This window comes from Medicago sativa, chromosome 6 (assembly GCF_051527215.1).
Source record: "Medicago sativa cultivar Bolivia chromosome 6, Bolivia_mono, whole genome shotgun sequence".
NCBI classification, from domain to species: domain Eukaryota; kingdom Viridiplantae; phylum Streptophyta; class Magnoliopsida; order Fabales; family Fabaceae; genus Medicago; species Medicago sativa.
The window spans coordinates 15,276,980-15,349,068 of record NC_140754.1 but is presented as its reverse complement, the minus strand read 5'-3'; the positions used below and the strand labels follow the sequence as shown (position 1 = coordinate 15,349,068).

The 72,089-nt window shown below is 34.2% G+C and overlaps 4 protein-coding genes and 3 pseudogenes across 4 annotated transcripts; 5 read left to right on the top strand and 2 right to left on the bottom strand.

The window, feature by feature from the left end:
* Window positions 1-12,319: 12,319 nt before the first annotated feature.
* Window positions 12,320-19,852, top strand: LOC146913162 (zinc transporter). Its single transcript, XM_085716395.1, has 11 exons — window positions 12,320-12,888; window positions 14,767-14,959; window positions 15,073-15,158; window positions 15,641-15,725; window positions 16,529-16,607; window positions 16,953-17,083; window positions 17,183-17,269; window positions 17,417-17,529; window positions 18,089-18,219; window positions 18,349-18,462; window positions 19,406-19,852. Exons 1-10 carry the CDS (start codon window positions 12,833-12,835, stop codon window positions 18,459-18,461), a joined length of 1,074 nt encoding a protein of 357 aa, XP_085572521.1. The 5' UTR covers window positions 12,320-12,832; the 3' UTR covers window position 18,462; window positions 19,406-19,852.
* Window positions 19,520-23,742, top strand: LOC146913161 (putative F-box/FBD/LRR-repeat protein At5g25850; annotated as a pseudogene).
* Window positions 23,743-24,979: 1,237 nt separating this feature from the next.
* Window positions 24,980-30,417, bottom strand: LOC146913160 (uncharacterized; annotated as a pseudogene).
* A 171-nt stretch (window positions 30,418-30,588) lies between these two features.
* On the bottom strand, window positions 30,589-31,458 carry LOC146913159 (uncharacterized). Its single transcript, XM_085720879.1, has one exon. The coding sequence runs from the start codon at window positions 31,456-31,458 to the stop codon at window positions 30,589-30,591; it is 870 nt and encodes a 289-aa protein (XP_085577005.1).
* Window positions 31,459-36,595: 5,137 nt separating this feature from the next.
* Window positions 36,596-39,558, top strand: LOC146913158 (F-box protein At4g22280-like). Its single transcript, XM_085720878.1, has 5 exons — window positions 36,596-36,605; window positions 37,005-38,050; window positions 38,196-38,336; window positions 38,481-38,568; window positions 39,446-39,558. The coding sequence occupies exons 1-5, from the start codon at window positions 36,596-36,598 to the stop codon at window positions 39,556-39,558; spliced, it is 1,398 nt and encodes a 465-aa protein (XP_085577004.1).
* Window positions 39,559-41,590: 2,032 nt separating this feature from the next.
* On the top strand, window positions 41,591-44,757 carry LOC146913157 (uncharacterized; annotated as a pseudogene).
* A 9,310-nt stretch (window positions 44,758-54,067) lies between these two features.
* LOC146913156 (uncharacterized) lies at window positions 54,068-63,397 on the top strand. Its single transcript, XM_085720877.1, has 3 exons — window positions 54,068-54,636; window positions 58,676-59,690; window positions 63,296-63,397. The coding sequence occupies exons 1-3, from the start codon at window positions 54,068-54,070 to the stop codon at window positions 63,395-63,397; spliced, it is 1,686 nt and encodes a 561-aa protein (XP_085577003.1).
* Window positions 63,398-72,089: the final 8,692 nt, after the last annotated feature.

The window sequence follows — 72,089 nt, the reverse complement described above, 5'->3', positions numbered from 1 at the left end:
TTGTTTTTCTCTATCATACTAACCATGTGAAGACAATAATAATAGTACAAAAAATTAATAATTTTTTTTTTTTGCAATTCGACAACATATTTATAACCTTGAACGCATAGTGGTTTATTTTTTGCAATTCTTGTACTAAATTATTATAAAATTGAATTATACAACATATTTAAATTGTATTTTCTTAATACTCATAGTTTTCACACACACCTTCATTTTAGCTATATTTTTTTCCCATAATACTCATAGTTGACTAACGTTATAAATTTTTTTTTAAAAAAATATAATGGTTAATATATATGATACAGAAAAAAAAATACTAGTTTTTTAAGAAAATGTTAATTTCTCCTAAAAAAGTTAATTGATAGCATAATTTATGTTCACACTTCACAAGATCCAATGTTGCATATCTAATGTTGCATATTCCTTCAAAAAAAAATATCTAATGTTGTATAGGTTAGAAAAACCCTTTATAAAATCATAGTCACAAACTTTCTAGTTAGTGTGATGACACTTTTTAGTATGAATTATAATCTTTATCACTAATGAATTGGCTCACTGCCTTTTACCAAGAGAACAGTCAAGATACAGTTACTAACCATTGAAGCACTAGTTACTAATATCCTTTTACGTGCAATATAAATTAAACTCGCTTGTTTTATCGTATAACAATTGTGATTTGTATTATTGTACAGGAGAATGTACGTTTGGACCATTCATGTGAACAGTGGCCAACATTTTCGATATGTTCGTAACAATATTGCAAACTGATTTTAATATGAGAATACAAGAGTTGTGGTGGTACCACAAATGTCAAGCACGGTATACCGACATCTGATACACAAAATGATAGCATACATAAAAGGTTTGGTCAAAATGAGGTAGTTAGACCATCTCCAATGGGAGGGTCTTAACCATTTAAGACCCGGTACCTATTAGGTACCCCCATTGGGGAGAATCTTTTCCAGGGTCTTATAAGACCCGGGGCCTTACTTAAGACCCCCACTTTTAAGCGGGTCCCTCACTCTTTTAATATTAAAAAATTGAAATGTAATGATATAAAGTTATTGATAGTTGATTAGTGGGTCCCATTTAAGAAATTTTTGTGAGATGCTGGGTTGGAGAGATTGAGTTCTTATTAGGTACTACTATTAAAAAATTATAAATAAGTGATGTGTACACGTGGGACCCATTTAAGAACCCAAAAATGGATGTCTCCATTGTGGATGCTCTTAGGAGAATGACATGTGTGCCTTGCCTTTCTGGAATCTTCCATATATGTTTGGTAAAACATTGCTACAATTAGGTCTTCAAATTTTAAATGTGTAAAACTAGTTTTTGTTTATATGGCAATGCACAAAGGGTTTGTACATGTCTATATAGTGTAAATTAAATTTGTCAGCAATAAAGTTATGTTTTGATTATATTTATTTTTCTCTTTTATATTTTATTCCATTTACTATGTGATTTCTGATACGGTGGAGGAGTTGTAGTTTCATGGTGGGAGTAATTCTCCGATGAGGGGAAAGTAACTTGCAAATCAAGATAGCGAGCGAGATAAATTGGAAAGCAATGTGTGCAAAAAGGGGTGAAAATATGATTGTATCTTAGGTATGGTGTAGAGCCACATTTATATAGTGAGGCATAGCCGTAACTGACTATGTTCAACCCATCACACTAAGCGAGAAGTCGTTAGAGATCGTGCGGATGATCCAAATTGATCTAGGCGTGCTCATGCACAAAAGATCCCTTGTCCTACTTTAACCAGCGAGATTGTAGATTATAAGGCCACCATGAGTTGGACCGGCGACGTGGGCAGAGGTCCGGTCCAAAAAAATAATATAGTACAAATATACCATATTTAGTAAGAGTCTTGATAGTCACCGTGAATCATTTCATTTTTAGTGTTTCACTTTCTTTATTTCTATGGCTTTCCTTTTTTTGGTTTTTCCCGTTCTCTCATGTGAAAAAAATATTGAAACTGGTTTTCTCATGTAAAAAAAAAATTTGAAACTGGTTTTTTATACGCATGTATAGAATAAATTCACAAGTTTGAAGAACCGTTTTGACTATTCAAAATTGAAAAGCTGTTCGATTCAGATTTAGTTTCAGTTTTGCACAAAAAATTTGGCCATGCCTACTTCCGTGTTCATGTGGTACTTTGAGATTGATCTTTCTTTAACATTCTCTTTCTTGATCTGATGTACTCCCTTTATCTCATTATAAGTGTTTCATTTGCTTTGTGCAAAGTTGTTAATTAAATAATTAGTTGTGTTGATTTCAATAATAAATTAGATTTATTTTATTAAAACATTATTATTAATTTAATTCTAGTTAAGTGGATTGTGATGCAATAAATAAAAGAATATTGTGTTAGGCAACTATAGAGACTAATGTTCGATTTGCATCACAACAAAATGATTAAGTGAAACACAACATATACCATTTTTTTGTACTCACTGCCAGAACATAGGACATGATGTCTCCGCTTGTCGATGGTTATATCCCCGTAAGGAAAGTAATGCAAAAAAGGAGACTATTTCACAGGGCAAGAAACCGGTTCCTACTAACAAACAAACTTGGATCCCTACCAAAGAAAATCCAGCAGGTATTGGCTCCTCTCTGGCCTTTGCTCAACCGCACCAAGAGTCAGCCCCGGCACCTTCTACAGGGCAGCAACAACAGACATCACAACAGGAACCTACTGCAGCACCCACTCCGCCGGAAACTCATCCGTTGGTTGTGACAGATGAACACAGCGCCCTTGACAATACTACCATTCCGGTTGTTGATAATACAATTGAGCACCATGACATTGATGATACAATCTCCTTGGAAGCAGACAAGAAGCAGCAAGATGAAGAAGCACGCAAATCACCTTCACCGGATGTTACGATTTATCACTCGGATGATGCCTCTCCTCAAGATGTTACCAAGGACCATCATGATATCGAGTTCATACCAGAGGTAAGTGATGATATAAGGAAGGATACGCTTCACAGCACATCGATACATGTCTTGGAAAAAATTTCTGACGCACCAGAGGCTAAAGAAGGGGACACTACTGCAGCATCTCGGCCGATTTTTACGGATGTCACGGAATTCGAAGCACAAACACAAACACACAGTGCAGATGTTGAAATCATTGCAGAGGATGCTAATAATGTTCCTGCACGTGTAGCACCTATTCAGCATCATGAAATTCCGATTTCAAAGAATGTTCAGCATGACTTGGACCTTTGGGCACGTATTCGTGAATATGACAAACGGATGGCGGAGGAAGGATTCACGCAAGTATTATCTAAAAAATCTAAAATTGCTTTACATAATTTGTTTCTGTCTCATAAACCTGTTATTATTTTCATTGCGGAGCCGAAGATACCATTTGAACATGTTCCTTCGTGGTATTGGCATAATATTGGAGTTACTAAATATAGTTTGAATGTTAGAGATAATTTACAGCCAAATTTATGGGCACTTTGGGGCAAAGATGTTTAGATTCATTGCCTACGGAGATGCAGGTAGCAGATTTCATCCGGGATAGAGTTGGTTTGCCTAATTACAGGTTTCCTTAGGTTCTTGTAATTTGCTGTTTTTTTTTTTCTTTGTTTTGTTTTTGATTCAGAGGGTATTGGCCTAGTCCCCCCTCTTCTTGTACAGTTTTTCCCCCTTTTTTAATAAATTTTTAGAGATTGGCAGCATAGGATGGAGGGTTCCCGGGGTGCCAACCTAGTTGGGATGTCGGTGTTCCCTCTTGAAGCTTGTCCTCTCTCCCTGCTTAGCAAAAAAAAAAAAAAAGATATTTATTTATTAATAGAAAAGACTAACGATTGTTTTAAAGACACTTGATAATAAGTATAACGACAAAATTTTATCTCAAAAATTATATGTTCATTACATTGAAACTTTAAAAAATAACTTTTCATTCATTAAACTCATCAAGTATTTTTTTTCCTCCTTAAAAAAAAGTATTTTTATTTTTATCTTTTTAACTATGTCTTAAGAACATTTGTTAGCCTAACTCTTAGTTTATTTATTTATTTATTGAACCTTAACCAAATGATTAAGAAACACAAACATTTACCACTTCTGTTGTAACACATTGATTAAAAAAAAAAACTAGATATTTATTATTTATTTATAATAACTAAGTCTTTATTTACTTTTCCCCTGAAAAAAAAGTCGTTATTTACTTTTGGCATCATTCTAATTTCAAACACTACCCTACCTTTCCGCTTGTGTAGAAATGAGTTTGTTGAGAACATATCTATTTCATGCATATACATATTCACGATCATTTTCAAAAGCTTACATGACTTGGCATAACAAACTTATATTTGTATATGAGAAAACAAATCATTCATGGACTAAACATTTCCATCAATACCATAAAACTAAATCATTTTGTTGCTTATGGTTCTGGCCCTCTCCAGGTCGTTTAATTGAATTTATTTGCTTGATCAAAAATAAATATTCTTTTTGGTTTAGTATCTCTAAGACAGTGTTTTTAAGTTGCAACTATAGAGAATATAGTAGTCTAGTGGTTTTGATTCAACTGCGATTAGGTAGATTGAAAAAGTTTTAGATTGTTTTTCATCATTTGAGGTAAAAGTTGTTAAAGATTGAGGAGATTTAGTTTCGGTTTTGATTTACATGACATCAGCTACGAGACAGACTCGGAGGTGAAGATATCTTTTTATCACTTTCAAATTTCAAAGCAATGTTTTGTGTGGAAAGTTTTAGTTTTGAAGATCACAAACAAGTGGCCCGTCGGTTAAATAGAAGAGGAATGAAACCCTAACCTTAATTTTAGGTTAATTATAAGACTACTAACAATAAATATAACTTAAACTTTCAATTTGTAACTAATTTATTTTGAGTGAGATTTATGTTGTCCTTTGAAGAATTGTGAGAAATTTATCCACTACCAATAAAAATTATTGCGTTGGATGATCATGTAGCCGATCTCACTTAATATTATAAGATAAGATTGTTGTCATTGTACGAATAAAAGTTATCCACATGTAGTTCATAAACATTTAAGGTGATTTTTACCTACAATATAATTTTTACTTTAGTTATAATTTTACTCATGTGATTAATTTTTAATTACTCAAATTTTTTCAAAGGGATACCTAGAGAAAACCTTAATTATGTGCTTCGAAATTTTGATACCTTCGTTCATGTGTCAACTATTTTTTTTGAAGAGGTTACGAAAAAACATATACTAAAAAAACCAACAGAAAGCCCCTCTAGCACAAGATGTGACAGAGGAAACTAAATATCGAAAGTTATACAACAACAGTCCAAGCTACATCAAGTAGCCGAGAGGATTGTGTGGTATGACACTGATATTTTAATTTGTGAGTTTCCTTGATATAATTTGCCAATCACTTTCTTGATCTTATGTACTCTGTCTCCGTCTCATCATTTGCAATTTGTATGATTTTTAAGGAAAAAGAAACTAGTTCTGTTGACTTTAATAATAAATTGAGCTTTATTTACTAAAACCACCTTGTTAACTTTTTGTTTACAAAAAAAATCCTTAGTAATTATGGTTAGGTGAATTGATATACAAGAAATAAGAGTTATTGTCTTAAGCGAATGTAGATATTAATAATTGGATATAAATGTCATTAGGTAGATATTTAATCCAAACTGATTAAGAAACATAAACATTTACCACTTCATTCTAACACACTGGCAAAAAAAAAAAAAATAGATATTATTATTTATTTATGATAACTAAAGTCTTTATTTCCTTTTGGCATCATTCTAAAGACCTTACCTTTCTGCTTGTGTGATCAACCAACTAGAAAACATATAATGGTCTGAATTGAGTTTAGTTGGGATAGTTACATTCCATTTGAGAACATATTTATTTCATGCATGTAGATATAATATTCAATTCACAATCTTTTTTAAAAAAAAAAATGTCTATTCACAATGTTGAGGGGAGTAGGCACAACAAACTTAGTTTTGTATATGAAAAAACAAATCTCTCATGAACTAAACGTTTCCATGAAATGAACGTGAGATGTAAATGCTATCTAATATTTTTTTTCTTCAACCTTAGATGTTAATCCTAACTATAACGAGTCTTCGTAATTTAATTCATCTAAACCTTATCTTATCAAAATGGTAAGAGTAAATCATATAGTGTTCTGGTACCCCAACATTATCCGATAATTCAAAAAAATTGAAATAATAAGTCTTCACAAATTTATTATCTCACGCTTAGTGTTTTTATTATAAAAAAAAAAAGAAATTTTAAAAATATATAGTTGATCTTCACCTAGTTTGTTCTTTTTTGTCATTGGTTTATCTTTAACTACAACCAAATTAAAAAATAATACATTCAAATAATTAAAATCCAACAAATATAAAAGTGCAAAATAGTAAGACAAAATAACAATATCTTTACTTTTTCATTGGTCCCAGTCAAGGTCACGTTGTTTTCACGAAATATATAGTTCAATCATGCATATTCTTTGCAATTCGTTTTTAGTTTTACATGATCGATCACTTCAAACAATATGTATGTATCCCATGCATATAGCAATAAATATAGGAGGGCTTCAAGACTTTCAACAATCATCCTCTTATACACCCCAAAAAAAAAAAAATACCATCCTTTTATTATCACTTATCTCATAAAAAAATAACTTTCGCCATTAACCACACCATTCCCTTTAAATACACCCACAAACTCACCCACTTTACCAAAGAAGAAAACAAAGTTTTATTTAGTTTTAAAAAGTTCATCTTTACTTAGAGCAGTTAAAAAGCATTTTAATCTTAACAAGCTCACATATTTGTAAAATTGATTAGTATGTTGGACTAATCATATGTTTGTTAGCCTGTCCTTTTCTCTCTCTTGTCTATTTGAGGTAGATAATACTTCGTTTACTCTCTTATTATTTGTTTTCAGACTGAAAATTATATCTTGTACCCATGCATATTAGTTTTTCATCTCTTGTGTCATTTGACTTCAATCCCACAAAATATTTTTAGTAGGTAAAAGTTTTTCAAACTGAGGTGCTTTTAGCGATAGCAAAATTTGTAATCTAGAATACTTAAGGAATGACTCATCGAATTTTAGCCATGATTGTTTTCTTACGATTCAAAGTTCAATCATACATTTACACATTTTATGGTTGGATAATGTAACCTATATTCATTTTTTAATTACTTTTTAAATATTTTAAGGTTTTCTTAATTTTCAAAAGTCAAATGGAGCAAATTAGTTCCTTCAAATAAAAAAAAGAGAAAATTAGTTTGTATGGATATTCATTTTATTCCTACAAATTTTGATTTTTTTTTTCCTCCTAAAGACTGTACGTATTAGTACTTCAAAAAATAATATCACAAATACGGACCAGCAGTTTAAAAACTAAAATATTATTCAACCCATTATAATATTTACCACATGGAATTTTAAAGTATCATCAATAAGATAAATAATGATCATAGTCACAATCTCTAAAAAGAGAGAAAAATAAGATTTTTTTGAATAAGATGTTAAAGAAAAAAGGAATTTTGAATAAGATGTTAGAGAAAAAAGGAAAAAAGAAGTATGAAGTAATATATTTTACATTTGCATTTTGTTAACAATACAATTAATATGGCTTAGTGGTGGAAATACTAAAGTAGAAAGTGCAAGTCTTTTGAACCACCCGGTTCCATTTTTGAAATTTTACATATTAATAAATAAATCGAAATTACATATGATCGGCCCGTCAACTGTCCGTCTTGGTCAGATAATTCAAACAATTGCACAAATAATAAGTGAAAGCAATTTGGTGCAAATTGAAAAATTCAGATGGTCAAAAAGCAAAAAATAGAATTATTGATATAAATTTTCAAAGTTCAGATGTGCATCTGCACACCCTTACCGCACACTAGACCTGCCTGTGGATTCCAATATTTCAGCTTTTTCACTATGTCTAGCATTGGAAGAAGTGGACACGACGTTTTCCAGTGGTGTGACACGATAGGAAGAAGTGATCAGGAGTGAGCGATGACCACCAAGAAATTGAAGAGTGTGACTACTCGCCAGTTAAAATAGCAGTGATGTTTTCGGGGAGTGATGATTCACCGGTTAATTACATCAACACGCAAGGGATTTATGTGCATGAGACAACAACATAAAAAAATGTTTGTTTTATTTTGTTTAAAAAATAAAATAAAATTTATCCTTTGTTTAAAACATATTTTAAGTAGATATAATTGTTTTTTTTTTTGTCAAAAGCAAGCAAATGGGTGTAAATTGCTAACTTATTTTTTAAATATTTTTAAATGAGTTTAAATTATCAGGTGTGTATACACACACACACACATAAAATAGTCAGGATCCGTTGACATTAGATGTAAGTCCAAATACTTACACCAAATCTCACAAACAAGCACCAAGACAAGAAAATGAATAGAAGGAAAATACTAAATTTTAGAAGGCTTAATTACTGATGTGGTCCCTTAAGTTATTTGTTGGTTACATTTTAGTCCCATAAGTTATTAACGTTACAATTTGGTCCCTTTAAGTCATCTACCGTCAACCAAATAAATCCCCACCGTCAAAACCGTTAACCCAATGTCTAAAGTGGATACAAATTGCAAGTTGTCACGTCCCCGTTCACATGTGCCTATTTAACGTTTTGACAAAAGACTGACGGTGAGGATTTATTTGGCTAACAGATACTAACTTAAGGGACCAAATTGTAACGTTAATAACTTATGAGACCAAAATGTAACCAACAAATAACTTAAGGGACAAAATCATTAATTAAGCCATTTTAGAACTTCAAAACATAGGTGAACAATTTTTAATTTTTTTTTTTAAATCCAATAACAGATTATAAGATAAACCATATTATTTTTAGTCAAGTCTTAACTAATCAATCATCAAGTCTAATTTGAAGTCCAGGATTACAGTCTTAACCCCCTCCTTGTTTCTCAAGAGTGGCCACCTTATCATTCAATCGAGTTAATGAGGTCACGGGTATTGGTAAATTCGTTCGGAAATAAAATGGGTTAAAATGGAAATTTGGGCTCATCTTTGGCATTGTGAAAAAATTAGGGTTCACAAAGTTCGAAAGGGAAGTCTGAAGTTCAATCTATAGAAAAAGGTTTGGTAAAAGTTACAATAGACCAATTTTTTTTGTCCATACGAAAGAGACACAAGAATAAAGAAAACAAGCTACGAAAATAGAACTTATGAAAGAAAGAAATCAAAGTTCAAAAAGGAAATTTGATCCTGCGTTTAAGGCTAAATAATAAATATACAGGGAAGTGAGACTTAAAAATCCATTATTAAAATCCAACGGCTTAATGGTCTATCATCGCATTAGACGACCTAAAATTTCCACCAAAAAAAGTTGTCACATTCACAAAGTAACGCGATAAAAGCACAAAGCGACAATGAAATGTGTCAAATAACGCGACACAAATACACGCTAATTAACGGTTCATTATCTTGGTGAAACTCTTAAGCTTCCATCTCATCTCTGAGATGTAAATCTAGGGGGCTTGAGCACACCTCGGTCACCTTGATATTCCTAAACTCGGGTCAAGATAAAATAGCTAAGGGTCTACGAGGCTTGCCTAATGATGTTAATTTCAGTAGGACACTCTCCTCTAAGCCTCTAAGTATAACATAGACTCAAAATCTCACTTAAGTATGATTTTTCAGTATTACATTAACATTGAACTGTCTTTGCAGACACACTCCCACCTCCCATTTTCGAGAAGGAGCATACAAGAAGAGGCGTGTAGATCACATCACAAGCTTGTGCGTTCATACATGACCAAGTGTCCTATCAATTTTCAATTTTTTTTCCAATTATATTTTCTAATTACCACTAAGTGCATAACAACCAAGTTATTTTTTCACTTTGTATTTATGACAATGAAAATACATCGATAGTTAATTAAGATAATTTAGTAAATTATCATTCTCTTTCTTTCATTTATCATTTTTTTTTAATTTGTGTAAATAATCTAATGGGATAATTTTTATGAAACAAAGTAAATAATAATAATAATAATAATAATAATAATAATAATAATAATAATAATAATAATAATAATAATAATAATAATAACAATAATAATAATAATAATAATAATAATAATAATAATAATAATAATAATAATAATAATAATAATAATAATAATAATATGCATGCCAAAGAAAACCAAGAAGGGATCAAACTTGGAGTTGTGTCTTTTCCTAATTACCCTTATGTGGTGTAAGAACCAAATCAATGATCCGACGAACCCAAAGATTCAGTCCAAATCAGTTAAATTGATTGGGTTTCTTTTCCATGTTCGGGTCCAAACCAACCATGATGTCTAGGTGTGGGTTTCGCTCGTTATAGGACTTGACCAAACATCTCACGACACGAGCTGACGACAACCATGCAACACCTGTATGAAAGTCAGTACCATCCCGTTAAGGACAGGTCTAGGTGTGTGAGAGAAAAACCAATAATGCGCCAAACATCTATTCCAAACCAATTAAATTGTTTCAAATTTTTTCTAGATTCGGATATAACTGAACCAAACCAATCAAACTCGACATCTATTGGTTTGATTATCAGTTTCACGATATCCAAAATCGATCACAAGCGACATCAAGGAAGTCATTATATATATATTTTTTTTATTATTATTATTAATTATTATTAATATTATTATTATTATTATTAATTATTTTATTTTACGATACATTAATAGTTTTATCTTAAAAAATATTTTGTATTTTATTAAGCATTTAATTAGAAATTCTCGTTTTATGTACCAAAAAAAAAAAAAAAAAAAAAGAAATTCTCGTTTTAAAATCTCTCATATGTACATAGAAGGGAATGCTTTTATTATGACCTTGCTAATGCTGCTTTTGGTTTGATAGCCTTATTTGGTGGGATAGTTTACCAAATTATATTGGGGATGATCTCTTTAGGAACAGGTGTGGATTTCCTTCTATTAAACCATTTTAAGATTTTTTACTTCGTATGCATTGCACTCTTTTTTTCTTCATGGTTTTACCCCACTAAATTTTTCTGATAAATATTTTAACGAGACAATTGTTTGTATTAGTTCCTTCCTTTGCGTTTTGGTCTAGTCCTCCATAAATGTTTATTTTCCATTGTTTTTTACTAATATTTTACTTTAGGGGAGTTGTTAAAGGACCTATTTTGGAAGCGTTATCTCCATCTTTTGCATTTAATTGATTTATATAAAAAATTATTATGTATTAGTTTTTTTTTGAAGTAGTCTAGTGGCTAGAATTCACCTTTTTTAAGGTGAATAAGTAGGGTGTCCGGGGTTCAAACCCCGGCCACTGCATGTCCCTGCCAACTGAGCTATGCTCATGGGAACTTCTTTAAATAATATAAATAATCTATAATCTTTGAAAAAAAATATTTAGTCATATATCAATTTCACATAATTCAAAAGAGTAATGATATTTTGACATCCATTTGATGACAACTTTGTTCACAACCTTGTTTTTCTCATTTCTTGTTGGTCAAAAACAATGGAGAGAGAAAAAGGAAGAGAGAGGATAACAACATCATGTGAGTATGAGAGAGAAAGTTGTTCAAAAGTTGTCAAAAAGTGGTTGTCAAAATATCATTTCTCTATTCGAGAAATGATATTTTGACAACCACTTTTTGACAACTTTTGAACAACTTTCTCTCTCATACTCACATGATGTTGTTATCCTCTCTCTTCCTTTTTCTCTCTCCATTGTTTTTGACCAACAAGAAGTGAGAAAAACAAGGTTGTCAACAAAGTTGTCATCAAATGGATGTCAAAATATCATTACTCCTTTAAATAATATAAATAATCTATAATCTTTGAAAAAAAAATATTTAGTCATATATCAATTTCACATAATTCAAAATGATCACCGAAACCCAAACCACCATATTTTATTATCATTTCTTTATTTCACAGGTGTCCTTTTAAAATAATTTAAAGTAGTCATATATTTTTAAATGGTTTTATTTAAGTAGTTAAATTAACCCAACAAAATACAAATTGGTATTGGAGATAATCAAACCTGAGAATTTTTTTCAGGGTTTTTTTTTTTTTTTAAACCTGAGAACATTGAAATGAACATTTTCTAATCATTGTATATTTCTTTTCACATTTTAGCTGATGCATTGCTTTTGATAACATTAAAAATTAGGTTTTTCAAAATAAGTTTTTTTAGATTTTTAAATTGATTTGAACTAAACCAACCCATTTTTCATCCGTTTGCTTGCAATTTCATGACAAATTTTTTATAAATACCGAATCAAATCAACTATTTTTTCTCGATTTAGTTTTTCACTTATCAAAATAGAACCAAACCTGCCCAATTGCACATTTAAGTAAGAGTGATTGAACCACCGTATGTGTAGTTTGTGCAATTCAAAACTCCCTTTTAGCCGAATTGTTGAGGAGTATTTGAGTTTGGTTTCAGATGAAATAATTTTTTATTAGATTTTACTTACCTTTCAATCAAACCCCGAATCATCGGAGTCCTCTCTCCCAAAGAACTCGAATTTTAACACCCAATTATGGGGGTGTGGTTAACAAATAAGAGAGCTATGTATTGAGATCCAATTTTTGTTTTAAATTGGTGGGGCCCACTAACAAATAACCCAAAAACAAATTCAACTGAAAAAAGAAAGAAAAAAAAAAAAAAGACTTCTTGTGTAAATTGTGAGAAACATGAAGAAATCGACAACAGATTTTTTTGATTTGAACAACAATTACTTGTTCTGATTTGAAAAATCACAATACTCTGCACTCTCTTTGTCTCACTTTGGTTCTTTTCATTCCAACAATGATGTCCCCTAATCACTTGTCGGATGATCGAGGTTCTCCTCCTCATCATTTCAGGTAAGCAAAAAAATTCTATTTTTTCACCTTTTTTGATGAATTTAGCTATTATAAATTCTGGGTATGGTTCATTTTTGGGTATTGGTTCAAATTGAAGGAAAAAAAAATGATTTTTTTTTGTTGAAGTTTTGATTTTGAAAGATCTATGAGTGGATTTGGTTGTGATATTCTGAAGGTGTATCTTTGTTTGTTTCAATATTGAGTATGGTAAGGTGCATTGAAATGTGACCATTGCTTTAAGCTGAAATCATTATGGTTTAGTTGATGCTACTGTTTCATTTTTTGAAATAATAATTTCAAGCAATGTTTATGCTTATTGTGACAATAAAGCACGGACACTCCTCACATTAGGCGTGTTCTAGTGTCGGACAGGTGTTGACACCGACACATATAATTACACTGAATTATGTGATTTTTTTCAAATTATTAGAGGTGTCGGCTTGTTCATGTCTGGTGTCCGTGTCTGTGCTTCATGTCTGGTATCTATTTGTTTAGTAGGGAAAGTTGATGGTAATATAATAGTAGTAGACTTCTGACCAACACATGGTTGGTCCGAGTGGATTGTGTGCCCAACAGGGAGAAAACCCTGTTGGGAAGGGAGAACTCATCTTGTGTGCTCAACAGGGCTCACGTCGAAGATTAGTCACTGCTTAATGGCGTTGGATACTTATTATCTATAATGTGGTTGTCTAAAAAAAGTATTCTTAAGTATTGAAATTCGATCTATCATTTGAAATGTGTCAATGCTTTAAGCTGAAATTGATATTATTCAGTTGTTTAAGAACTGGGTTGCTGCTACTGTTTCATTTTTTTAATAGTAAATTAGTAATTTCAAGCAATATTTACTCGTGGTGTCTATTATCCTATGTATCACCGACACTTTGGATTGAATTCTAGTTGTGTTGGACACCGGTCCGACACTGCCACATTTAAATTCAAATATTCTATCACTTCCACTTTCTTAAATTGTTGCCACTTTCTATGTGTTAGTGTTGTGTTCAGTGCATGTGTTAGTGTCGTGTTCAGTGCATGTGTTTGTGTCAGTTTTCATAGCTATTATCGATTTGTTCAGTAGGGCAATTTGAAGGTATTATAAGAGTATTAGTTTTCTTAACTATTGAAATTCAATCTATCATTTGCTAATGACATTAAAGAACATTCATTTCACTGTATTAAATGCTTTCAACTAATTTAGTTATTCTTTAAATTAATTGTAGCAGAGATGCTGATGTTGCTTTGGATATGTGGTAAGACTAGACGAGATAGGATTAGGAACGAAAGCATTAGAGAGCTGGGGTAACACCTACCATAAAAAATATGGTGGAAACTCGGGTTAGGTGGTTTGGGTATGGGGAGAGAAGACTTGTAGATTCTATAGTAAGGAGGGTACAACAGATAGATGATAGTCAAACCGCTAGAGGCAGAGGAAGATCTAGAAAACTATTAAGAAAGACCTTGAAGAATTATTAAGAAAGACCTATAGATGAATGAGTTAAATATAGATATTATATATGACATAACATTATGGTGTTGGTTGATCCTTGTAGCCGACCCTACGTAGTGGGATAAGGCTTGGTTGTTGTAAATGCTTTCAACTTTAAATTTTTTTTTTTAATGATTTTTGTGTTTTCTTTGTACTTTGTGTTTGCTATGCTTTTAGTGATTATACAACAACAACCAAGCCTTATCCCACTAAGTGGGGTCGGCTACATGGATCAAATTACGCTACAGTGATTATGTATAAGAATATTTCAGTTTCTTGAAATTCTACTACATTATGATACATTTGTAGATGAGGGATTCTGGGATTGTGTATTTGAAGTTATGACTTGGTTTGTTCTTGTTGTTCTGATTATATTTTTTCCCTTCTCTTTATAGACATACACCGTTGCAGATAATTCATGTTGCTGCAAATTTCTTGAGGATATGGTCAGTATACTCCATGTTCCGCTACTTATCACAGACCGGAGCTTCGGTTGTTCTTTTTCTTTTTGCCTGTCTGGCTCCTGCGGCTATCCTATTTTTGATTTTGCAAAAGCCTTGGAAGGGAAGGCCACTTTCCAACACACAGGTAAGCTTAATTTCTACTTCAGCAGAGAATACTAAGGAATAAGTGTTAGATTCGACGTGAATTTTAACATGATACGCATATTCCTCAACTAATACCAATTTTGTTTTCTTCAGGTCGTGCCTTCTATAATAAACGGTTTTATAACAGCACTGTATCTTGTCTTGTGGGGAAAGGGACTGAAATCATGTGGACCAGTTAGGTTGGTTTTGTTTCCTCAAAGAAAATTTCAGTTGCCAACTTAAGTGTGTCAAGTTCTGAAAGTCTGTTTGGATTAACAACTTAATTCAGTGCTATTGCATAAGTGCTTAGTACATAAGCTATAAACTGTTTTCATAAACTATTCTGGAGAGCTCATAGACATGTCACAAGCTGTTTCCATAAGCTCTCCCAAATAGTCTCACAAGTGCTTATGCTAATAGATAAACTCGCTAATCCAGACAAACTGTAGTCTAACTATGTAATTGATTTTGAGTGATACGACATTGTGGCTGATGTTCAGTCATGTAGAACACGAATTTCCAGTTTTTCATACTCCAATTGAATCATTGATGTCATCCACCACATTATTATATAGCTATTTCTTGATCATGTTATATTTATTGACTGATTCTTGATTTGATGAGTAATTATTTTTTAATTTGTATATAAACTCATTGCAGTTTGTTTTTATCATTAATTCAGAGCGATATTGGGTGAGTATTCTGGCGCTGTCCTTGGAGTACTGTCTGGAGTGTTGTATGGGAGGCGAAGTAATCTGTGGAAAAAGGTAATACTTTTATATACTCCCTTTGTACTATATAAATGATACCATGAAACTGTATACTCCAATTGAATTAACTACCGATCCTCCAAAAATTAGGATTTTCTACAACTGTTTCTCTTTTCTTCTTGATTTGTATTGATAAATATTTTTAGAAGTTGTAACTCTTTCCTGAATTGTTTTACCATGTCTTATGAAGATTTTGTTTTTCTTTATCCTCTCTTTAGGGTAATCCAATTATATTGTTTCTTTAGTTTATTCATGTTTCTTGTTATATTTGTTTGGTTTGACATATTTGAGATTTTTTACTCACGTAAGCACTTTTGAGATTGTTTAGGAGAGCTTACGGAAACAACTTCAGACTTGTCAATAAGCTATTTTCAACTTATTTTCATAAGCTCTCCAGGATAGCTTATTAAAATACCTTATACCTTATATGTAAAGAGTTGGAATTTTTTTTATCTTTAGTTATAGAAATAGCTTATACATAAGCACTTATATGATAATCCCTTATGCTATAAGGGCTTATATAAGTTGTTTATTCAAATATGACCTTAGTCTTTGCTGTTTTTGAGGATCTTCACCGTCCCCTAGTTTTCTCTCTAATAGAAAATATTATGGTTGTTTAAAAAATTATGCATAAAATTATTAACCTCCTTTGATGAAAAAAGGAACAGATAAAGTTCATATCCAGATTGTGTACTACGATATGTCGATGATGTTTTGTTCCCTCTTGTTGTGATTGATATGTTTCATTGAAGTTTAGGATCTTTCCTAATCTGGTGTGTACTTTCTTATTTTTGAACCAGATAGGTGGCCTAATTGCCATGTGTGCATCATTTTACCTGCTATCGGAAGGATGGGCCACAGCAACATATTTTCCGTTCTATATCCTTATTCACAGTGTTATTTTCTTTCTTAAATTCAATGTTTTAAAAATCGAACAAGACATCAATCCGGCAAGACCTCTGCTTCATGGTTCAACCACCTTAAACCACTCCAAATTAGACGAAACTTCGGATGGAACGCCAAAATAACCAGACTATACAAGTCTGTTTCAAGGTTCAATTGGTTGACTTGCCCTGTTCGGTTGTTAAAACTTTGCTTAAATTGACTAATTTTACTGCTAAAGTATCTTTTGATTGTTTTCTCTTCGTATGCCTTTTGTTAATTGTGTAGTCTTTCATCTTTTTTATCATTTCCAAAAGTGTTGTAAACTTAACTAGAATATACCACGGGAAGATAGAGATGAAACTGAGGCTCAGACAGAACATGTTTTGGGCTTGAAGCAAATGTTAATTCCTATTATTGCTGGTATCCTATCAGCACTGAGGAGAGTGATTGCGAGGCGCGTTTCAATCAAGGTAGTAACTTTCATGTAATTTGTAATTATTATTTTCTCTTTGGTCTCATGTACTTTATGTCTGCCCTTATATCTAAACCGGAACACCTTTTGTTTTCAGAATCAACTTAAAAGGCGACTCCATGCTTTAACTATTGCTTCTGCGACGTGCTTTATGTTTCCCATTGCCATGTGGGATGTGATCATAGTAAGTTCCATGACCGTGTTTTCCATTTTAGGTCTAACTTTAGACAAGGTTATCTCATTATGGAATATTTAATTATTGTGGTTTTGGCTTGATTGATGTATGGCAATTTATGTAATCCTCTTTGTCTCCGACGTTTGACTCCTTCAGGGATCACCTTCTGAAAGCAATGGGAAATTGCCATTTTCGGCTTGGGCTTTCTTGAGCACTATCCTATTTGGAAATATTTTGATATTCTATGCTGATAGTATTGCAGAGGAGAGGTATGTCATGATAGTATTATTGCCATGCCCATATGTAATTGTTACGTGAGTAAAAGAAAGTTGTTTTTACATTTTGGCTATCAGGCTTCATAATTGTTAAATAGCGGTTTTAGCACTCTAGTGCAGCAAAATTTGGACAAACCTCTATCGTTCCGCGGTACGATATTTCGTACAAAATTTGTCAAATTGTGGCTGTAGTGGTATACCAATGTTGCATAGCAGAATTTGAACAAACCGATTTTTTCTGCAATCCACAGTTCCATATCATATTTACTACTAGTTGCATTCTAGCAGCAACATTCTCTTCATTCTTATTGGAAAATTGGCTTCAATTTTTTTGTTTTGGTGAAATTATTCCTTGTCAACTATTTGTATGACTTTATGCATTGTATGAAAGATGTTTGGTTATAATAAGGTCAAATTTAAATTCAGATTTGTTATGGAAAATTTAATTGTATTTGAAACTTCTGAATTGTGTAAGATAAGATAATGCATGAGAGTGGTGATTCAAAACACATTTTGGTTCTGAAGATACTGAACCTTGTACTTTTCGTTGTAGATTGCACATGGTTTTCTCCTCACCAAGGCATTTGATGGCTGCTAGTGCATGCATCATCGTCATGGAGATCGTGTACAAGATGGATTTTTCTCTTGCAGGCTTCGTCATTTGCAGCTTAATATTAGGTTTAGGTATGTTCTGAATATTAGATATTCAAATTTATATTTCAATATGCATTTTATTCAGCTTTCTCTTTTTTTGTTTTTTTTTCTTTTAATAATTAATTAATAATAAATGTTCTTTGCAATGGAATTATGTAGGGATATATCAAGCAACTGCATTAGAGCGAAATAGAAAAGATTCTATTCGAAATTCAGATTTATCGAATGGAGAATTCGATAATCAAATCCAAATGTCATCATTACCTACTTGAAGTACGTATACTCTCAACTTCTCATTGTGAAATGACTTTACATGCCAATTGTTTACTTTGTTTTTATGTGTATCAATAGGATAGGGAAATTTTGTTCAGTTGATTGCTTCCTTTTTGTTTGTTTCATTTATTCCTATTTTATTTTAAATGATAGAGTCCACTAGTCACCAAATTTCCTTTAAGTAATTTTTCGTAAAATAAGTGATTTTTCATAAAATAATATAACATAAATGGCATTTCAATTGCATTGATAAAAACCAGTGTCCAAAAAAAATGAAAATTAGAAATCATTGCACAGACAAAACTCACCCTTATAATGATAGATGTTAGGAACATAACTAGCTTTATTTTATACAGGGGCTTGAATAAACTCGGTCATAATTTGGTTCTCTGTTGATTAGGATGTCGCCACATTATTTTGACAAATATTTTCGTTGTCTAGTGAGTCCAGTTTGAAGATAACAATATCACCGTATCATCATCTAAAGATATTCTTAGTTATCGTCTTTCTTGTGAATTTTTTTTTTTAGGAAAACTAATACGGTGACACTTTAATGGGACTAGTTGGGAGTAAATACTCAATTTGGTCCTAAAAATTGTAGGACTGTGTAAACTTAATCCCTTAGATTATCAATATTCCAAAATGATCCCTTTAATTGCAAAAAATTAATCAGGTTCGTCCCTCTATTATCAAATGCATCTCCGACATTATTCACTTAGTTTTGAATACCTCCCTGACATTACCAACTTAATGTCGTTAATAATTCGTGCAAATACTAGCAGAGGGACAAATCTAATTAACATTTTGCAATTGCAGAGATTATTTTGAAATATTGTTAATATTGGAGGGCTAATGTATGAAACCCTAATGTTTAAGGATGTGGGTACGTTACTCCGGCTGGTTTTATTAGGAGTCTTAAGTTTGTTTGTCTACTTTTTGGCAGGGTGTTAGGGAACCATCAAATGGAATCTTTCAACACATAAGTTCCTTTGCTATATCATGAGTTACACTTTGATCACCGGCAATTTCATTTTGTGCACTACTAACTGCAAAAACCATGTTATCCACTGCAATGATGTATTATCGACCACTTCCGCAGACTTCCAGTGGCAAAGTTGTTATCAACAGAAATTATTACCGATTGATCCGATCATTAGGGAGGTTGAACTGCACTTTTAGCCTACAAAGTTCATTATTTTGTCTTGTACAGGATCATTAGTTAATCACTTAATCTAGCAGTTCTTTGTGTAGTTTAGAAGAAATTATCTGTTCAAAAAAGAAAACATCAATATTCATCATGATCCTGGTAGCAGTTCTTTAAATCTTTATATAAGCTGACTACACATTTTAATGAAAATATTGAATGTCAAACAGTTGGTTATTCTTTGTATTGTGTTTGATGTTGTTTTTTGTTTCCTTTCTATCTTTTTTGTTTCTATTATTTACATTTAACATCAATAATGCTGGATATTCTTTGTAAAATACGCATCCGTGAAGTATCTCATAAGTATATGTGTGTATCCGTGAAGTATTTAAAAATGAATTCTGATACTTTGTGGGTAAGTATGCACGAGTATCCATGGAGTATCGATATCCAATACGGATACGTCTCCATATTTAGTGTATCCAGGCTTCACAACACCGGATGAACTTTGAAAGAGAATAAGAGATAAGTTGGATATATAGTCATGCGGAAAATAGCCTTAATCAAAACACGTGACTATAAAATGTCTCTTAAAAATAAATGAGATCGAGGTAAATTACCTGACCAACTTCACTCCACTAAAGGATGGTCACATGAGGATTTTTTGAGATGCGTATGATTCTAATATGGGTTAATATTGTTTTACCCATGTAATATATGTTATTTTCGGCTTTCTCTCTTATAAAATTTTTTGTTTAGAATCTAGGAGTGAGATAGGTCGAGGGGTATTTTGAAGAATCTTTATTTTATAAGGACAGAATCTAAACAAAAGAATTTACAGGGGGAAAATCGGAAATGACCTATATTAGAGGGGGGTAAAACACTATTAATCCTTCCAATATTATCAATTTACCTCTCCAAAAAGGATAAAGATCGGACACAAATAAGAGAGTATACTGCAAATACCACAGAGTTGTGTTATTTGCACAACCATTTATACGATAACTTATAAGACAACCATATGTTTACAAAAACAAAAAATGAGGCATTGACACAGAAACCAATAGAGAGAAAAAATAAAAACATAACGTGAGTATAAGAGGGAAAGTTGTCACAAAATTGTCAAAAAATGGTTGTACAAATATTTCTCTACCACATAATACATAGTCAATCCACTCATGATTGTCAAGATTTTAAAATCCAGTTGAGAAATTTTCCCAAAAGGACGCTTGTAGAAGAATGTGGAGAAGAAGAGCCACCCTATAGATTAGGAGAGATCGAGACCACAAAAGAGGGGGCCTAGAACCTTAGAAAGTCATCGACTCTAATGCTTTGTTTGCGAGTTTGGATGGGAAGGGAGGAGAGAGTTTAGAAAGAAAAAAAAATAGGTGGAAGAAATAAAAGACATTGCGAGGGTTTTTTTTTGGAGGGTTCATTTCTTCATAATACGAAACTCTACTCATTTAGGGGGACTCAAAAATTGTATTGGAAGAGGGTTTTGAAGGGTTTATATGAATTCTTCAAATTTAATCTTTTAGGGATGACAATGAACCGAACCAACTCAATTAAAATTCGTAATTCGATTCGACAATTGATTCGTTGAACTTGGTTCATGAACCAAATGAGCCGAACTTGAGTAGAAAATTAAATTCGTCAACTAATTGAGCTGAACTTGAACTATATGTAGTTCGACTCGTTTGGTTCACGAGATGACTCGATTATAATATATATATATATATATATATATATATATATATATATATATATATATATATATATATATATATAACACTTAAAAAATATTTTTAAATTTATATATAATTGATTTTACATAATTAGATAATTGATTATATATATATATATATATATATATATATATATATATATATATATAATACTTTAAAAACTAAGACAAACACTTAGCAATAATAGTCCCGCATCGTAACATGCATGAAAAATGGAGGATACAATTATCTATAATAAGAGAAACATATGCCACAAGAAGGAAAAACTGGATTTAGTGGTTGCATAGCAGTGTTAATCACTATGTGTAATAGTAGCCTCATCCTGTCCATTAAAAATTGGTGTAAATTCCAATATGACTTTACTCATTTCCGTACCTAAAGTTATGTGTTTTGAACAAACGAATTGAACCTAATGAGCTGAACCAAACTGTCCGTGAACTTTAAACGAGCCGAACTTGAGCTGAAAAAAAAGTTCGTGTCAAACTCGAACCGAGGTTCGAATCGAGCCAATTCTTAACGAGTCGAGTCAAGCTCAGACAGGTTCGATCCGACTCGACTCATTTCCAGCCTTTGTGATAATATTCTTTTTTTTTTGAAGGAGTTGTGATAATATTCATAAAATTAAAAATATAGTAATAATAAGTATAAGTATTAATTTATCATTCTCTACAAAATTGCTCTTTCGAAAAATGTGAATCATTTCTCCGCTTCCCCCTATATTTTTCACCCCCAAAATCCTCCATTGCCCTCCCCTTCAAACTCCCAACTAAAGATCTTATTCGGTTATGAGGGATTTGAATATTTTTCTCTTGTATATACAAAAATCTATTAAATGTTTATGTTTGTATATATTTGAGAAAGTCGATATGATATTTTTTTTTTTAAACTCATGACTATTCTCAAAATCAAAATTAATGTAGTGTTTCTATTAAATAACTTTTTATTTTATAACACCGTTCAATGTTTGTACCGTTCTCATTGATTTTAAATATCTATATATGCATAAACAAATTATATATATATATATATATATATATATATATATATATATATATATATATATATATGAGAAAGTCGATATGATAAAATATTGAAAACTCATAAACTATTTTTAATTTATAAATATTAATGTAGTGTTTCTATTAAATAATTGTTTGTTTTATATACAAAACAACGTTCAATTTTCGCACCGATTTCATTGCAGATTTTATGTACTTATATCTGCATAAACAAATTTTTATATAAATATATGAGAAAGCCGATATGATTGAAAACTCATAATTATTTTCAAAATATCAATATTATTGTGGTATGCTTCTATATTACTTAGAGCCGGTGTGTTTCAGTTATTTAGGGAGAGAAAGTTCGACCCAATAAAAAAGTAATAAAATGACTTTGAATTAGGGTTTTTATTTGGTACAGATTTTCTTCTCGATATTATCTCATAGGAGTTTTATTTACACAATTAGGGTTTTTACTCAACACAATATATATATATATATATATATATATATATATATATATATATATATATATATATATATATTCTCACTTTGCTTTAATTTTCAAAACTTGCTGCAGAATCACACAATCAAAGCAGGGTGGATTGGTTTTTACTCAAATCAATATGAAGAATCTCATGTCAGTGGCCGAGGTAACATTCTGGCATTACTGGGTGTTTCTTCTACTGCAAGAAATCCGAAAACAATATAACGGCGTCGGGGATGATAATGCCGACAAATTAAGTGATTTACCTGATTGTGTTTTACTTCACATACTCTCTTTTTTGAACACCAAATACGCAGTTCAAACTTGTGTTTTGTCCAAAAGATGGAAGAATCTCTGGAAGAGTCTTCCAAGCTTTATAATACGTTATTCACACCTTAAGAATCTCAGAGGCTTTGAATATTTCTTTCATGGATTTTTTGGTACACGTGATCACTCAACCGCACTGGAAGTTCTTGATTTTTATGAGGAGCATCTTGGGGGGTATTATCAAAGTATGGGTATTATCAAAGTCATCTCGAATGGATTGTCAGATACGCTTTTTCACATAATGTCAAGCGAGTACGAATCAATGTTAGAAATATTCAATACAATTGGTCTTACTTCTTTTCATGTGACACTTTAACATCACTTCACATTTCTGTTGCTTTTCCTCAACGGACATTATTTCCAAATTCTTTGAATTTTCCAGCATTAACCAACCTGTTTTTAAAGTCCTTTGACTTTGGGGTGGACGATGATGGCCATGTTGAGCCTTTTTCAGCATTTAAGAGGTTGAATAGCTTGATTGTTCAAAATTGTCGCGTTCTTCATAAACAAAAGCTTTGCATATCGAGTGCCACACTCACCAATTTAACAATACACTACGGCTTCCTAGCTACATAACTTGTTTGCTTAACATTTATTTATTTATTTATTTGCGACTTGTTTATGTTTTATTTTTGGTTTTGAACCAAACTCTATATAAATTTGAGGATGTTGTTTTGAGTGGTTCACCTTACCTACAATTTGCTTTATTTGGGTGTTAGTTGTTTTCTGAATTTCGATATAGGTTTGAAGGTCAGAGTTGTAAGAAAGGAGTCAATTGTCATGGTTAGAACATCAATCCGGTTTAATGTAAAAGATACATAAAACACAAACATCAGGACTCTGATACTACTTGTTGGGGTATCCTAGTGAGCATTGTTGTTAAAATCCCGATTATAATCCTAAAATCCTAAGATTTTGCGATTTTGATCTGCCTTAATGATCTGAATCTTGAGTAGAACTAATCTATGCAAAATCTATTCGAAATCGTTTATGTTTAGGCTATTTTGGAATTTTGCTCTGCCTGACAATTGGCGAGTTTGTGAATGTTATGTAGGCTTGTAGCATCTAGGTTTTGAGTATTTTGTGGACTTGGTTATTTATATTCATGATTTGAGTTGTTTATGTTTAAGCTTTGTCACTAGTTTGTTTTATGTTTTAAGATTTGAGAGTTTGAGTTATCTATGTTTAAGATTTGAGACGTGGTTCTTTTGGGTTTGCTTAAGATTTCAAACTATAAGTAGCTTACGCACTATAGTATATTTAATATTATTTGAGTAGAATCTTTCGATTTTGGTTGTGATCTTTGACTTTGCGAACTTGCTACCACCTTTTGATTCTACAAAATTATTTGACTAGAATCCTTCGATTTTAGTTGCGATTTTAGGTTTTGCGATCTTGGTGTCATCTTTAGATCTGAAGCAAAATCTTGATTGATCAATTAACAAAATAAAAAAGAAACTTACTTTATTGATCAATTAACAAGGTAGATGAACAAGAAAACCTCTATTTTCCCCTAAAAAAATAAGAAAAGAAAAAACAAAACCTCTTTTTTCTTGAGAGACTATGAAACAAGATAAATACAATTGTTTGAAGTGAATAAGTGAGTTATACATGCTTATAAAAAGGTAATTTAAAAGTAATTTTATAAGTCTAACTTCAAGTATTTTTATAAGCATAACTTCGTGGAAATTAAGCTAAGTACAATGAAGGATGTTAATTGCACAAAAACCATCTGAATTCCATGTGTAACTGATGTTTTCTCCTCTTTTCATCCTTCAACTTTTGGCTACGGATAAGGGGCATTTTGCTACGGCTATAATGACACTATTCTTGACCTTTCGGACCCTTTTCCTTTGATTCCATCTAAAACCTTCATCACTTGATTCTTCATCATTATAACTTGATCAATTGCATTCGTTTTCTTCGCAATCTCTTGTTCTAAACCTAAGAAAAGGGAATACAAATAAAAAATTAATAAAATGCAAATAAAAGTAATTGAAAATACTAAATTATTAAACTAGATAAGGCCATAAAAGAGGTAATTACTAGGTCTATCAATCACTAGAAGAATTCAACTCGTCTGGTGAATTTGAAACAAAGATACGACGAGCTTCTCAACTCGTTCATAAACCGCTTCCACGATGAGCGGGTGTGGTGGAAGAGCATTATAAAAACTAGTAAAAAACTCGTGTGAAATGATAATAATATAAAAAATATTTATATCGTTAATATTGTTTTTTTTTGAACAAGCAAAAATGGGAATTATATTAACACTGCAATAGTAATCCCCCAGCACAAGATGTGCCAAAAAGACCACTAAAAAAGAAGCAGTTCACAAAACATACAAAGAGAATCTATCCAATGCCTAAACACGACAAAGGACAAGACCACCACATGTGTTCACCAAAAACAAACATAGCCTTATTAGCTTTCAGCCACCACAAAGAATGGTATTTTACTTTGTCTAATAGCTGATCTAGAGAGCATTCTTTCTGTTTAAATAATCTAGCATTTCTTTCATTCCATATCACCCAGACTGTGAGAAGCCAAATAAGTTGCATAAAAGATCTCCGGGATTTCAAAACACCTGTATAATTAGTAAACTGCATAAAGTGGTCAGCAATATCATCATGGTCAACACCATCGAAACCAATCCAGGACCGCACTAAAGGCCACAACGACCCAAAGCACGGACATAACAAGAACAAGTGACGAGCATCCTCCACCTGGCCACATCCTGAAACACACTGACACGTCTCGGTATCAATAACACCACGCAACGCCAGATTTGTTTTGGTAGGCAAGCGGTCACGGATCACTCTCCAAGCAAAAATTGACACCTTTAGGGAAGCCTGTTTATGCCAAATTAAATCGTTGTTCTGCAAAACCTGAGTATTCTCCTGAGTTGTGAGCATATCATACACCCCACGAACAGAATAGCCTCCGGAAGGGTCCAACAACCACTGCCAAACATCATAAGAAAGAGACTGCAAGGAAACATCAGACAGTAATAACCTACACTCTGTTAAAAGATCCTCCTCCTACACCCACAACCTCCTACGCCACTACCAACCACCTCCCCTTCCCCCCAACCAAGTGAGAACATGTCTTTAACCGTTATTGATTTATTCAAAGCTAAATAAAATAACCTACTAAAGCGCTCCCTCAAAGCAACATCACCACACCACCAATCATGCCAAAAAAGAGTGGCTTCCCCATCATCCACACACCGCACCACACTCTCCCAAAACCAACCACTATCACTGCCCCCTATCCCATCCCTAATCTTCACAACTTCCGCCCACCACGTAGAACCACTCCGGCCCCCAACCTCCAACCTCCCGTCCTCCTCACCATATCTCGCCGCCAACACACGGTACCACAACCCATCTTTATCCACTAACATCCTCCAGCACCACTTACCTAGCAACGCCTCATTAAACTCCTTCAACTATCAAACACCCAAACCTCCATACTCGTTAATATTGTCGAGTGTTTATAGATATTAAATGGAAATTATGAGTATCAGTGTAATGTTTTTATTAAATATTTTTATCTTATATATAAAAATATAGATTAAATTTTGATGTACATATATATGAGAAAGTCAATATGAGAAAATGTTGAAACTGGACTATTTTCAAAATTGACATTAATGTAGTGTGTCTATTAAATAAATTTTTATTTTATATTTAAAACACCGTTAATTATTTCAACCGCACTAGTCGAAGATTTTATATGTTTATATATGCAGAAGAAATTTTTTATATACCGATATGTGATAGTCGATATAATAAAATTTTAAAAATCCATGACTAATTTAAAAATATCAACAGTTTTTTTTGAACAAATCAAAATGATATATATACTCAAAAGTGTTTCCACTCGCACAAGATGCGCAAGAAAGAAACACAACCAAAGTTACAATATTACAGTGTCAGATTACCCTGTGATAGACCAACCAAGAAACAAAATTACAGGCACACACCCATACAATAGAGTGGATGTTTCCACCAATCATAAAAAGAATAAGCTAATGCTGCATGTTTAGATTTCAACCATAAAAATGAATGTTGCTTTACTTTTTCAAGAAGAATAAATGAAGTAGCTGTCGTGTTTTGGAACACACGATTATTCCTCTGCTTCCAAAGCACCCAAATAGTAGCAAACCATACGACAGTTAAGAATAAATGAGTTGTTCTAGGCAAACCTGACATACTGGTAAACTGAATGAAGTGATGTCGAAGTTCTCCCGGAGAAACCAAATCAATGCCCAACCAACACCGCACATTAGACCACAAAGTGTCAAAAACATTACAATGCAGAAAAAGATGTGAAGCCGTTTCTAATACATTACAGCCAGCCACACAATCGCCATCTTTAGTAGGAAGGCGATTGCGAAGGAGACGCCAACCCAACAAAGACACCTTTAACGGGATATGCTTTGACCAAACGTCATCAACCTGAGACCTGTCCACCATGGCACCTGTATCTGTAATATAACGATATGCTTCTTTCACAGAATAACCTTGAGTCGGGTTTAACGTCCACCTCCAAGAGTCCTGAACAAAATCCTGCAAAATAATGTTACATAAAAGAGCTACACACTCCCTCACACTCTCCTCCTCCCATGCATGCAAACGGCGTCTCCACACCCACGCCCTACCATTACCGTCCCACCCTAACCTCCTCATCTCCTCTACCTTACTATCCTTCTCCACCGCCAACTCAAACAATCTCGGAAACTTTACCCGCAGCGGAGTATCCCTTATCCAAGTATCATACCAGAATAAGGTGTTCCTCCCATTTCCAACCACCCTTCGAACATTCTCATCAAACCACCTTCCAACTCACTCACCTACTCCTTCTCGCACTCTACAAATCATATGCCACCACCCCGATGCATATCTATCACCTTCCCTGATCTGCCCCCCCACCTCACCATACCGAGCCTTCAACACTCGATACCACAACCCCTCTTTGTCCACCAACATCCTCCAACACCATTTAACTAACAATGATAAGTTAATTTGTTCCCGCCCTCCTAACCCTTAACCCTCCATCCTCCTTTAGTAAACAAATTGAGTTCCAATTAATCCAAGCAATTTACCTATAATCCTCACCCCCCCCCCCCCCCCCCCCCCAATTTTTTTTATTTTTAAAATAGACACAATAGAAGAGATTATACCTGCAGGTAGGGATGGCAAAGCGGGCCGGCCCGCCCCGTCTAAGCCCGCTAAAAACGAGAAGATACGAGCCGAGTCAAATTTTGTGATCGAGTTCAAAATCTCACCCCGCCCCGTTTAGTGGCGGACTTGCGAGTTGGCGGGCCGGCCCGCCAAACAAAAACTTTTTATTTTTATTTTTTTTACAACTTAATTGTTACAAAAAAAAACTATGTTGCTTTATTTATCGTAAAAAAATATAAAAGAATAGGTAGCAAGTAAATTTGTGAAAAACAAGATAATTATCGAATTGTCGAATACAACATCATAACTAATAGCAAAATAAGGTAAATGCGCAACATAAAACAAATAATAAAATAAATCTAAGGTAAATGTGCAACATAAAACAAATAATAAAATAAATCCAACAACCAAATTATAAAATAAGTTTCAAAATAAATAAACTCAACGACCAAGATAAATCCAAAAACATAAAATAAGTCTCAAAATATATCTAACAACCAAAATAAATCCAAAAACATAAAATAAGACTCAAAATAATAAATTGAAACACGAGTTAAGCGGGCCGGCCCGCCCCCGCCCGTGCCCGCCCCGTATTTTAACGAGACGAGACGAGCCGAGCCAACTATAGAAAGCGAGTTCAAAACTTCGACTCAGCCCGCCAAAAATAGCGGGCCAAACGGGCCGGCCCGGCGGGTTAGACCCGTTTTGCCACCCCTACCTGCAGGGGCTTTGAAAAAGGAAAGAAAGTAAACCGGAAGCGAGGACATGACAGACTTCAGAAGAACCAGTCGGCCACCCAAAGACAGATATCTGTTATTCCAAGAAGACAATCGAGCCACAATGCAGTCTACAACAGGTTTCCAAAACCTCAATCTACGAAAGTCCCCGCCAATAGGTAAACCAAATAGACAAAAGGAAGTGTCCCTCTACGACAATTCATAACAGAAGCCGCAGTCGCCAGCCAAGAATCAGAGATATTCACACCCGTCAACATACTTTTATGAAAGTTCACCTTCAACCCCGACACTTCCTCAAACAACAAAAGCACCGCCCGCATGGAGCGGATATTCAACCAACTTTTTTCACCTATAATTAAAGTATCATCAGCAAACTAAAGGTGAGTCAGAGTCACCTCACCAACTCGACCAACATGGTACCCATTAAACAAATCCGCCCCCACCATTTGATTCATTAAAACATTGAACCCTTCGGCTGCCAGCAAAAATAAAAAAGGAGAGAGCGGATCCCCTTGCCGAAGCCCCCTCTCAATAGAAAATTCCTCCGTTGGACAACCATTCACCAAAACCGCCGCCTTCGCAGTCCCAATACATTCTGAGATCCATTTGCGCCACAAGGTTGGAAAATTCATGTTTACCATCACCGCATCCAAATATTTTAGATCCACTGAATCGTAAGCTTTCTCAAAATTGACTTTGAACATCATAAGTTCTTTATCCAGGCGTCTAGCTTCATCTACAACTTCATTAGCAATCAAAATTCCATCCAAAATTTGTTTCCCTCTAATAAAAGCAGATTGCAAGTCAGATACCACACTGCCAATGACCGAACGCAATCTGTTAGCTAGAACCTTCGCTAACACCTTATACATGCAACCCACCAAGAAGATAGGCCTGTAATCATTAAGACGCTGGGGACTGTTTATCTTCAGAATCAAGGCAATAAAAGTAGAATTTACCCCTTTAGTCAATTTGCCGTTTCGATGAAAATCCACCAAAAATTGCATAAAATCATCCTTTACCAACTCCCAAAATTGTTTAATAAAATCAAAGCTAATACCATCCGGTCCCGGACTCTTGAAACTGTCACACTCCCACACCGCTTGCGTTACCTCATCAAGAGAAAATGGTTTAGTTAAATTGCCTCCCTCACCACAAGAAAGTTTGCGAAATGGAAGAGCTTCCACACTTGGCCGAACTGTAGCTACACTTTTGAAATGGGAAGAAAAATGATTAAATACCGCTGCCCTAATATTGTGAACACCTTCAACATTAACGCCATTGACAGACACCATGAAAAAAAATTGAACTTGCATCACCTTCATCTAGCCAGTTCATTCTCGACTTTTGCCAATTAATACTATTTTGCACCCGCGCCGAAGAATGTAATTGAAAGGATAAATTGTGTAACTCCTCGACCTCCATATCTTGTAATTAATACGGTTTTTGATCTCTACAATCTTGCCATTTAAATTTTGTGAATGTTGAAAATGCCACTACTTTAGACTAGACTTCATCAGTTTTAGTTTCTGTCTAAGAACAAAACCATCCCATCCAGTAACCGACAAAGACGCCCATTGTTCCCGAACAAACTCTTCGTAACCAGTAAAATTTGCCCAACATTTAAGCATTCGAAGCGGACGAGGACCCCAATTTGCTTCATCGACATATAACAACAAAGGGACGTGATCGGAAAGGCCCCGCTGACAAGCAACCTGAATACAAACAGGCCACACTTCACACCACCTAGATGATAATAAAAAACGGTCCAGTCTTCTCATTGACACTCCATCTCCTCGATACCAAGTAAACAAACGCCCACAAATAGGCAAATCTATTAAAGAGCAATCTTCAATAAATTTATTAAAATGATCCGCTTCAACCTGTCTGAATATCGACCCCCTCCCCCTTTTCTCTTCACTATTTCGAACAGAATTAAAATTCCCACACACACATAAACAAACATCACTATAATTACTGACCGCCGGCACCAAACTCGCCCATAACGTCGTTTTCCCAATAGCATCGCAAGGAGCATACACATTAATAATAACAAAATCCTCTGATGTCGTAAGTACCGTACCTTGAATAACCAAAACATGAGCCAAACTCATACAAGACCAAACCATAACCCGAGTACTATCCCACACCGTTATCAATCCTCCGGAAGCACCCACTGATGGTTTGTAAGAGAAGGCGGACGGGGCATCTCCCCAAATGGATTTAATCAGCACATCATCAACCACTGACAACTTTGATTCTTGAATACAAAGCACAAAAGGATTTTTGTCACGAACCAAATTATGAATCTTCTCCCTCTTCTCACCACCTCCTAACCCCCTCGCATTATAAGACAACACTAACATCGAAACCACCCTCCATCCCTACCCCCATCAATCGCTACAATCTCAACACACTTCCTCCTCACCCCCACCGACCCCCTTACTCCCACACACCACCTCGCTCCCACCGGCTGCCCTCAATTCCTTTCGTTAACAATTTAAAACTATTAGCGGTATCACAATTAAATTTCAAACCCAAAGTCTTGCCAATAGCCTTTACATCATCCAACTTCACTTGATGCTTTCCATGTAAAAGAGCCCAATTTTCCCAATCATTATTGACTGATGAATTTGAGTGTTTAGATGACTCAGAAGTCGATGTATCACCTTGCTTTGAGTGTCGTTTCCCTTTGATCGTCTTTTTATACCTCTTTTGATTTTTCAAAAAATGAAGAATTTGTTTTTGATCAATTTCGGACATACGAGCAACCTTTTTCATAAAACCAACAGACTGCTTGACATATGCACCTTTTCTCTTTTTAGTAGCAACTTTTGGTGACACAAGCTCCACATTATCTTTTACCATTGAAGACACATTCACATCATTAACACCTAGATGGAGGGAAGAATTACCGACAGCTTCTTTTACAGGCAACTTTGACAACCAATCTAGACTCCACAGAACTGTTTCATTTTTAATGCATGGACCTGCATCATGTTTCTGCTGCTGCAGAACTGAGTCAGTACTTTCATCAGCAAGAGGTAACGCTACTGGTTCTAGAACTGGTTGTTTGTAATGCATCACAACTTCCTTATTAACATCCAAACTAATGTCATGCTTCATTGGTGAGGTTACTGATGCTTTAACCGTAACCTTCTTCCCATCATGTTCACACCATTCTTTTTGGAAATCATTCACTAGTTCTTCCAATTCCCATTCGCCTTGCACCTCCTCTAAATCATCTACATCTTGTTGTTGAAAATTATCCGATGTAGGTTCAAGCATCTCTTCTGTCATAAATGAATCCTCCCCTAAACACACCCCCATTCCTCGACCAACTTAACTCCATACATACTCCCATCAATGACAATATCAGCCGTTGTATTCACAATTTTGATCAACTGTGTCGAAATTAAAATTCTTCCAAAATCCAGCCGTGCTTTATTTGCAGTACAGTCATCGGATCGAATAAAACGACCAATCCCCATCACGCATAACTTAAAAAAAATCCTAGTTCCAAGCATGTACGGGAACACCGTAAACCCGCACCCAAGCACTGCGTTCATACTAAGCATCTGGTTCCGACCACCTATGAACTTTACAGAACAGCATACCGAAAAAATGCACCTCGTCACTAAAAACATGCCATATATCCCTTCCGTCATTACAATGGAGGAAAACTCTATCCCCCCCCCCAATTGGAGTAGCAACAACATGAAGAAAACCGGCGTCCTCAATTCTTTGTTGAAGAGATAAAGCAGAATCCCCCACTGACACCGTTGCTACCATCCCGAAGTTAGCCCACAACCTGTCCTCCTCGCATGATTTATACACAGGTACATGCTTAGAAACAACCTGTTGTTGCTGTTTTACAACCACCTGCTTCCCAACGAACCTTCTCTTCTCTTCCCACGCCGTAACATCCTCGCCTCCATCACCCTTGACAATGGTCGCCGTCTGTAACTGCCCTTCCTCCACCGTGCCACCTACCTGACATGCTCCCTCTCCCGAGCTCACCTTCCTCGTCCCACTCTCACCCTCTAACTGCACCGCTATCTCTCCCACCTTAACCATCGGTTGCAACCCCTGCTCGCCCATCACCGTATGACTTCCCCGCTTCACATGAACTCCCTCACCAGTCTCCCCTTTCACCAATTTACCCCGCCTCATTTTGTTATCTCCCTCATCTCTAAGCACCTTCGCATTCTACTCCCAAGACACAATGTTCTTACCAACTAAATTAGAAACCCTAGGTGCAATATCGTTATGAGCAAACCTGTCGAATTTAGATTCGCGTGCCCAAACACAACTGTTGTCGATCCAAACATTGTTCAATGCCTGAGCCAACTTCTCCTTATTCTTAACATTAACAAACCTAACGAAACCAAATTCTTGCCCACGAGCATTCCTATGTCGTTCTACGTATATATCAGTCAGAATACCACATACCTCAAATTCTTGTCTAAGTCGGAATAAAGGTAATTGATGAGGGAAATTAGTCACATAGAATGCTGCCTTATCACCTTCCTTCCCCACTCGCGATAACACACCTGAACCTTGCCATTCGGCCGAAGAAAACCTACCTCCAAACTTGTTGGAACCCCTGTTGTCAAATGAACCTTCCTGTTGCCGACGATACCATGCTGCTGTGTTGGAAACCCTAGTCGCTTCTCCTTGCCAATCTGAATCTTGAAACCTGTCCTGTCCTCTGAATTCCTGTTCCGTCGCTTTCCTCTTCCTCGACCGCACCATAGTCCAATCTCCCCTATCCCCCCTATTTCTGCCACCCTTGCTGGACCCCAATCCCCCCAGTGAATCTCTCAGTCGGAGAAAAACTCCGACGCGGTGGTCGGACGTAAACCCTAGGCCAACCGCTTCTCTCTCTCTCTCTCTCTCTCTCTCTCTCTCTCTCTCTCTCTCTCTCTCTCTAGCGCTTTCATTTTTTTCTTCTTAATTTGAACTAGAGCTTGATTAATTAAAAAGTAATGATAAATTTTATATAGTGTTTCTATTAAATGCTTATGAAACAAATTTTATATGCATATAAGATAAAGTCGATATGATAAAATATTATAAATATAATGTTTCTATATTTAAAATATAAACATCAATGTAGTGTTTCTATTAAATAAATATTTATTTTATATGCAAAACACCACTCAATGTTTACACTGCATCCGTTGCAGATTTTATTTAATGTAGTGTACACCATTAAATAATCTTCTTTCTATTTAGTCTCTCTCTTTCTCTCTCTCTCTCTCTCTCTCTCTCTCTCTCTCTCTCTCTCTCTCTCACACACACACACACACACACACACACACACACTAAAAACTATATACATTACATTGATATTTTTCAAAAATATGTTACTCCATTATGTGTTTAAATAATAATTTTTTCGTACAATTATTAAAAGTATAATTTAATTTTATCATAATTTATTACAATAGTTATTTTTTTATTTTATTTATTTATTTCATATTCAATATTTTTGTCGTTTTCACATTTGTTTTGAATATTTTTTATTTTTGAATAATATTTATTTTAATTTGATATAAATATACCAATGTACATTTTTTAATGTTTTTACAATATTCTGTTTTTTTATATAAATAAATTGTTAATTTTTGAAGTTTCTAAACATTTTATTCATTATTTTTTATGTAGCATAAAAATTTCAACAAACTAAATATATTATATATTTTTGTCGCTGCTTATATGTTACTTCTTTTTATTTCTCTTTTCGCATCATATTCCAATTCAAACTTTAACTATAAATCTAGGTTCCTTTTGTTTTATTTTACTTTATCATAGTTTATTTCAATAAATTTATTATTTTTTATTATTTTTCAAATTTTTAGTATATTTTATTTATTATTTTTTATGAAACATAATTGTCTCAACAAACTACATATATTATATCTTTTTATTTCTTTTAAAGGTTTTTGTTATATTTTATATTTAAAACCTAATTTTTAAATTGCTTAAATTATTTTTTATTTCTTTATCTTTTAGCATTATATACCAATTCAAATTTTAACTACTCACATATTTTAAGGACTGTAAAATTAAGGAATTTTCGCTAGACAACTACTCACATGATTTTAGCACAAGTAGAATTGCCCCTTTGAAATCAAGTTTTCTCATTCTCCAGGTTTGACAAATATCACTGCTATAATTTTTTTCATACACTTTTTCATATAATATTGTTTTTTTTTCCAGAAACTTTACTAACATTATTTACACTCTAAATATAAAATAAAGAGACTCAAGATTAGGATCATTAGAATGTGAAGAATGCCGAAATTTAAAGGGATCACATATATTTAATCGATGTGATTTTTATGGATGATAAAACATGCATCAAATTTTTTCTCCGTGAACTTTTACCAACATGATTTCACATTAACTTAATTATTTTTCTATGCTAATATTTATTTAATTTTTTTGTTGGTGATATTCTAGGGATCAAAATTCAATGCACTGTGTGAAGCGGCAATGTTACAAAATATCAATCTATGTTATTATAAAAAAAATATCAATCTATGTTGATTGATGTAATATGTTAGGAGATAAAAAGTATCTTAATTTCTAATAACAACCATAAATTTAAACCAACTTCCTATGAAGTATCTTAATTTCTAATAACAACCATAAATTCAAACCAACTTCCTATGAATATAGAATATTTTATAAAACTATAACCATCCATGGTGAAGTCGTATAATTTTTTTTAAGGAGTTAATTTATATGTCTTTTGTTTATTTATTCGTTATACTTTTTTTGAGTAACCATGATATAGGTTCCACGATCGTTAGAGATGACTAATCTCCGTCAGGAATCAGTGGGGCAGAAACGGTGGATTCTTCCCTTTCAATCGATTTTTTTTACCTCATACGGATGAACCACGAAACAAACTCATGACCACATGTTTAAAGGGACTCAAAACTCTTACCACTTGGACTAATTCATTATTGATTTTGTTACACTTTTTATTCTTGCATTGGACATTCATCTCACCATTTATATTTATTTTTAAGATATTATTATAATTGTAAATTTAAATAAGTTCAATTTAATATAATTACAATGTTTTCGTGCACACAAACTTATTTAATATCTAACCCGAACAACGCCGGAGCTATTTCAAAAAAAAAAAATCTAACCCAGGCAACGCCGAGGCTCTAAACTAGTTGAATAATAAGAAGAAGAAAGAGTAAACAAATTGATTTTATATTTTACAAAATTACCGTTAAACACATAAATATAAGGTGATCATGAATTTAAGAGAGGACAATTATGAGAATTTACTGAGTTTTTATATATTATTAAGCACACTTATGAGAATTTGCTAAGTTTTTATATACTGTTGGTAGATTAAATTGACCAATCTAACTTTTTTTTTTATGGGATCTAACTATTTTTATTGGATCAAATTTTCTCTCCCTAAAATAACTAAAACACACCGACTCGATGTACTATTAAAAAAAAGTAATAAGAATGACTTTGAGTTAGGGTTTTTATTTGTGCAGATTTCTTTTTTTTTTTTTTTTTACTGAATTTTCTCACCCTAATAAACTAAACCAAACTACTCCTATGATATTGTGCAGATTTTGGTTTGCGGTAAGTTTTATTCACACATTCTTCAAAAAAAAGTTTTATTCACACAATTAGGGTTTTTACCCAACACAATACAAAGTTATATATATTTCTCACTTTGCTTTTAATTTTCAAAACTTGCCACAGAATCGCACAATCAATAACGGTGGGTTGGTTTTTATTTGGTGCAGATTTTCTTATCGATATTATCTCATAGGAGTTTTATTCACACAATTAGGGTTTTTACTCAACACAATACCGAGTTATATATATTTCACACTTTGCTTTCAATTTTCGAAATTCGCCGCAGAATCACACAATCAAAACAGGGTTAATATGAATTTCATGTCAGTGGCCGAGGTAACATTCTGGCATTACTGGCTGTTTCTTCTACTGCAAGAAATCCGGAATCCAGTGGAGAGATTAAGGACAAAATATAACGACCATGATAACGAAGACAAACTAAGTGATTTACTCGATGAGAATGAAGACAAATTAAGTGATTTACCCGACTGTGTTTTACTTCACATACTCTCTTTTTTGAATACTAAATACGCAGTTCAAACTTGTATTTTGTCCAAAAGATGGAAGAATATATGGAAGTGTCTTCCAAGCCTTATAATACGTTATTCACACTTTAAGAATCTCAGAGATTTCGAGCATTTCATTCATTGGTTTTTGGGTACACGTGATCGCTCAACCGCACTGGAAGTTCTTGATTGTCAGGAGAATCTTGATGCGTATCAAATTAGTCATCTCGGATGGATTGTCAGATACGCTTTTTCACATAATGTCAAGCGAGTACGAATCAATGTTAGAAGTATTCAATACAATTGGTATTACTTCTTTTCATGTGACACTTTAACATCACTTCACATTTCTGTTGCTGTTCATCAACGAACATTATTTCCAAATTCTTTGAATTTTCCAGCATTAACCTACCTGTTTTTAGGGTCCTTTGACTTTGGTGTGGACGATGATGGCTGTGTTGAGCCTTTTTCAGCATTTAAGAGGTTGAATAGCTTGATTGTTCAAAATTGTCGCGTTCTTGATAGACAAAACCTTTGCATATCGAGTGCCACACTCACCAATTTAACAATAGACTACGGCTCCTGCTGGGTGTTAGGCTATTGCAAGTTCGAGCTATACACTCCAAATCTCTGTACCTTTGTTTACAAGGGTATTCTCTCTGTTCAACAACTCTGTGGGAGCAAGAGCAATCTATCTTCTGTTAAACATGCAACTATAGTTGTAATAAGATTCTTCCAATCTGCAAAGACTTCATTGATTATATACAACTGGTTGGTTGAGCTTGCTAATATCGAATCATTGACAATCAATTCAACTACTCTTCAGGTACTTTATGGCATGTTTGGTTGGTTTCACTTTTTACTACGACAACTTTTTCCTTAATATGCTTGTTTTTTCAGTTATAATTTTTGTTGAAGAGTATGACTTGTGTTAAATTGATTCTCATTTATAGTCATCTCCAATTTCTTAGATTCTCTACTCAGTTCCTAACACATTGAAGGCTGAGTTTCCTTCCTTGTGTAACTTGAAGTCACTGAAAGTAAAAACGAACCTATCATCCATACCTATTGGATATCTGGCTTTTTTGCTTCAAAACGCACCGTCAGCAAAGGTTTCCCTCATACGTTGACTAAGGTAAATGTGCATTCATATATCGAGAAGAAAATCCGGTTGATGTGCAACATATTTCCAATAAAGAAATTAACATAAAGGTTGTCATCATATTTTCTTGATTTCTTGATGTTGTACTTGTCAGGTACGTCAAAATGTTGTTATTTATTCAGCTGAAACTAAGTTCACACCACAACAGTCAACAGAAGTTATAGAAGGGTGGAGGATACTATGTAGAAGATTTTGTAGTTTTCCCAAAAGATCAGATCAAGCATGGATGCACTATAATAACAACATTTTTGCCAAGAGAAATCTTTTCCTAGCTACATAACTTGTTTGCTTAACATTTATTTATTTATTTTTTTGCGACTTGTTTATGTTTTATTTTTGGTTTTGAACCAAACTCTATATAAATTTGAGGATGTTGTTTTGAGCGGTTCACCTTACCTACAATTTGCTTTATTTGGGTGTTAGTTGTTTTCTGAATTTCGATAGGTTTGAAGGTCAGAGTTGTAAGAAAGTAGTCAATTGTCATGGTTAGAACATCAATCCGGTTTAATGTAAAAGACACAGGAAACGCAAATATCAGGACTCTGATACCACTTGTTTGGGTATCCTCGTGAGCATTGTTGTTAAAATCCCGATAAGAATCCTAAAATCCTGCAGTTTTGCGATTTTGCTGTGCCTTAACTATCTGAATCTGAGTAGAATCCTAAACTATGCAAAATCTATTTGAAATTGTTTATGTTTAAGCTATTTTGGAATTTTGCTATGCCTGACAATTGGCACGTTTGTGAATGTTATGTAGCCTTGTAACATCTAGGTTTTGAGTATTTTGTGGACTTGGTTGTTTGTATTTATGATTTGAGTTGTTTATTTTTAAGCTTTGTCACTAGTTTGTTTATGTCTAAGATTTGAGACGTGGTTGTTTTGTATTTGCTTTAAGATTTCGAACTTTAAGTAGTTTATGCACTATAGTATATATTTAATATATTATTTGAGTAGAATCCTTTGATTTTGGTTGTGATCTTAACTTTGCGAACTTGCTACCACCTTTTGATTCTACAAAATTAATTGACTAGAATCATTAGATTGTGGTTGCGATTTTAGGTTTTGCGATCTTGGTATCAACTTTCGATCAGAAGCAAAATCTCGATTTTGACAACCTCGTTGGTGATTGTCGAATTGACAACCTCGTTGGTGATTGTCGAAAGCAACAATGAACTAAAGATATAGGACCACTAAGAGATTGGAACACCACATCTTCACCAAAATCCTTAAGGCATCAGAAATATGACTCACCTCTCTTATATATCATACATTTGCATTGATTAATTGTCGATGTGGGAATATTACTAACCACTCACTTGAATTCAAAAATCTTCCCCTCAAATGTAAGTCTCTCCGACATCCGACACCTACATCCACTCTTGCACCTCACCCAAGTCTCCTACATCCTACGCTTTTAGCCTACAAAATTCATTATTATGTCTTGTACAAGATCAGTCTACCAGCTCATTGTGTAGTTTAGAAGAAATTATATATTTAAAAAAGAAAACATCGGTATGTACGACCATAGTAGAAGTTCTTCAAATCTTTGTATTGTATTTGATTTTGTTTCCTTACAATCTTTTTTTTCTTTCTATTATTTACATGTAATTATCTGGATTAACAATAATTGTGTTTGTGGGATGGAGCAAGCTGTTGTTTAATGTCAAAAAAAAAAAAAATATTAGTGTAAATATTAGTTATATACTTTTCAATTTTGTGCTACAAATGTGTAAAGGATAGGGGCCTTTATATCTAAACTGATCAAAATTAAAACCGCAGACTAGTTAAAAAAAGTCAAAAACTATATTTTTGGATGTATTTAGACGTCCTTTTGTTTAACATCCTAGGATTGAATTTCAGATTAATTTTGATGTCTAAGGTCTTAGAAAATTATGGACAAATGATTGCTTGATCTTGTAATGCTTAAATCAATTGTCACCTTAATTAGCCTAGAAAAACCATACCCATAATTCATTGTAAAAGGAATAAGATAAAATTAGAGGATTTAGAAAACATATAAACAAGAAAGACTTGAGATTTATTGAATGTCTCATATAACTTCTTTCCACAAGAAAAACCTCTCTTTTCTTGAGAGACTATGAAACTAAGATAAATACAATTGTTTGAAGTGAAGAAGTGAGTTATAAGTACTTAAGATAGGTATTTTTATAAGCCTACGGATAAGGGGCATTATGCTAGGGCTGTAATGACACTTGTCTTGACTTTTTAGACCCTTTTTCTTTGATTCCGTCTAAAACCTGCATCCTTTGATTCTTCATCATTATAACTTGATCTATTGCATTAGTTTTCTTCGCATTCTCTTGTTCAAAACCTAAGAAAAGGGAATACAACACAAAAAAGTAGTTAAATGCAAATAAAAGTAATTGAAAATACTAAATTATTAAACTAAATAAGGCCATAAATGAGGTGATTTCTAGGTCTATCAGTCACTAGAAGAATTTAACACGTGTGGTGAATGTGAACAAAGATATGATGAGCTTCTCAACTGGTTTGTAAACCGCTTCCACGATGAGCGGATGGTGGAAGAGTAGTATAAAAACTAGTAAAAGACCCATGCGAAATGATAATTATATGAAGAAAAAAAAAATATTGTTAATATTTACGGATATTAATATTAGAATAGGAAATATTCTTAGTAATAACTTTTGTATTGAACAGCCTTTAGTAATAACTTTACGTAAATTAAATAGGCCTTTTTAGTAATAACTTTATGTAAATTAAATAGGCTTTAATTTTGTAGAATCAATCTGATTCAACACTTCTGTATATATACATATTTCATATATGAAAGAGGCAAGACAATTATTCTATTATGGTATCAGACTAGGTTTAGATCCCTATTCTTTCTTCTTCCTTCCAAATTGCCGCCGGCCCTAATCCCTCAAATCACCATGGCCGAAACTACTCCTCCTCCCTCTCCAAAATCAACATCCAAACATGCTGCCCAAACCACAGTATCTCCAATTCATCCTGCACTCACCGTTTCTAACATCACAAACTTCATCAAAGTCACCCTTGACATTGAGAAAATCCAATACAATACATGGTCTGAATTATTCAAAATCCATGCCGAAGCATATGATGTTCTCGACCACATCATCCCCCCATCACCATCCGATCCCACTTCCTCTCTCTCTCTCTCAAAGAAACCAATCCAACCTTATGGAAACGCCTAGATGCCATTGTTTTACAATGGATTTATGGAACTATCTCTACTGATCTCCTTCATACCATTCTTGAACGTAATTCCACCGCTCAACTTGCCTGGGATTGCCTTTTTGATATATTCTTTGATAACAAAAATTCAAGAGCTCTCTACCTAGAGCAAGAATTTTCCAAAGTTTCCATGGAACAATTTTCTGATGCCTCATCATACTGCCAACACATCAAGTCTCTCTCCGATCAACTCGCTAATGTTGGTGCACCAGTTTCCAACGAACGTATGGTGCTTCAACTTGTCTCCGGTCTTTCTGAAGCTTATGACACTGTCGGTTCTCAAATCCGCCATTCTGATACTCTTCCTCCTTTTTACAAAGCCCGTTCCATAGTTGTCTTGGAAGAAACAGCATGTGCAAAACGAACGGCTATTACCACTGCCAATTCCACTTTCTTAGCCGCTCAAGAAGACAACAACTCAGGTAATTCACCTTCTCATCGTCCCAACCGCAACAATAACAGCAACAATGGAGGTCGTGGTGGTCGTGGCGGTTCTGGTAATAACTGTGGTGGTCGCGGTCACGGACGAGGTGGAGGTCGAGGCGGACGATCTCATCACTATCAACAAGGATCATGGCAGCAACCACAGGCACCGCAACATCAGTGGGCCTATCCTCCTTACCAGTATCCTCCTTGGAATGCACAGTGGCAGCCATGGGCCACTCCTCCTTGTCCTTATCCTACAACCGAAAATTGGCAAAGACCGGTAGTACCAAATCGTCAGGCTGGTATTCTTGGAGCAAAACCATAGCAAGCGCATGTTGCTCCAACTCCGTCATCATATGCACCAACAGATGTTCAAGCCGCTATGCACTCTCTCTCTCTTGCTCGTCCTGACGAACAGTGGTATATGGACACCGGAGCTACATCCCACATGACAGCAAATGGAGGTAATCTTACGTCTTATTCCAATATTAGCAACAATATTACTGTCGGTAGTGGTCATAATATTCCTGTTATTGGTTGTGGTGATGCATTAGTACAAAATCCTCAATATCCCTTACCCTTAAACAATGTCTTGCATGCACCCAAACTGATCAAAAATCTTGTTTCTGTGAGAAAAATTACCATTGACAATGAAGTTTCTGTTGAATTTGACCCGTTTGGTTTTTCTGTGAAGGATTTTCAGACAGGGATGCCTTTAATGAGATGTAATAGCTCGGGTGATCTTTATCCTCTAACCACAAGACCATACTATCCAAGCTCAACACCATCTACCTTTGCTGCTTTATCCAATGAAATATGGCATAATCGTTTAGGACATCCGGGAGTATCTATTTTGAGTTCTCTTCATCGAAACAATTCTATCTTATGTAATAAGTTTCGGAACAATTTCTTTTGTCAGTCTTGTCAACTTGGAAAACAAATAAAGTTACCGTTTTATGAGTCATTGTCATCTACCTTATTACCTTTTGATATTGTGCATAGTGATATATGGACATCACCAATTCTTAGTTCCGGTGGTCATCGCTACTATATTTTATTTCTTGATGATTTTACAGATTTTTTGTGGACTTTTCCTCTAACAAAAAAATCACAAGCTCACTCCATTTTTCTCCAATTTCATAATCACATTAAAACACAATTTGAAAAAGATATTAAATGTTTTCAATGTGATAACGGAAAGGAGTATGACAACTCTCATTTTCATCAATTTTGTAAGCAAAATGGAATGATATTCAGATTTTCATGTCCTCACACGTCACCTCAAAATGGAAAAGCCGAGCGAAAAATTCGCACTATCAATAATATCATTCGCACTCTCCTTGCTCATGCGTCACTGCCATCTTCTTTTTGGCATCACGCACTTCAAATGGCTACTTATCTCTTAAACATCTTACCCACCAAGAAACTAGCTCTTCAAACACCAACCACAATTCTCTACCAAAAATCTCCATCCTATTCTCATCTTAAAGTCTTTGGTTGTCTATGTTTTCCCCTCATCCCTTCCACTACAAGAAATAAACTTCAAGCAAGATCAACACCATGTGTATTTTTAGGATATCCATCTAATCATAGAGGTTACAAATGTTTTGAGTTGTCAAGTCGTAAAATCATCATTTCAAGACATGTCATATTTGATGAAAACACTTTTCCTTTCTCAAACTCCAATACTCCCGAGTCCTCATGCTATAATTTTTTTGGATACAAGTGATACGCCATTTCCTTATCATTTATTTCAACCTACATCAAACCTTCTTACAAATGAACCTAACTCACCCAACCAGCCTCCCACCACCACGGCAACACCACTCACCACACCATCTTCCATCAACACGACCACACACCAACCAATATTACCTCCATCTCCACAAATACAAACTTCTCCTTCACAACTCACCATTACGCCTAACACAACATCTCCCCATCAAATACCTACACCTAATCCTCCTTTAACCAACCCTTCACTCTCTCCTCAAATGACAACCCGAGCACAACACGACATCATCAAGCCTCGTCAACTACTTAATCTCCACACCTCTAGTTCAAACGAAATTTCTCATTTGCCTACCAATCCTATTAATGCATTACAGGATCATAATTGGAGAATGGCCATGAAAGACGAATATGATGCTCTTATTGATAATAAGACGTGGGATTTAGTGCCACGTCCTTCTAATGCTAATATTATTCAAAGTTTATGGATTTTCTGGCATAAGAAGAAAGCTGACGGTTCCTTTGAAAGATACAAGGCTCGGTTAGTCGGAAATGGTTCCAATCAGCAGACTGGTGTCGATTGTGGTGAAACTTTCAGTCCAGTAGTTAAACCTGCAACTATAAGGAGGATTCTAAGTATTGCTATTTCAAAATCATGGTGTTTGCATCAATTAGATGTTAAAAATGCATTCCTACATGGGAACCTTAATGAAACTGTGTACATGTACCAGCCTCCCGGTTTTCATGATCCTCAACACCCTGATTATGTGTGTTTGCTGAAGAAGTCTCTCTATGGTCTCAAACAGGCGCCTCGTGCTTGGTACCAATGCTTCACTGACTTTGTTGCTACTTTGGGTTTCTCTCATAGTGTATGTGATCACTCCTTATTCATCTACCACCGTGGAGATGACACTGCCTATATTCGTCTTTATGTGGATGATATCATTCTCACCGCATCATCTGACACTCTTCGCTAGTTTATCATGTCTAAACTGAATTCCGAATTTGCTATGAAAGATTTGGGTCCTCTCAGTTACTTCCTCGGTATCTCAGTTACAAGACACTCAGGTGGTATGTTTCTTTCTCAATCTAAATACGCCGAAGAAATCATTGAGAAAGCTGCCATGTCCTCCTGCAAACCAGTTTCTACTCCAGTGGATACAAAAGCGAAACTTAGTGGAACCTCAGGCAATCCATATCATGATCCCTCTGAATATAGAAGTCTTGCTGGTGCACTGCAATATCTTACTTTCACACTGTTATACCCTAATTTTGGACCTAAAAATACTTGTTCAATTCTTCTTTTCTTGCATTATAAGTCATTTGAACTGTCTATGATCAATTGCATCTTTCTCTGCATTTTATTTCAATGTTATTTGCAAAGTTCACACACAAGGGTATTTTAGTCATTTCCTATGTCAAATTTCTCTCAGTCTTTCAAAATTTTGGTTGAGTCCTTTCAAGTAGTGTGAATAAGTCTTCATTTCAAGTCTATGTCAAAATCCAGTTCAAAAATTGCATTTGAAGTCATTTTGAGTCAGTTTTGCCCCTAGGGGCATTTTAGTCTTTTCATGTGTTAAAGCTCTGTTTAAACCCTTAAAATTGTCTCTGAGTCTTTCAAGTTGGTTTAAATAAACTGTTGTCTCATTTCTCTGTTAAAAATCCATTCTAAATTCGTATCTGGGTCATTTACAGTTGTTTTAGCCCTAGGGGCATTTTGGTCATTTCACACGAAATTTTGGCAGAGAGAGGTTACTTTAAAGTACCTCATTTAAGCCATTGGTTTGTTTTAGTCCGTTTTGTCAAATTTTAGACGTTTCACTTTACGTTATTTTCAAATTACGTTTTTTACCAATTTTATTTTAATTACATTTTTAGTCCTTTTTTTTTTGCATTTTAGTCCTTCAATTTTTAATAATTGCAAATAGGCCCAAAAGTTTGTTATAAGTCCAGTACACATGTCAGTTTGTCATTTGTCCAGTTAGTTACAATCCAGTCCACGTGGCAGCAAGCCATTGGTTCAAAGATGCACAAGTGTCAGCTATAAAGGGGCCTAATCATCACAGATCCATTCAGAATTGGCCAACTCACACAAACACACTCTCAATTTCTCTCTCCAAAATCACAGATCACAAATTCAAAGAACTCAAGAACACGATGAACAACTTCATCACCTTCAAACCCTAACCGCTTTTCTCAGAATCACATTTCCTCCAAATCCTTTCGAATTCACACCAATTCTCATCAATTCAACCACAAACAAATTCGTTTCAACAATCATTTCATCAAACCAGATTCTAATTCAACAAAATCTACCAAATTCGATCGAAGCTGCGAAGGTTCTCAGTAATTCTCTGCGAGAATCATCATCATCGAACCTTTCTCCTGCAATTCGAGCACGAATGCGATCACAGGAGGAGGATTGAGGAAGAGAAGAAGAGGATCAAGAAAACCAGCATCAACATCAAGTCGAACTCAAACAAGAAACAGGTTCATCAAAGATTGAACCAATTTCGTCAAAGCCACAACGAAACATTCAAAAAAAACCAAATCAAACTTCAATTCAAGCTGATTCCGAACCCTAGGGTTTCGAAAGTCAACAGGGAAAGAATTTGGAATTTGCGAAAGGATCGAAGAGGCTAGGGTTTGAGCAGTTTACAGAAAGCCAAAAGACGAAGAAGAAAGTGCAAAGCTGAACGAAGCAAGAACATTAACAACGTCTTCAAGGAGTGGCGAAGCGAACTGGTAATCCTTTCTTCTCTCTCTCTTTTTCAAATTTTTCGCAACTTAAGTCGTTAGATCTAGCTCAATTGCGTGATTGTTTCCAAAAATTATTTGCAAATTCGAACAGAGGAGAAGAAGAGGATCGTTTTGATATAAGTTTTTTAAGGAAAAGGATAAGTTTCGTTTTCCAGTGCGGCGGCGCCGCCGGCAGCCACCGCGCTGGAAAACCACGCCGTTCGTCCTCTCCGTTCAACACTTGCAGAGCACCTCTCTCTAAACATAACCTAGAGAGAGAAACGTGTAGGAATTGTGTGGTTTTCTTCTTTGATTTTACTTTTATACTCCCTTGTGATCCCACGCGTGTGCGTACATCATCATATCATGCTCCCACGCGTTCTGTAGCGTTGGATCTAGGGTTTTGGCTCCCTGGATCAATCCAACGCGCCTGATGCGTTTGGATGATCCAGGATCCATTTCCCTTGGGCCTGGACGTCCTCTTCTTGCAGTTTTTCGTTTTTGCTTGTTTCTTGCTATTTTGCATGCCATTTCTTGCTTTTTGCACCTTTGTTCATCGAAAATCCTCAAAAAAAATTCCTAGCAAATGTTCAAATCGTTTCCTTGACATTTTTTGATGAATCTTGATGTATTTGTATGTTGAGTATTCATCAAAAAATTGAGGAAATATTTTAATACTCTTGGTTTCAATTCTTTTTCCTTTTCTTGTTAGGCCTTACTAAAAATCCTAAAATCTTGTTAATTGTCTTGCAATTATATTTGATGCTTAAAACTTGTTTCTTATACTTTGGCATGTCAAAAAATGATAAGAGTTTATGTAGAATTCTCTTGTGATTTTGTGTCACTTCTTGTCAATTTTTTGTGAAATCTTTGTATGCTTTTGGTTCTAATATTTTGCCACATTGAATTGAACTTAATATGCAAATGTGTGATGTGTTTACTTCTGAAAATTGTGTTTGTTTGGCTGTTTTGAAAATGCAAATTGTGATTTTCTTGTTTCATAAGTAATGTGTATTGTTGCCATGAGAAATAATGTGTAAAGTGGACTTGAAAATGCACTATAGGTCTTGGCTCATATTTGTCCCTATAATTCTCATAATGTGGCTGGAATGAACCATTTGAAAATTACCATTAGCATGAGAACTTTAAGCCTTAAATTTGCTTTGGTGTTAGTGCAATTTCTTCAAGTCCATTTTCCCATTTTTGGCTAAAGTGTTTGTTACTTTTTGGTTAAGTCTTGTTCATTTTGTTATGCAATTTCTACTTGCTTCATTTTCCATATTATATCTTGTACTACTAATCCCATTGTTTTTTTGTTTCATGTCTCATTTCCATAGCATTTCATATCATATATTCATCTTTTATTTCTTGCACTTTTATTTCTTGCAATTTAATTTTCATGCAAAAAGTTAGAATGTAAAAATTAGGAATTTTTGTAATATTTTTTCTTATGCAACTTTAATTTCTTGGCAAAGAGGCCATAGGATGTATCTAGGGTATGATGTAATGAGGACAATGGACTCTAATAATGTACACCGACACAAGCACCGACACATGCACACACCTCACTTTAGATATATAGCTAGAATATGCATGTTTAGATGAATGTTTAGGCTTTATACTTAGAAAAATCATTTTCCAAAAACTTGAACAAACTTCACTCAAACATTTTTTCATAACAAACCTTGGGGTCAAAACCCCATTGAATTTTCCTTTTGTTTCCTTAATCAAACTTCAATGAAAAATAATCAAACTTTGACTTCTTTTGCAAAATAACTAATCCCACCTCACAATTTCCTAATCTCATGCCCTTGAGGCCTCTTTCTATTCTCCAAACCCCAATATTCAAACTTAAAATCAACCAACAAAAACAAAAACATTTTTTGGAAGAGAACTACGGTGGATTTGATCCCTTAAACGGGTACGTAGGCAAGGAACAAAATTCCTTCAATTCAACTAAAATAAAAATTCAAAAACATTCTTCTCCCTCCAATTCTTCATTTAGTAACTTTTAGGTGTAAATAACATTTTCAAATAGCATTTAAAAATAAAGCGCGCGCGTAGAAATTAAAGACGGTTCCTATAGGATACTATAGTCGTTATGGGTGCCTAACACCTTCCCGTAGCGAAAACAACTCCCGGACCTCGATTTTCAAGGGTTTTGCTTACTTTTTCCCTTACCAAGAAAAAATAAGATATCACCGGTTAAAAAGGTTCAAACGCAATCAATGTTTGACACCCGAAAACCAAGATAAAACAGCTGGCGACTTCACTGGGGAGATTCGAGAGTTACGCCTAGTCTTTATTTCCACGCTTGCGCTTGTATTTTTACTTGCCTCTTTTACTTGCTTTCCTATGTGAATAAATGTTTAATTTCTTGCAAACGTGTGGGGTGAGAATATCAAAAGTCCTGCACCCGGGCTGAGTGAACTTAGGATTTAGGAGGGATATAATCGACAATTCATTCCGGGGGTTGCCTCGTGTTTTGGATTATGCGATCAATCCTACATAGCTGAGGCATTTTGGGGGTGATGTTGTCGGCGCGTGTTGTCGCGTTTAGGCACTTTACTTCTAATTGTTCTATGACGCTATGAACCGTAGATAACCAAACCCATCCATGGCCATTTTCTAGGACGTAGTGCGGAGGCTAAACCGAGTGTTGTCTCGAGTTTTAGTCGTCACGCGATACTACACTCAAGTTAGACCTTCCACGGATAATCATGGAGCGAGTGTTGTCTCGTGACACCATGAGATACGTCGGAGAGGTTGCAACTTGGGAACCTTTTTAGAACCCGGTTACTATTTCCTAAAGCCCTAGTTTCACCGGACACCGTGTCCACCCATGACTCCTCGACTTTGAACTTTAACCCACCATGTTTTCTCCGAACTTGAACATAATCATGCATTCATGCATACATGCATACATGCATAAACTTTTTCCATGCATTGTTATCGAAGGGCTTAGACAAGTTGAATTTGTAAACATTGTAGGGATGAAGAGGACTAATTCCTACAAGTTCAAGGAAGTGGATTTGGCTAGTTTGAGAGATTTGGCACTCAAGATTGAGGATCCAACTGGTTTCCGACGTCGTTACGGGGCTTTACTTCCTATTCTTCATACTAATGTGGATGAGAAGCTTGTGCACACTCTAGTGCAATTCTATGACCCGAAGTATCGGTGCTTTACTTTTCCAGACTTTCAGTTGGTGCCTACTCTAGAGGCTTATTCTTCCTTGATGGGTCTGTCTATTGCTAAGGGGGTACCTTTCTCAGGACTTGAGCCTCCTCTTACTCCACTGGTTATTGCTAAGGATCTCTATCTCAAGACCACCGATGTCTCCAAGAATCTTGTCACTAAGGCACGCATCCGAGGGTTCACTTCAGAGTATCTTCTTGGGAAAGCCAATCTCAATACCACTTGTCAGGACACTCTTGAGGCTATTCTGGCACTTCTCATCTATGGGCTTATTCTCTTTCCGAATCTTGATGGTTTCGTGGACATGAATGCTATTATGATCTTCCACTCCAAGAATCCAGTTCCTACTTTGCTAGCTGACACATACCATGCTATTCATGATCGTTCTGGCAAGGGTCGTGGATACATTCTTTGTTGTGTGCCTCTCCTCTATAGGTGGTTTATTTCACACCTTCCGGAGTCTTTCCATGACAACCCGGAGAATTGGTCTATTTCACAGAGGATTATGGCTCTCACTCCTAATGAAGTGGTTTGGCTCACTCCCGCTTCTAGGGTTAAGGAAATTATCTTTGGTGGTGGTAAGTTTCTTAATGTACCTCTTCTTGGTACCTGGGGTGGAATCAACTATAACCCGGAGCTTGCTTTGCGACAATTTGGTTTTCCGATGAAAGATAAGCCCATCAATCTTGCTACGGCTCCTTATTTCTTTCACTACTCTAGTGCTCCCACCGGAATTAGAGAGGATTTCATGGAAGCTTGGACTAAGCTTCGGAAGAAAGAGGTGAAGCATATGGGTGTAAGGTCCGGAATTGCTCATGAGGCCTATACACAGTGGGTGATAAACCAAGCTGAGGAGATTGGTATGCCTTACCCCTCTATGAGATATGTGTCTGCATCTGTTCCTACCATGCCTTTGCCTCTACTCCCACCTACCCAGGAGATGTATCAGGAGCATCTAGCTATGGAGAGTCGGGAGAAGCATCAGTGGAGGGCTAGATACTATGAGGCTGAGAACTTGATCATGACTTTGGATGGAAAGGATGAGCAGAAGACTCATGAGGTCTTGACACTGAAGAAAGAGTTAGCTAAGGCTAAGAGAGAGATTGAAGAGAAAGATAGGTTGCTTATGAGAGACTCTAAGAGGGCTAGGGGTGCCCGTGACTTCTATGCACGATACTGCAGCTATGAGTCTGAGTCTGAGGATGATGCTTCCACTTCCTATGCTTGAGGATTTCCATTTCCTGTTGTTATTTCCATTTGTTCATGTTGGATTTGTCTTGTAAAACTATATGTTAGTTGTTTGATTCCCGTTTATGTTAATTGTTATTTAGTAATGTTTACAAGTTTTTAATTTGTCTAAAACCCTTCGATGACACAAAAAAGAGTCTTTTTGCATATGCATCAACACATTTCATGCATCATATGCATTCATTGGTCACAAAGAACTTCTCTCGTGCTCATTGCCCCCTGGTTTTGTCCGCCGCAGTCTGAAAAGTGGCTCGTGTTCGTAAAGTCTACCAACCAGACAGAATTCATCAGACAAGATTTCACAAGAGAAGGATGATGGCTAACTTTGAAGAAGAAAATGCTCAGCTCCGTGCCGAATTGGCTGCTATGAAAGAAGACTTGGCTAAGGCTCATGACGCTATGTCCACTATGATGGCTGCACAGGAACAACCAGCCACTTCTGTTCCAATTACTGCTGAGGTGATTCCCTCTATCCCACTGTCTACTGTGGCTACTGATGCTCGCTTTGTTATGCCCAACGGCCGTCCTTATGGCCTCTCATCTTACTACTCTCCTAATACTGCTGCTGGTGTCTCTGGTGTCGCTGGTCAAGGACAGATTCCTGTATCCACTGCTATGCCTCAAGTAACCACTGTTGTTACCGACCCTATTGTACACACTGTGCAACAGGTGATTGATGTTGATACTCCGCGTGGACAAGATCCCGCAATGGAATCTATGAAAAGACAGTTGAGGGAGTTGGCTGGAGAACTCCGTGAGGTCAAGGCTAGCCGAGGAAACAATGGTGCTCCTGCTAAAGCTCGTGATCTATGCTTGGTATCCCGATTTGAGGTTCCTAAGAAATTCAAAGAACCAGAATTTGACAAATACAATGGGACTTCTTGCCCACATAACCATGTTATCCGGTATGTCCGAAAGATGGCTAATTACACAGATAATGATGCGCTGATGATCCATTGCTTCCAGAGTAGCTTGACCGATGATGCAGCAGATTGGTACACTAGTCTGAGCAAAGACAACATCCATACTTTTGAAGAACTCGCTGCTGCTTTTGAAGGTCAATATGAGTTCAATACCCGTATAAGGCCAAATAGGGACTCTCTTAAAGCCCTATCTCAAAAATCAGATGAAACCTTCCGTGAATATGCTCAGAGGTGGAGAGGGGCAGCTGCCCGTGTTTCTCCTCGACTGGATGAGGAAGAGTTAACACAGACATTCCTGAAGACTCTGAAGAAGGAATATAAAGAGAGGATGATATTCTCTGCCCCAAACAACTTCTCTGATATGGTTACCATGGGAACTCGCCTAGAGGAGGCCGTCCGAGATGGTATTATTGTTCTTGAGAAAGGTGAATCTTCAACCAGTGCACCAAAGAAGTATGGCAATGGTCACCACAAGAGGAAAGAATCTGACGTAGGGATGGTATCTGGTAACCCATCTGCAGCTGCTACACAATTGCCCTTGCCCTATCACTACATGCAGTACTCTCAACATCCCTTCTTCCCGCCATTCTATCAACAGTATCCTCTACCACCGGGTCAACCACCAATGCCCGTCAATGCCATTCCTCAGCAAGTACAACAACAGCCTCCCGCTCAACAGCAACGGCAGCAACAACAGGGTCCCCGACCCAAACCTTCTTTTCCACCAATACCAATGCGGTATGGTGAGCTGCTCCCAACTCTACTGGCTAAGGGACACTGTGTCACTAGACCAGGCAAGCCTCCGCCTAATCCATTGCCTCCCGGGTTCCGACAGGATCTGACGTGTGAGTTCCATCAGGGCGCTCAAGGCCACGATGTTGAAGGTTGCTTTGCTCTGAAATATATTGTGAAAGACCTGATAGAAAAGGGACGGTTGACTTTTGAGAATAGTGTTCCTCATGTTCTTGACAACCCGCTTCCAAACCATGCTGCTGTTAACATGATTGAGACCTTTAAAAGAATCCCTGTTCCTCAAGAGGATCCCATGTTGGATGTCCGCAATGTCATTACTCCCTTGGTGCCATTACATGTCAAACTTTGCCAGGCTTCTCTGTTCAAACATGATCATGCTTCTTGTTCAGAATGTCTTCGGAATCCTATGGGCTGTGGCGTTGTGCAAAGTGATATCCAGAGTCTAATGGATGACAAGCACTTGATTACCAGTGATGTATGTGTGATTGTACCAGTGTTCCATGACTCTCCTGTTGAAAGTGTATCTCAGGCAAAGAATGTTGAGCCTTTGGTGATCAGGTTACCTGGTCCGGTATCTTATACCTCTACCAAAGCAATTCCCTACAAGTATAATGCAACCATGATTGAGAACGGGGTGGAGGTGCCTTTGGTATCTCCAGCTACAGTTGATAATGTTGCTAGTGAAGTTACAGCTCTCAGAAGCGGGAAAGTCCGTCCACCCTTGTTTCAAAAGAAGGTAGTTACACCCATTGCCACGGTAACTCCACCAGTTGCTCCTCCTGTTGACAAGAATACTGGCCCAGCAGGCCAATCTATTGAAGAGTCCAATCTGGACGAAATCCTGAGGCTCATCAAGAAAAGTGACTATAAGATTATTGACCAGTTGCTGCAAACCCCGTCAAAGATATCCATCCTGTCTCTGCTCATGAGCTCAGAAGCTCACAGGAAGGTGTTGATGAAGATACTTGAGCAAGCTTACGTTGATCACGAAGTCTCTGTGGAGCAATTCAATGGAATAGTGGGTAATATTACTGCTTGCAACAGTTTGGGATTCGGTGATGATGAACTCCCCGAAGCAGGGAAGTATCACAACTTGGCTCTACATATCTCGGTGCACTGTGGGTCTGACATGATATCCAACGTTTTGGTGGACACTGGATCATCGTTGAATGTAATGCCTGAGTCCACACTAAGGCAATTAAGCCATCATGGAATTTCCCTGAGGGGTAGCAGCTATCTGGTTAAGGCTTTCGATGGATCTCGCAAGGATGTTCTCGGGGAAGTAGACTTGCCAATTACCATTGGTCCTGAGACATTTCAGATTACTTTCCAGGTCATGGATATCAATGCCTCTTACACACACGACCTGACATCTCTTATGCCGTTTAACAGGTATGCCTTTTTATGCATGATCCAAAAACGCAACACATGACTGCCTTGAAGCGAATCATTAGATACATTAAAGGCATAAGCACTCACGACCTCCATCTCTATCCCTCCACAGTTGACAAACTCACCACATATACAGATGCTGCCTGGGGAGGATGTCCAGACACCCGCAGGTCCACATCCGGTTATTGTGTTTACCTTGGAGATAATTTAGTTTCATGGTCTGCTAAACGACAACCAACTCTTTCTCGTTCCAGTGCAGAAGCGGAGTATTGTGGTGTTGCTAATGTTGTTTCCGAATCTTGTTGGCTTCGAAATCTTCTATTAGAACTTCAGTGTCCTATCACGAAAGCCACTCTGGTATATTGTGATAATGTTAGTGCTGTCTATTTATCAGGTAATCCCATCCAACACCAACGCACAAAACACATTGAGATGGATATTCATTTTGTGCGAGAAAAGGTTGCTCGCGGTCAAGTTCGCGTAATGCATGTTCCGTCATGCTACCAGATAGCTGACATTTTTACTAAGGGTCTTCCACTGCAGCTGTTCGATGACTTCCGAGATAGTCTCAACATTCGTCAACCTCCAGTTTCGCCTACGGGGGTGTATTAGAATAGGAAATATTCTTAGTAATAACTTTTGTATTGAATAACCTTTAGTAATAACTTTATGTAAATTAAATAGGCCTTTAGTAATAACTTTATGTAAATTAAATAGGCTTTAATTTTGTAGAATCAATCTGATTCAACACTTCTGTATATATACATATTTCATATATGAAAGAGGCAAGACAATTATTCTATTAATTAAATAGAAATTATGTGTATTAACGTAATGATTTTATTGAATATTTTTCTCTTATATATACAAAAATCGAGTAAATGTTTATGTACATATATGAGAAAGTCAATATGAGAAAATTTTGAAACTCATGACTATTTTCAAAATCAACATTAATGTAGTGTCTATTAAATAAATTTTATTTTATATTTAAAACACCGTTAAATATTTCAACGCACTCGTTGAAGATTTTTTATGCTTATATATGCAGAAGAAAACTTTTATATACCAATATGTGATAGTCGATATGATAAAATTTTGAAAATATGTTATTATTTTCAAAATATCAACATTAATGTAATGTTTCTATTAAATAAATTTGTATTTTAGATGTAAAACACCGTTCAATGTTTGCATCGCTCCCGTTGCAGATTTGAAATGCTTATATCTGTAGAAACAAATTTTACATACATACATGAGAAAGTCGATATGATAAAATATTGGAAACTCGTGATTATTTCCAAAATATAAACAATCTAGTGTTTCTATTAAATAATTTTTTATTTTATATGCAAAACAAAAATTATTTAATAGAAACACTACATTGTTTATATTTTGGAAATAATCCGTTGCAGATTTTATGTTTATATCCTCAACAATCAAATTGTGTGTGTGTGTGTGTGTGTATCGTTATGAGAAAAATGATATGCTTAAATTTTGAAAACTAATGATAATTTTAAAAATATCAACATTAATGTAGTATTTCTATTGATTTTTTTTTTATGTAAATTAGTGAATTAAAAATTAAAGTAGATGAGGATAAATTATTTTCCTATATTTATGCCATAAAAGTTTTTTTTTCTTCATATATTTAAGGGAATTGAATAATAAGAAGAAGAAAGAGTAAACAAATTGATTTTATATTTAACAAAATTACCGTTGAACACATAAACGTAAGGTGATCATGAGTTTAAGAGCGGACAATTATGAGAATTTACTAAATTTTTATATATTATTAAACACACTTATGAGAATTTGCTAAGTTTTTATATACTTTTTTTTTTGAAAGAAAGTTTTTATATACTGTTAGTAGATTAAATTGACCAATCTAACTTTTTTTTTTATCGGATCTAACTATTATTATTGGATCTAATTTTTTTTTGACAAAAATTATTGGATCGAATTTTCTCTCCCTAAAATAACTAAAACACACCGACTCGATGTACCAATAAGTAATAATATATCTATTTAAAAAAAGTAATAAGAATGACTTTGAGTTAGGGTTTTTATTTGGTGCAGATTTTTTTTTTTACTTTGAATTTTCTCACCCTAACAAAATTACCACACTGAACATCAAACTTCTCAAATGAAACTTGATTTGACATCAAAAAATCATCTAAAATATTTTCAAGTTGAGAGTTATAATCTATGTTGACCACCTCTTTCTTCCCTTCACAATCACTACCTGGTTGATTTGCCTCATAAAGATCACATCTCGTATTTAATCTTGAGATTTTATCGTCGCAATGTTTTATCTTCACAGATAGCAAATATTTTTCATACTGCAACGTAACAATCTCTTCTATGTCATAAAGACGTAACCTGTCTACTAACCTGTCCATCATAGCTACTAAATTTGGATAACTTTTTAGCAGCAAATTACAATGAGATAAACATGAAGGGATCAAATCATAATTATTATTTTTTTCAATTTTTTTTATATATAAACAAAAATATAAATGACAGAAATCCTAAATAATAACGAAATTATCAAGTTGAAATGATTCAACAGTCCCCGGCAACGGCGCCAAAAACTTGATGTATATTTGGCAAGTGTACCAAATTCAATCGAAGTAATAAATAAATTCGTATCCACAAGGACTGTATTTAACTTCTACTTAGCAATTTCATTATTAAAAAGGATGTAATAAATTGTATTGATGCCCGAGGCAGTTGAATTGTTTTGTAACATAAACTGATTAAAAGCAAATAAAGATTTGTTTTAGAAAATTGAGAGAAGTACGATTAAGTCCTTCGAATCCTCCGAAGCTCTCCTATGCTAATTTGCACTCCTATTAAATGTACTGTACCAACTTCTATGCGTGTCTATCTCTGATGAAGCATGACAGATTTGCTTTGCTTTTGCTTTTTGCTTTTTCACCTACAATACTGTTCATAAAGTAAGCATGTGCAGAGCTGAACATTCTGACCATCAGAATGTTCCATTTGTTTCACTTAGGATGATTTGTAAGACTACCATTTGATGTAGTCAAATCCTAATAGTGAAACAACAATGAAGAGCAGTGATATTAACATCTAGGATGATATTCCCTTGTGGAATATTCCTAGTACATCAATGTTCATAGTCTTAAATGAACATTGAATATCCTTTTTGACATAATCCTTGTATATGCCTTTAATTATTGCTTGATTGATCCATGCAAATGTACTTTCCTGGACATATATTCATGTCACACGTGCCTTGCATGACCTTGATCAATATTCTTGAGATTCTTGGCTTGTATAAGAACAACCTTCTGATCTCTGCTTGAACGTTCTGATCTTCGAGCAACATTCTGATCTAACTTTCTGACCTCAGTGTTAGATCATGAATTCAAATGTCCTTTGATTTCTTGATTCTTGGTATGATTTAAAACTTGTTCCTGTCTTAGTAAAACACTCAAGAGCACAAGTTAAATACCAAGGAATTAATCAAAGTCCATTAATTCTTTAATCATATTGGTTTATTATCTTTAAAATTAATTAGGGATTTTGCCTCAACATAGGTGTGGTACCACATTCATATAGGTCTTAGGACAGAGTCCATATGCATATAAATCGATGATGTTTTTTACTTGGTGTTTAAGTGTGAAATGTGTGAGATGATGAAACGTATGATCTACTGAGAAGGAAATATTTTTGATGTTCTTATGACGACGAATACTATAGCCTGAGAATAGCATGGGTTTGATGGACAATTCGGGCTAAACACGCTTCTTGATCCAATCCGGTCTTCAACACAATATTTCGGAAGCATATATGTTGTTTCCTTAAATGTTTTGACATCATTCTTAGGAAACACAACAAAGCTTAAACCGCCATTTGCTGCTTCTAGAAAACACACACTTCTTGGTCGACACACTACGTGAATCATATCTTCATAGAATCTTCAGAGATCTCACGCTTAAAGTAAATCTTCCAAGAAAGCGAAACAAGACACACTACGATGTTGTACCAACATGTCAAGATATCCTGGCTAACATCTTGTTAGAACACTAGTTTTAAGAAAATGCGACCAATTACAATATACAAACCTAACACCTATATTTATGCAATAATAGATTGTTTTTATATTTTGAGAATTTACGATTAAACACATAAAATTAGGGCGATAATGAGTTTAAGAAAACACAATTATGAGACTTTGCTGATATACAATTTTTATACAATTTTAGTAGATTAGTTGATGTTAGTAGATTAAATTGACCAAACTAACTTTTTTTATTGGGTCGAATTTTCTCTCCGTAAATAACAGAAACACACCGACTCGATGTACCAATAAGTAATAATACATATACACATATATATTTAACAAAATTAATAAGAATGACTTTGAGTTAGGGTTTGTAATAAGAATGACTTTGAGTTAGGGTTGATTTGGTGCAGATTTTCTTCTCGATAAGACTTTGAATTTTCCTCACCCTAATAAACTAAACCAAACCTACTAATCCTATGATATAGTGCAGATTTTTATTTGCGGTATTATCTCATAGGAGTTTTATTCACACAATTAGGGTTTTTACTTATCAGAATACCGAGTTATATATATTTCTCACTTTGCTTTTAATTTTCAAAATTCCACAGAATCGCACAATCAAAGCAGGCTGGGTTGGTTTTTACTCAACTCAATATGAATCTCATGTCATTGGCCGAGGTAACATTCTGGCATTACTGGGTGTTTCTTCTACTGCAAGAAATCCGAAAACAATATAACGGCGTCGGGGATGATAATGCCGACAAATTAAGTGATTTACCTGATTGTGTTTTACTTCACATACTCTCTTTTTTGAACACCAAATGCGCAGTTCAAACTTGTGTTTTGTCCAAAAGATGGAAAAATCTCTGGAAGCGTCTTCCAAGCTTTATAATATGTTATTCACACTTTAAGAATATCAGAGATTTCGAAAGTTTCTTTCATCGATTTTTTGGTACACGTGATCACTCATCCGCACTGGAAGTTCTTGATTTTTGTGAGGAGCATCTTGGTGGGTATCAAAGTTATCTTGAATGTATTGTCAGATACGCTTTTTCACATAATGTCAAGCGAGTACGAATCAATGTTATAAGTATTCAATACAATTGGTCTTACTTCTTTTCATGTGACACTTTAACATCACTTCACATTTCTGTTGCTTTTCCTCAAAGGACATTATTTCCAAATTCTTTGAATTTTCCAGCATTAACCAACCTGTTTTTAAAGTCCTTTGACTTTGGTGCAGACGATGATGGCCGTGTTGAGCCTTTTTCAGCTTTTAAGAGGTTGAATAGCTTGATTGTTCAAAATTGTATTGTTCTTGATAAACAAAACCTTTGCATATCGAGTGCCACACTCACCAATTTAACAATAGACTATGGCTACTGGGAGTTAGACTATTGCAACTTCGAGTTATACACTCCAAATCTCTGTACCTTTGTTTACAAGGGTATTTCTTCGGTTCAGCAACTCTGTGGGAGCAAGAGCAGCCTATCTTCTGTCAAACATGCAACTATAGGTTTACGAAGTTTGTCAGAATCTGCAAAGACTTCATTGATTCTATACAACTGGTTGGTTGAGCTTGCTAATATCGAATCATTGACAATCAACTCAACTACTCTTCAGGTACTTTATGGCATGTTTGGTTGGTTTCGTTTTTTACTACGACAACTTTTTTCTTAATATGCTTGTTTTTTCAGTTATAATTTTTGTCGAAGAGTATGACTTGTGTTAAATTGATTCTCATTCATAGTCATCCCTCCTTGCTTAGATTCTCGACTCAATTCCTACCACATTGAAGGCTGAGTTTCCTTCCTTGTGTAACTTGAAGTCACTGAAAGTACAAACGCACAAATCATCCATACCTAATGAATATCTGAATTTTTTGCTTCAAAACGCACTGTCAGCAAAGGTTGACCTCATACATCGATTAAGGTTAAAGTGCATTCAATTTGCCTCTGAATTCTTAGAGATGTTGACATAAAGATTGGACGGCTTCCAATTCTATTGATTTCTTGATGTTATACTTGTCTGGTAACGTGAAAATGGTGTTATTTTTTCAGCTAAAACCCAGAACCAACTTCACACCACAGCAGAAGTTATAGAAGGGATGAGGATACTATCTAAAAGATTTTGTAGTTTTCCCAAGAGATCTGATTAAGCAAGGATGCACTATAATAACTAGATAGCATGCTTAAGATTTATTTACTTAAATGCAATTTTTTTTTTACTTATTACTGCGACTTGCTAAATAATCATTCCTATCTTATTTCATTTATTATACTTAAAGGTGGATTTATATATTTGAATGTGTAACAACTCAGTAAATCAACAACGATAAAAATGCTATAGCCTAATTACAAGACTAATATCCTAAGAAAGCATAAAGCTCACAGAGAGAAGAGAAGAGAGTGATTCTTCTATTGGTATCATAACAGAATGTTTAAGGAAATTTGTATGCATAACTTCAAATGTAGTTTGTTTGGAGATAACTTTCATGTGTGCTTGCTTCCAAAGGGTGCAAGCCTTATGATTATTGATTATATCCACTTTAAGATCATAGATGCACTTCTTTGATTCAATATATTGTGCTTGTGTTTTTCTTTAGTGTTTTTTCTTCTCAGATTCTAACAGTGGTTTGCAGAGAAAATTTGAACTCTCTCTTTGTTTTCTTTTACTAATCTCTGGATTCATGTATTTGAATCCTTCACGTTTCTCAAAAATAATATAGTACCAATTTACTTTCTTTAGTAAGAGTTATAATGTTTACCACTGTGAATTATTGTTAGTGTTTTGGCTTCTATGTTGTTTTATGGATACTATGAATGGAAAATATATATATAAGTTATAGAAGCTTTCATTTAGAAAAACATTTCGGTTCAGTTGATACAATAGCAACTTTTTTCTCCTCGATGCATATTGTAACATTCCAGTTACGCATACCATATACAAACTATGCGTCCCTTATAGAGAGTCGATAGAACGATATACTTTAACCTTATTTTAGGCAATAATTAAATTAAAACGATAAAAGTTACACCCTTATTTTTTTTTGAATTATATAATTATAACTTTTATCGTTTTAATTTAATTATTGCCTAAAATAAGGTTAAAGTATATCGTTCTATCGACTCTCTATAAGGGACGCATAGTTTGTATATACGTGGGTTGGTTTGGTGGTGTTGGCTTAGGACCTTGGAGTGTACTCCTCCTCAAAGTCTCAAGTTTCAATCTCTCTGGTGCCAATTTTGGTGAGCTGGTTTAACTTCTTAAAAAAAGAAAAAGAAAAGATCCAGTTCACAGATTCAGCGTTTTTCGGACTGAAGTAGAACTTGTTTGGATAGGTTTTGCCTAACTTGAAAACAGTTCGGTTAAGAATCAATGTTGGCTCGAAACCAAAACTTTGTCCATGCCTACTTCCATGGAATGAGTTGTGTTGGGTTGTTCATCTTAATCACAATTTGCTTTACTTGAGTGTTGGTTTTTTTTTTTAATTTCCATGAATTTATTTGTTTTATAAAATTAGCAACATTGCATTGATTAGAGAATGCACATTAGGTTGAAGAAGGTGAGAGTGGTGAGAATGTAGTCAATTCTCATGGTTAGAGCATCATCCCGGCTAAAAAATAAGAGATACGGAAAAAGCATACACCAGGGGTTCAATTGCTACTTGAAATTGGTTCTAATTATTAGGGTGTAATTCAAACCTTATCCATGTTTTTTGTTTTCCTGTTAGGGTTTGTTACTTGCTTCATAAGTAACTAACTGTTTTCCTTTATTTTAGGTAGATAGTTATGTGTTGATTAGTTACTTGATACACAAGTAACAGGGTACATCTTTGTGTGTATATATATATATATATATATATATATATATATATATATATATATATTGTATCCCTCTATGAATAAACAATGCAACTTTTACACAATTCATTCCCTCTTTTCAATTCTTTCAATCTTTATTCATTCAATAACAAAATCTGTTTCTTCCTAACCAAGTTATCAACAAAACCCTAAAACTGAAACTGCTTTCCCCAACATTAATGCTCAAGGCATTGGGAGCAACAACGAACTAATGATCTAAGACCACAACAAGATTGGGACACCACATATCAACCAAAGTTCTTAAGACATTGAAAATACGAGCCATGTGTTTTATATATCCAACATTTACACTTGTTCATAGTTGAAGTCAGACTATTACTAATCACTCACACTTAAACCCAACAATCTTTCCCTCAAGTGTAAGTCTTAGTCCCCTGCATCCTATACTTGCATTTTTGTTATTACCAACAAAAACAAGTCAAGATCCACTCCTGCTCTTCAATAAGCTGAATCAGAGCTCTAATATCAATTTCATGATTCGATCTGCAGATTTAGCCTACAAAGTTCATTATTTTGTCTTGTATAGGATTTGTCAAATAACCTATCTGTTTAAAAAAGGAAAATATGTTATTATATAAGTTATAACGTATATAATTCATATTTTAAAAAATGTTAGTGTATTATACTTTATTTTAGGTGGAACAGACTAAAATATTTTAGTTATGTTTCAAAAAATATGTTATGATCCTATTTTAATTCATTCCATTTTGTACCACCAATGCAATTTGTTGTTTCTAGAGGACTGGATTCATTTTTGGAATCACTTGGGTTTCTGTAAGCATCGAGCATTGAATGCTCTAGTGAAGAAGTACAATGATAGTTAAACTTTAGGGCCGAAATGAATCGAGTTGAATTTGGTTCAACTCAACTAGTTTGAAAAATTGGTTCAGCTCGAGTTTCTATAAACATTATTTTCAGTTCGAACTTGATTAGATTTAAGCTCGCAAATGGCTCGTTAGCTTGAATCACATCGACCAAAAAAGAAAATATAATTTAGTTCCTAAACATTTGTTTACCTCAAAAAAAAAATTTATTTTTTCTGGCTTTAACACTTTTAGACCGATTACCTATTAAAATAACAGTCTATGGGGTTTGTGAAATGGAAGAAAATTCCTCTTTAGACATCTAGCAATTGCTTACGAACATCTCAAACTTCGAAAAATACCCCCAATGAAATTTAACTATCGTTCGTATGTGAACAGTAGTTAACTATCGTTAGGGACTCAACCATAGATTCCAGCCAATATAGGAATGGTGGTAAACTATCGTGTAAAGGAATCGTACTCAAACTAAAATGATTGAAAGTTTGAGTTTATTTTAAGCACTTTAAAAGTTCTATTACAGCCTCCAGTTGCTGCAGTGTCCATTTCCTATCCAAAAGAAGCCATTAGATCAGAATGCTTGATAGATGGCGAGTTGAAACCAAGGAGTGCAAACATTAGGTAAATATTTGAATTTCTATTGCAAAAGTGGAAGCTCACTGCACTTTAGAATGTGCCTATAGTTTTGGCAGGTATGGTAATGATAACATGTTTGTGGGTTTGACAGGAACTATATACAGATAACCCTTTTTCCCTAACCAACTACCACCTGGAAGGGTTCTGCTCTTGAATTACATTGAAAGGAGCATAATGGCACGCAAGCTACTCCAGAAGAATACAACACGTCTGGTGATTTTGAAACAGATATGATGAGCTTCTCAACTCGTTCATAGACCGCTTCCACGATGAGCGGGTGGTGGAAGAGTATTATAAAAACAAGTAAAAACCTCGTGCGAAATGATAATTATATAAAAAAATATTTTATAATGTTAATTTGTCGAATATTTTAGAGATATTAAATGAAAATTATGAGTATTATTTCCTCAAAAAAGAAAATTATGAGTATTAATATAATATTTTTATTGAATATTTTTCTCTTATATATACAAAAATCGATTAAATGTTTATGTACATATATGAGATAGCCGATCATATGAGAAAATTTTGAAAACTCGTGATTATTTTCAAAATCAAAATTAATGTAGTGTTTCTATTAAATAAATTTTTATTTTATATAAAAAACATCGTTCAACGTTTGCACCGCTCTCGTTGAAGATTTTAAATGCTTATATCTGCAGAAACAAACTTTATGAGAAAGCCGATATGATAAAATATTGGAAACTCATTGGCTATTTTCAAAATATAAACATTAATGTAGTGTTTCTATTAAATAACTTTTTATTTTATATACAATACAATGTTCAATGTTTACACCGCACCTGTTGCAGATTTTATGTATTTATATTTGCAAAAACAAATTTTTATGTGCATATATGAGAAAGTCGATATGATAAAATTTTGGAGCTCATGACTATATTCAAAATATCAACATTATTGTAGTGAAGATTTATATTTAAAACAAATTTTTATTTAAAACAACGTTAAATATTTATTTTATTTTATATTTAAAACACCGTTAAATATTTCAACCACACTCGTTGAAGATTTTATATGCTTATATATGCAGAAGATAATTTTTATATACCGATATTTGATAGTAGATATGATAAAATTTTGAAAAACCGTGACTATTTTCAAAATATCAACATTAATGGTGTTTCTATTAAAAAATCATTTTATATGCAAAACACTGTTCATTGTTTGCATCGCTCCTATTGCCAATTTTAAATGCTTATAACTGCAAAAACAAATTTTATATACACTAGCGAAAAGACAGACATTCACGTGCCGGTCTTTTGTTCTTTTTATTGCGCTAACGTTTGAAAATTATGAGCAGTGTTTAAAAAAATATAAATGTTTTATCCTTTCAAATTATAACAAATCAAACTAATCATGATTATCTATTTCAATGACACCAAAATATAACAAAAAAATACAATATAAATTATTATTTTTTTAATGACATCAACAACTATCTTTATGATAGAAAAAATTGTTTAAGAGTATAATTGGGATAACGAAAAAGTAATTATAGATATACTGATCTAATTTGTTTAACTTTTTAAAGGATAAACGAAAAAAATTGTACATATATATATATGTGTGTGTGTGTGTGTCTATATATATATATATATATATATATATATATATATATATATATATATATATATATACACTCATATCGTGTTGTTACACTTTTATTTTAATATTCGAATTTACTTTTATCTATTTGTTATATGTGTTATTTGTATTGAAAGTTGAGAGTAATTTTGAAAAGAGAAAAAAGCAGCCCAAACGAGCCGAAATGATTTATTTTCTTTATATATATATATATATATATATATATATATATATATATGAGAAATTCGCTATGATAAAATATTGGAAACACATGATTATTTTCAGAATATAAACATCAACGTGGTGTTTCTATTAAATAAATTTTTATTTTATATTAAAAACACCACTCAATTTTTGCACCAAACTTGTTACATATTTTATGTATTTATATCTAAAAAAAATCAAATTATATATATATATATATATATATATATCGATATGAGAAAAATGATATGCTTAAATCTTAAAAATTAATGATTATTTTAAAATTATCAACATTAATGTAGTGATTCTATTGATTTTTTTTTTATTATGTAAATTAGTGAATTAAAAAATTAAAGTAAATGGCCTTGGAAACCGAAACGCTTCCTCCAAATCACCGCCGTCTGAGATCTCCTTTCTCTTCATTCCTCGTCGCCATCATCGCTTTTCCTTCCTTCTCAAAATGTAGCCGCGGTGGTGGGTGGTGTGAGGGTCGGTGTTTTGCTATCCGCACCACTACGACACCAGTCCTTCCAGTGGATGCGCCGGTGGTTCATGGTGGGGGTATGATCTCATGTTGTGTATCACTCTCTACTTCCGACTGATGGTTGTTGTTCGCTTCCGGTGGCCGGTGCAGCGCAAGTGGCTCGTGGTGGTTTACAAATTGTCACTACCTATTGATGGTGGTGACGGTTCTGGTTCTTTGATTGGGTTGGCTTCAAGTTTGGTCAGGTTCGACATTAAATTCCTTTAACTTTGGGATGTGATTTGGACCGTAGTGCTCGAAAGGGAAAAGGCTTTGTGATCATGGCCTGCTTCAGGTTGATCCGCGGCCGTAATCTTAACATGGTTTTCATCGCCATAAGTGATGGGTACGTGAAGTTGGTTGATTCCATGTTGGCGGATAATTTCACTTACCAGTCTTGATACGGAGGAACGCTCTTTCGTCTTCAAAGTCGGTTTAGTTGTGAGTCTGAATTCATATTGTGTGGTCAGAAATGACGTGAAGAATTTTTTGTCTATTGTGTTAGTAAATGGATGAGGGAGTTGATGGATCTTGATTGTTTCTGTGTTGGCAGACGATTCATACACTAGCTTTAGATCTGTCATTCACTTTGTTTAGTTTGGATTGTGGGACTCAAAAGAGTCGTTTAGCTTGTTGCCATTGTTGCAGGGAGTTGAGGTACATGAACCGCCCAGTGTTGATTGAGGGTTCAATCACCGCATTGAAGCTCTGTAATTAGTTTTATGATTAATTAGAGATTGATACACTTGAGTGTTGTTTTAAGTTTTGTATCACCCGTTTGGGTTGACTTATACACTTGTGTGGTTTTTCTAGGTTAGGTTTCCCCAGTTTTTGTGTAACTTTTCCTTTTTTTTTAATAATATTTATGAGCAACTGTTAAAAGATTAGAATTAGGTACCAACTTAGTTGGGAACCACTCCTTTTTTACGTCATTTTGATCTTGCCTTATAAAAAAATTAAAGTAGATGAGAATAAATTATTTTTCTATATTTATGCCATAATAGATTGTTTTTTTTCCTATATTTAATGAAAGGAATTGAATAATAAGAAGAAGAAAGAGTAAACAAATTGATTTTATACTTTACAAATTTCCATTAAGCACATAAAATGATCATGAGTTTAAGAGAGGACAATTATGAGAATTTGCTAAGTTTTTATATATTGTTAGTAGATTAAATTGATCAATCTAACTTTTTTTTAAGGAAAAATTCCTGATGGGGATCGAACCAGGTACCACATACTACCTATTCACAACTCACTAAGGCACCGATGTTATTAATAAGGGAACTTCTACGGTACACCTGCAAATTAAGGTCTACCGGTACTCTTACTTCAAAAATCTATAAATTAACTAACATTTTAAGAAATAAAGAGCTATTTCTTGATATTTGTATTTTAGAAAATATCATTTCATGAGAAAAAACATCATTTCATTGTTTATAAAAATCATACTATTTTTTTTCATTTTATTATAAAAAATAATCAAAATTCTCTATTATGAGTACTAAAAATTCAGAAAAATTAAATTTTATTTCGTCGACGTTTTTGATAAATAAGATTTAATTATTACTATTATAGGTGATAGAAAATAATTTTTCTCTTCAAAAAAATAACACATTTAACTATTAATTTAATGATTATATGTACCAATACACTCAAATCTTTGAGTGTACCATAGAATTTGCCTCTTAGTAATCTAACTTTTTTATTGGGTCGAATTTTTTCTCCCTAAATAACTGAAACACAGACTCGATGTAGCAATAAGTAATAATATATTTATTAAAAAAAAATGTAACAAGAATGACTTTGAGTTAGGGTTCCCTCAGAAAAAGAAAAAAAGACTTTGAATTAGGGTTTTTATTTGGTGCAGATTTTCTAATCGATAAGACTTTGAATTTTCTCGCCCTAAATAACTAAACCAAACCCACTACTCCTATGATATAGTGCAGATTTTTATTTGGGGTATTTTCTCATAGGAGTGTTTTTTATTCACTCGATTAGGGTTTTAACCCAATACAATACCGAGTTATATATATACTAGACCATTGACCCGTGCTATCGCACGGGTCCTACCACGTAGAAGTTAATCGAATCAATGAAAATAATGTAACCATACATAGCCGATAGAAGTTTTATATCATACATAACAAAATGAAATGGTAGCATACATAACAAAAAGGTTTGAACATACATTACGAAAGACTTCGTGATAAAAAACATTTGAGGTCGTATCAGTGCTTTCTCCATCTCCATCAACGATTAGTATTTTCAAACCTTGTTTTGAAGTGACTCTGGAAATTGCAACGTACAACTGACCATGCGAGAATACAGGACTCGGCAAATAAATACCAACATTTTTAAGTGATTACCCTTGACTCTTGTTGATTGTCATGGCAAATGAAACAGATATTGGAAATTGTCTTCTCTGAAATTTGAATGGAATTTTAAGATCAGCGGTTGAAGAGATAACCTGCGTATGAAAACTTTTTTGCCGATGTTACTTCCAGATATAACCTTTGCTTCAAGTACAAATTTTCCCATTCTGGTTATGGTTAACCTTGTTCCATTGCATAATCCTAGCTTTAGATCAATATTTCTCAAAAGCATAACTGGAACTTACGAACAGTGGCATGGATCCATCCTTGCTAAACAAAAAATAACATGTCATTAACAAAAACCATAGTATATGTTATCGTAGTGGAAACTTGAAAAAAGGATCATTTATTTATACAATCGATTTATATAATATACCTTCTCATCAACCAATATCATGTTCATGAAGATGATATCGTCTGGATTTTCCTTATCACGGATCAGCCATATATGGGCCACACGGACAATCAACTTCAAATCCTTCTTTCCACCTGTCACAGCTGAAATAGGGGTGAAAATGTTTTCCATATTAGCAAGTGCAAGAAACAGTTATATTTGCTTAAAGTAGAGAATGGTTGTATTCTCACAACTAAGTGGTATTTAAATAGGTACTTGACAATTCTCTTTGTTAGTTTCAAATGTGAATGATCATAGTCTTCTATTGTTAATAATTATTATTCATTGCTTCCATAAAAGCAATTAGAGCAATAGTAATTGATTAGCATAAAATTGAATCATTGCTTTTAATAGGGCGTAATTGGTAGAGCTATTAATAGGGCGATTAAAGTAATTAAAGCTATTGCAGCCATAAAATCAGTAATTCGATTTGTGAGATAACCACGTCATAATTGCTTTTAATAGGTAGTAATTGGTAGAGTAATTAGTGCATAATGCATAAAAGCAATTAAAAGCAAACAGAAAAGTGTCATTACCGTAAATAATGGAAACAGAAAATTTAACAAAAAATGCTTTGCATCAATTTTTGTCGTGATGCAATATTTTTTTGCTAAATTTCCTGTGCATATTGATGCAAAGCTCTTCTATATAGCGTGACAAATGTGTTTAACATATTTTTCATGGTTATTTTTTGTTATTGGAGCATATTTGATATATAGCATATTCGATTAACTTATCCATGTATTAAGTTTTTCGTGACTAATTGATATAAGTTCATCATAATTGCTTTTAATAGGTAGTAATTGGTAGAGTAATTAGTGCACACTTTTAAAAGCAATTAAAAGCAATTCCTATACGAAAATATGCATGTTAAAAGTTTTCAATTGCCATTAACTACGATTTCAAGTCATTAACTACGTTCTTAATTGTCATTAACAGTGTGTCATTCGTTTTTAATTGCATTAAAAGTGTGTTATTCGTTTTTAATTAGCATTAAGTAAGTCCTGTGAGCGAAAATGATGAGTTTGAGAATATAGATTGAATCAACGGGTGAGATTAAAAGCAATTCCTATACGAAAATAAAATTGAATAGTTGTTAACAAAATTGCACATAGCCCTGCACTGCTCGATCTTAAGTCACATCATAAAGAAAAACGGAGAGCATCAAAAAAAGTGTCATTACCGTAAAGAATGGAAACAAAAAATTTAACAAAAAATATACTGCATCAATTTTTTTCGTGATGCAATATTTAATTTGTTGTTAAATTTTCTGTGCATATTGATGCAAAACTTTTCCATATAGCATGACAAATGTGTTTAATATATTTTTCGTGGCTATTTTTTGTTATTGGAGCATATTTGATATATAACATATATAGCATAGTCGATTAACTTCTCCGTGTATTAAGTTTTTCGTGACCAATTGATATAAGTACGTTTTAATTGCTTTTAATAGGTACAGTTTAATATATTTTTCGTGGCTATTTTTTGTTATTGGAGCATATTTGATATATAACATATATAGCATAGTCGATTAACTTCTCCGTGTATTAAGTTTTTCATGACCAATTGATATAAGTACGTTTTAATTGCTTTTAATAGGTAGTAATTGGTAGAGTAATTAGTGCATAATGCATAAAAGCAATTAAAAGCAACGGGTGAGACTAAAAACAATTCCTTTGGTGAAAATAAAATTGAATACTTGTTAACAAAATTGCACATAGCCCTGAACTGCTTGATCTTAAGACACATCATAAAGACAAACGGAGAGAATCAAAAAAAGTGTCATTACCGTAAATAATGGAAACAGTAAATTTAACAACAAATTTTATTTTGCATCAATTTTTTTCGTGATGCAATATATTTTTTGCCACTAAACAGAAAATTAAAGATGCCACGGCACGAAAAAGAGAGCAAACTAAACTGGAAAGACAATAACATAAACCGAATTACGTACTTTTTTTGCATTTTTTTACTAATGCAATGCTGATAATATTTGAAAATAAAAACTAAATTATTCTTTCTTTCAAAGAAAAACTTAAACTATCACTAATAAAAAACTCCATTCAAGCGTTTATCAACGCTTGGATACGATAACATATTTTTTGTCCATGATGCACTTGCACTTGAAAATCAACACGTCTCTGCCCTCAATACCATTGGCAACACAAAAACTCGTCCAACCTTTTCCGAACATCACATTTGGTATGAGGTCGTCTGTATATTTGAGTCTCACAGGAATGATATTGTCATAAGGTCCGCACAACACGACGTAATCGTGATGTTTCACTCTAAGGAATTTGCCAAAAGTATAAGGTAGTTCCTAAAAAAAAAAAAAAGAAAAAAAACTGTTAAGAAAAAAAAATGTTAATGACATACAAAAATCCTTTATTATAGCATATCTAAACCTCTAAATGAATAGAATCAAAAAAACAATAAACAACCTTCGGTGATTTCGTCGATCCATATCCAGCGATAGGAACTTCAAAGGTACAATAACACGATGCTGCCGCACTCATGGAATGATAGGGTGGATAATCAGCTGGAGTAATGTTATGAGCAAAAACAAAGATTTGAAATCTACTTCCACCAAGGTACTGGAAAGCAATAATCTTACTTTCACTAAACTCGTAGAATAGTCGCTGTTATACCCTAATTTTGGACCTAAAAATACTTGCTCAAAATATTTTTCCATCTTTGATATATGTCTATTGCCAATTTGCTATTATTTTGCACTGACATTTTACTCTGCTTTATCTCTCAGTTTAGCTTTAAAAAAATCTTTTCAACTGTGTATTTGTATATGTTTTCTTGCATTCCAAGTCATCCAAAAACATCTTTCTTGCATTTCAAGTCATGTGATGTGTCTCTGATCAATTGCATCTTTCTCTGCATCTCATTTCAATGTTATTTGCAAAATTCATGAAAAAGGGTATTTTAGTCATTTCCTGCATTCAAACTCATTTTAGTCCTTGAAAATTGTTTGTGTCTTTTCATTTGGTTTGTACAAGTCCTTGGTTCAATCTCATGTTAAAGTCCATTTCAAGAATTACATTTGAAGTCATCTTGAGTCAGTTTAGCCCCTAGGGGCATTTTAGTCATTTCCTACGTTAAAACTCTGTTTAATCTCTAAAAATTGTCTCTGAGTCTTTTAATTTGCTTGTATAGACTCTTGCTTTAATTCTCTGTTAAAAAACCATTTTAAAATTGCATCTGAGACATTTTAAGTCATTTTAGTCCCTAGGGGCATTTTGGTCATTTCACACAAAATTTTGGCAGAGAGAGGTTACTTTAAAGTACCTCATTTAGTAGTGGGTTCATTTTAGTCCGTTTTGTTATTTTTAATCGTTTCACTTTACGTTATTTTCCATTTACCAATTTTAATTCAAGTTTTATTTTTAATTTTCATTTTTAGTCCTAAAATTTCTAATAATTGCATTCTAGTCCTTTAAAGTCTCAAGTTTTTGTTTTTCAGTCCTTTTTTGTTATTTGCATATTAGTCCTTTAGTTTTGTTATTTGCAGATTAGTCCTTTAGTTTTTATAATTTGCAGATTGGTCCAAAGTCAAGTCCAAAGTCCA

Bases quoted from the DNA above. Each gene is read 5' to 3' on its own strand.
- LOC146913159 (XM_085720879.1), bottom strand. From the start codon at position 31,458: ATGTTAGTGTTGTCTTATAATGCGAGGGGGTTAGGAGGTGGTGAGAAG.
- LOC146913162 (XM_085716395.1), top strand. From the start codon at position 12,833: ATGATGTCCCCTAATCACTTGTCGGATGATCGAGGTTCTCCTCCTCAT. The intron at 12,889-14,766 runs GTAAGCAAAAAA...TTCTCTTTATAG, and splicing joins TCTCCTCCTCATCATTTCAG to ACATACACCGTTGCAGATAA. The intron at 17,530-18,088 runs GTATGTCATGAT...TTTTCGTTGTAG, and splicing joins GATAGTATTGCAGAGGAGAG to ATTGCACATGGTTTTCTCCT.
- LOC146913156 (XM_085720877.1), top strand. From the start codon at position 54,068: ATGACTGCCTTGAAGCGAATCATTAGATACATTAAAGGCATAAGCACT. The intron at 54,637-58,675 runs GTATTAGAATAG...AAAATTCCACAG, and splicing joins CCAGTTTCGCCTACGGGGGT to AATCGCACAATCAAAGCAGG. The intron at 59,691-63,295 runs GTACTTTATGGC...GTTCTATTACAG, and splicing joins TCAACTCAACTACTCTTCAG to CCTCCAGTTGCTGCAGTGTC.
- LOC146913158 (XM_085720878.1), top strand. The intron at 38,051-38,195 runs GTACTTTATGGC...CCAATTTCTTAG, and splicing joins TCAATTCAACTACTCTTCAG to ATTCTCTACTCAGTTCCTAA. The intron at 38,569-39,445 runs GTAGAAGATTTT...TTGCGATTTTAG, and splicing joins AGAAGGGTGGAGGATACTAT to GTTTTGCGATCTTGGTATCA.